Source organism: Bombina bombina, chromosome 3 (assembly GCF_027579735.1).
Source record: "Bombina bombina isolate aBomBom1 chromosome 3, aBomBom1.pri, whole genome shotgun sequence".
NCBI lineage: Eukaryota > Metazoa > Chordata > Amphibia > Anura > Bombinatoridae > Bombina > Bombina bombina.
In genome coordinates this window covers 595,342,202-595,402,833 of record NC_069501.1, presented here as the reverse complement: position 1 = coordinate 595,402,833, position 60,632 = coordinate 595,342,202, and the positions used below count along the sequence as shown (strand labels likewise).

Here is a 60,632-nt window from a genome sequence, read left to right as displayed (position 1 = left end):
ATAAAAGATAGCTATTTTATGTTACTTTTATTCTCTTGAAAAAGACACATTGGACTCAATACAGTAAGCAGCATAAGCAGTGTCCACTGTCCGTTTGATGAGAAGCCGGGCAGAAAGGTTCTCAAGTTGAGAACCTTGTCACACAGCGGCCTTAATATAATGGACTCATTATACACATTGCAAACATGCAAATTTAACATGAATTCAAAATTTGCTAATAAAATATTATTTTAAAATATGAAGACTGGTTGGTTAATAAATGATTTACCCTTTAAGCAAAAAAGCTGTTAAGCTACCCATAATTAGGAAATTATAAAAATTACAAATTACATGGCCACATCAGTCAATTGGATTATGCTCTGTTTAATCACCTAGAGTTCTGTGTTAGCTGCAGGGACTGCAGACTGTGAGAGCGGCAAGGCACTGGAGAACCAGAGAAGGGTGAGATGTACTGCCAATGACAGTGTCCGTGATAGGCTGAGCAGCAAAGTCTTTGCAAATAGCTATGCATGAGAGAGTAAAAAAAGAAAGGGAGAAAAAAAGGTAGTGACAGAAGTTCATATTATGGCTCTGTGAATGAGATGTCCAGGCCATCTAGCGGCAAAAACTAAGCTGGAGAAATATAGAGTGATAAAAAGGGGGCAGGTCCCATTAAGGCAGATGAAAAAGGGGAGAGGGGTAGATATCCATGTAAGGGTAATACAACTTGGGGTAGAACCAAACCAGGGATCTTAAAGATCCAGAGTCCCCAGAATATTTTTGTCAAAGGGTTCTACATGAAGGGCTGAGGGAGGTGGACCTTCTAAAGGATCACTTGGACCCAATATTTCAGACTAACAGGGATGTACCTAGACTGGCTAGAATGTCCATTTGTATTAATTTTCTGGCCTCTGGCAGTTTTCAGCCAGCTGAAGGGCTTGTTAATGGATTGGCTCAAACTACTTTCTCAAGGTGTTTGACCCATCTCCTGAGGTAGGGAAGTAGTACTGCAAAAAGGTTTATTTCATTTCACCCACTCCTCAGTGTTGGTAAAATTTTATTAGGAACTTTTATGTATGTGGAGAAAAGGCCAAAAGTCATGAGAGCCATAGATTGCATACATGTGATACAAAGAGCACCCCAATGAAGTGCTTTAGGAACCATTAACAGTTTCCCTTTATCAGTGTTCAAATGGTTTTCGATCATACTATACACATAATGTATGTGTATGCAGCAACTCATATATCCTTATAACATTTTTCAATATCACATTACATTTTTATGAACATATATATTAGCAAATACAATTTGGAAGATCTTGGTTTAGATTTAAACGGTTAGAATGAAAATATCTCATCAAATGCGTATTATATTTGTATTCTCCTAGTATGATGTTTAACCCCTTCATGATGGAGTGACGGTGGCAATTGTCAAAGTCCTGAATGTAAATAAAACCTAGAAATTGAGCTATATTTTTGAGCAACCATAATTTACATCTTTCACATTAAAGGGACAGTCAAGTCCAAAATAAACTTTTATGATTCAAATAGGGCATGTTATTTTAAACAACTTGTCAATTTACGTGTATCACCAATTTTGCTTTGTTTTCTAGGTATTTTTAGTTGCAAGCTAAACCTAGGTAGCCTCATATGCTAATTTCTTAGACCTTGAAGGCCACCTGTTATGTGAATGTATTTTGACAGTTTTTCACCACTATAGGGCGTTAGCTCATGTGTGCCAAGTAGATAACATTGAGTTCACGCACGTGAAGTTACCTAGCACTAATTGGCTAAAATGCAAGTCTGTCAAAAGAACTGAAATAAGGGGGCAGTCTGCAGAGCCTTAGATACAAGGTAATCACAGAGTAAAAAGTGTATTATTATGGTTATACAAAACTGGGGAATGGGTAATAAAGGGATTATCTATCTTTTTAACCACAATTTTTTTTGGTGTTGACTGTCCCTTTAAGTGCACCCACACTTATTATATATTACTTTGTAGAGGGCATATATGGCTTTCTTTTAACATCTAATATTTATATATAACCTATAATTTTATATGAATAAATCTAAGTGTAAGAAATTAAAAATTGTATGTTTTCCAAGCAATTTTATTGTGAATATCATAATCCTGATAGATTTTCCTGCAATGAAACACCCATATTTGTGTTCAGGGTTGTCCCATGAGTACAGCGATACACCCCATGTACAGGTTTTATGGGGTTTTGATAAGTTACAGGGCCAAACATGGGGCCTGCCCATTTACATGGAAATTTGGTACATTGGTTTTGTGGGCCTTTGTTGCCTTTGAGACATTATGGTATGCCATTTGCAAAAGTAGACAACCCAGGGTATTTCAAAAGGGGTATGCCCAATTTGTTTTGCAGCCACTTAGTCACAACACCTGGCCAAATTTAGGGCTAGATTACAAGTGAAGCGCTAATTTATTGCGTGCCCGTAACTAGGTAAATTCGCTCATTTATGGGCGTGCAATAAATAACCAGCCATTACAAGTGTCTGGTTATTGCTACCCCAAGCTCACGGTAGCAATTAGTGCTCAAAAAATTAACCATAGAGGGAGAGAAAATGCCTGCCGCAAAGTCTCTGGACATTTTCTACCTGAAATGTGGGAGTATTAGGGGTCTGGTTAAACAAAATATCAGATAAAATATTTAACAAAAATTCAAGAAAAGTGTATGGTTTCCCTGTGCCTGCTTTTTTTGTACATCACATATGCAATATACACTGTGACCTGCATTACTTTTTTGTACCAGGGTCTGGTCAGCCAGATATAGCTGTATACACTGGTCAGCTAAATCTACTCCCACCCCCATATTTTTGCTGTACTCCACAATGAACTTTGTTTTTGGGTCTGTTCCTCTGTAGCTTTCACAGACACTAGGGGGCCTATTTAACAAAGGTCTGTCGGACCTGATCCGACAGTGTGGATCAGGTCCGACAGACCTCGCTGAATGCGGAGAGCAATACACTCTCCGTATTCAGCATTGCACCAGCTGGTGCAACGCCGCCCCCTGCAGATTCGCGGCCAATCGGTCGCCAGCAGGGGGGGTGTCAATCAACCCGATCGTACTCGATCAGGTTGAATTGCAGCGATGTCTATCCGCCTGCTCAGAGCAGGCGGATAGGTTATGGAGCAGCGGTCTTTAGACTGCTGCTTCATAACAGGTGTTTCTGGCGAGCCTGAAGGCTTGCCAGAAACACAGGCCCTCAAGCTCCATCCAGAGCTTGATAAATGGGCCCCTAGCACTGTAGTTTCAGTGTGCATTGTGGACAGCATATGAACTACTTTTTGTCAGTGTACCAAAGGGCCAATAGTTCCCCTTGGCGTAAAGATGACATTGTGCCCATACGTTTTTTTGCCATATGTCAGCTTCTGGGGGAAATCTGTACAATTTTTACGCACTGTGCCACAGACCAGGGTTTCAAACGAAAATAATTTTTTAATCAACCTTATGGTTGTATAATAATTGTCCAGCCATAGATGGTACCCTTTTTTCAACATGGATAGGAGATCCCATACAATTTCTCTGTTTGTGCCAATTGAATCTGTGCAGCCAGGTGGATTGAGGTGGCTATCTTTTCCCTCATAAATGTGAAATGCCTAGGTATAACCTGTGCTGCATTCTCACAATTTATAGCATTTTATTCCAAAGTGTGACTGCTTGGATATAATATATTGCTTGAAAAGCAATCTTCCCTTAAATTTCATAAGGGATTCATCTATGAGAGGTGGTTTAGCTCGGGCCTTATCTTATATAGCCTGTCATGCAAGGGCTCACTTCTAGGGGACACTGGGCATTATCTTAAAATAAAGAAACTACAGCAGCTGTTTGTATCTATCTCATAATCCCTGGGAAAAGAGGAGCAGCCAGGATTGGATTCTGGTTCCAGTAGGAAAGTATGCTGGGTTTCTGACTATGGACCTTAACAATGTCAGTGCCCAAAACTTTTTAATTTCAGATAGGTCAGTGGGGTGCCAGGTATTTTTTCAAACATTGAGATTTTCTGACAGATACTAGCTATATTCTCAAACATGTTATCTGTCAGAAACAAGTTCAAATATTCGGCTCACAAACTGTAATGGTGGTTGTGAGGCCAAGAGTTGCTGTAAATGGGGGAATTTCATGGGCAGTTAAATTTGGGGGTAACCAATTTTCTTCGGATATTGTCAGACACCTCCTTTTAGTTGGTGGTAGACAGGGAGCACCATCACTAGATGCATCACTCAGGGGTTCTATATCTGATGCCGAAAGAGTTTTGCTATCAGATAAAGCAGACAAGGTTTCACTCCCTGAATCTTGTGCAAGAATGGTGTAAGCCTCTTCTGCTGTATAGTGTGATGCCATAGGGGATTAATTTTTTTATCCCCAACAGTAACACTAAATCCCTTACCACCCACCAATTTCCACTTCACCCCTCAATTACAACCTGCCAATAACCACACCCTATTCCCTAAAAACAGCAGGAAAGGGCCAGAAAGGGTTAAACTTAAAAATTCAAGTGAAGGATTTAACCGTAGCTAAAAAAAAATAACAACCCAAAACTACTGATCAGTACTATTAAACTGATCAGGCTAATTACAGTATAACACTGTGATCAGCAGTGAAAAAGTGGGGGACTGTCTGAGTTGCTAGGCACATCCCCCAACCGGATCCAGTGCCCAGGAGGCTATGGAGGGAGTGCAGGATGCCAAAAATGGAGAATTGTAAGCATTTTTGCTATCACTCTATTTAAACAGAAATATATACTGTATATTAAGTAGACAACCCAAGGTATTGATCTAGACACATTTTGGTATATTTCATGCCACCATTTTACCACCAAATGCGATAAAATAAAAAAAATCAATAATTATATTTCCCCCACTCCCTCGATCGCCACTTAGTGACGTCCCCACAACCCTTTTTCTGTAGTGTAGCTGCCCCATTTCTCACTGTCTCTTTATTTTTTTTCTTTGTAGTGTAGGGCACACCCTCTCCCTCCACCCTCCGCCCACCCACCCACACCTCCCGCTGGCACCAGCAATGATCGTTACAGATGGTGACACACACAGTGTCACTGTCTGTAACGATCACAATCTGCCGTCATATGGAACCGGAGTACTGATCGCGCTCTGGTTCCATATGCGGCAGATGCCTGGAGCTTCAGGAACTCCAGCTCTTGGCTGTAACTTAATGATGAGTAGTACAATGAGCAAAGTACCGCACAATGTTTATATACGTCGGATTGGGTGATGAGGTTAAAGGATCAGTAAGGGGACATTCCAGCCAAAAGTGCATTTCCGTTTTAAATAGAAGCATGTATACAAATATATTTATACAATATACATAAATTAATATAAATGCTTCTAGTAAAAGCTATTTCTGTTTCAAAAGTGTATTTAAAGGACCAGTAAATAAGTATGATCCGTCCACCAGCATTTTAAATTTAGCACTTGCTCAGAGAGCCTAAGGTGGTTGTATCATCTGGAAATCACTCACTTTGCGTCATTGCTAACATGGTACAAGCCCCACTGGTTCTTTGAGCAGCTGCTGGTGCACTGAGAATATCTAACTATGCTTCACAGGCACGTGCAGAGCAAAATGCTAACACTAAAGCAGTGATGACTTTTACTAGAAGCATTTTTGCCAATACAGAATATCCCTTTAAACTTCTGAACACATCTACAACAGAATGGCTAATAGTAAACATGTTATTGTATTTCCTAAAAAGATAAAAAAACAAGAGCTCGCTGTACTCAGCATTGCACCAGCAGCTCACAAGAGCTGCTGGTGCAACGCCACCCCCTGCAGACTCGCGGCCAATGGGCCGCCAGCAGGGGGGTGTCAATCAACCCGATCGTACTCGATCAAGTTGATTTCCGGCAATGTCTGTCCGCGTATTGCTCTCCGCATTCAACAAGGTCTGTCGGACATGATCCGCAATGTCGGATCATGTCCGACAGGCCTTTCATAAATAGGCCCCATAGACTTTAATAGTGAATTTTGTAAAAAAAAAATAATTTATAACTTTTCTAAATAATTGTAATAGACCCCTAAATATGTTACAAATACACCTAGTGACATATTGCAATCCTTTAGAAAATCTTACCTGATGACTTTTCTGCAAAGTTCAACTTTAAAGTCTAATGGAAGTTTTGTAGATACATTTTGGTTAAGAATTTAAAGGGATTGATATGCATTGAACAAATAAATATGCATAGCTATAAGAAAAGTATAAATATAATGGCAATTAGTAAAAGATATAAAGATATTTTTAGTAGTAGATAAAGGACATATTTAAAGGAATAGGAAAGTCAAAATTAAACTTTCATAATTCATGATACACCATAAAATTTTAAGACAATTCTATTATTCTTGTTCCCTTGGTATCCATTGTTGAAAAGCATATGTACATATCCTTAGCAGCAGCAATGCACTACTAGGAGCAAACTGATAGTTGGCAGCAACACACATTTGTCTCTTGTCATTTGCTCACCAGATGTGTTCAGCTAGGTCCCAGTAGTGCACTGCTGCTTTGAAACAGACATCTAAATGACAGAGTAACATGCAAGGTCTAGGAGGGGGACTTTAAAATCTGTGAGGGGGGGCACATTTTGGAATTTTGCCCTGGGAGCTAGATTCTCTAGGAACGGCCCTGATATAACTGTGTTGGTTATGCAAAATTGGGGAATGGGTAAAAAAGCTATTATCTGTTTTTTAAAACAATAACAATTCTGCAGTAAACTGCCGTTTTAACTGAATCTAAACTCTTTGTACCAACCCATCATCAAGAGTACAAGCCAGCAGCTCTCTTTCCCATAGTTTCCAGATTAGAAATGGGACTAGACAGGGCTTCCCCCTTTCCCCTCTCGTGTTCGCCCTTACAGAGGAACTTTTAGCTATCTCTGTCAGAAATAATTCTACTATAGAGGGTGTAGTAAATGATACCATTAACCAAAAATGTTTGTTATTCGCAGATGATATCATTTGTACCTTACGATCTCCACAAACATCACTGCCTAGTTAATTTACCTTATTAGCGGACTATAAACTACAATTTCACAGTAAATATACACAATTCCGTTATTATGCCTTTCAATATACCCCAGGATGACATTTATTTTGTAAACAAAAAAAATGCCCCTCAGGGTGGAGGAGCAACCCTTCTCTGCACTGGTCCCCAACAGTTTGCATACACAGCCCCGGAGAAGCCAGAAGTCTCTCTACTTACCCCGTCTTCACGGCTGTGCTGGTTATGCTTGCTAATCTCTAGCCGTTAGGGAGACCTCTCTCCTGGTTTAGACGCGGACAGTGGTACCTGGGCTTGGAGTCCTCTGCTCACACAAGCCTTGCGCTCAACTGCTCGTATCTTGCTGTGATGTCATCCGTCGCGGCCGGCTTACCAGGGGTAAGTGGTTCTGGAGACCGGAGATCCAATTTGCAGGGTGTATGTGTTAATCCTTAGAGACAGCAAACGCTGACAACGTCAGATTCATCTTGGGGGGTAGTAGTTTGCTGCTGTGACTCTGTAACGGCCCAAGTAAGTATCAAAGGAAAAGAAAGTTCGGAGCAGCAGTAGTATAAATTTTTTTTGCCTTATTCAGCTATATTCAGCTTTCATTAAAAGAGGAACACAAATAATGTACAAGCTTCATATACCCTCAGTACACAAATAAGCTTACGCGTTTCGGCATTTACGCCATACTCAGACTTAAATGCCGAAACGCGTAAGCTTATTTGTGTACTAAGGCTATATGAAGCTTGTACAGAAAATTGATACTACTGCTGCTCCAAACTTTCTTTTCCTTTGATATTTATTTTGTAAAATCTAATGATGCTTTTGTGCTGGTAGCTTCAATTCCGTACCGAGGCACAATTTTACCCCCCAACCTATCACATTTATTTGAACTTAACTACCTCCCTCTTCGAGTTAAAGTTCAAGAGCATTTACACACTTGGCATAAGCAGGGTCATTTGTCTTTGATGGGGTGCATCAACACAATTAAAATGATGTTACTTCCCAAATATACATATATATTAAGTACTTCCACTTGCCTTACCAAAACAATATTTAACTACTCAAAAAAGGTTAAAGGGACACTGTACCCAAAAATTTTCTTTCATGATTCAGATTGAACATGAAATTTTAAGCAACTTTCTAATTTACTCCTATTATCAAATTTTCTTAATTCTCTTGATATCTTTATTTGAAATGCAAGAATGTAAGTATAGATGCCGGCCCATTTTTGGTGAACAACCTGGGTTGTCCTTGCTGATTGGTGGATAAATTCATCCACCAATAAAAAAGTGCTGTCCAGAGTACTGAAACCAAAAAAAAAGCTTAGATGCCTTCTTTTTCAAATAATGATAGCAAGAGAACGAAGAAAATTTGATAATAGGAGTAAATTAGAAAGTTGCTTAAAATTGCATGCTCTTTCTGAATTACAAAAGAAAAAAATTGGGTTCAGTGTCCCTTTAATTGAGCAATTCATCTGGTCATATCAAAGACCTTGCATCTCCTGCCAAACATTATAGCTTAGTAAAGAAGATGGAGGTTTGGGGGTTCCTCCTAAACTAGTATAGAGCAGCTCATTTATTGCGTATTATAACTTGGAATCATTCTAGCCTGTCGAAACCCAAATGTGCGCTGGTATTACAAGTTAAGCTGACATTCGCATTGCTGGGAAGCATTGCACTCATGAGAGGGTGCTTCCATAGGCTCCAATACCTAAGCGGAGCGAATGGGGTAAGTAGTGCAGCATATTAACACAAAAAATATATGTAAATTATCATATACATATATATTTACTGGGAACACAAAGTTCCCATAGACCATGTAATGGCTGGTTAATTATCGAGCCCCTGTAAACGGGCAAATTGGGCATGCAATAATTTAGCATTCTACTTGTAATCTGGCCCTTAGTGGGGAAAGGTTTTTTTTATTAAAAAATTGCTAAATCACTTTAGGGCAATGCCCTTCAAAAGGTAATTTTAAGGGCTATTTCTGTAGTTAAGTGGTATTAGAGGGTTTTTTTATTAAGCTTTTTTTTTTTAAAGTGTGGTTTTAGAATAGGCATAACTGTTTGTTTTTTTCTGTAATGCTAGGTTTATTTATTTTTCAGGTAAGGTTAGGGTTTTTACTTTTAAGATAAGGTGAGGTTTTTTTATTTTTTACAGGTAGGTTAGTTTTTTTTAATGAGTTACTTTGCGGTGGGGGTGATGACAGTTTAGGGGTTAATAGTGTAGAGGGGTAGTTTGTGATGTGGGGTTGTGGCGGTTTAGGGGTTAATAGTGTAGAGGGGTAGTTTGCAATGTGGGGTTGTGGTGGTTTAGGGGTTAATAGTGTAGAGGGGTAGCTTGCGATGTTGGGATGTGGTGGTTTAGGGGTTAATAGAATAGTTTAGCGCAACTGTTTCCTCTGGCTAAACTCTTTATACAACCTTTCAGGTTTCATAAAAAGTTTCACTGTTAAATGTGATCACATTTACTTTCAATTTGTAATACAGGCGGACATTGTCACTCAATGCCACCCATAGAAAATATGCGGAGTGTAAATTACAGTGAATTTGTGCAAATTAATTTGCGGTAATTAAAACAGTGCACCCTTTGTAATATGGTTTTGAGCATAAAGAACACTGTGATTGCGCTCCTTGCGCTAACAATAGTGCGCCACTCGTAATCTGGCCCTTTGTTATCAATAGGTACTTGATATGTAACACCTGCAAATCCCATTATGCCAGCTATATGCACTGTCAGATTTCAGATGATGCCTGAACACCACATCCTTTGTTAACAATGGTGAAGGGAGATGGTAAGGAGAAGTTGTCTGCACAGTAGGGGCAGGGGGCATTTGCACAAACTAGATACTTGATGAATTGTGGATGGCATGTGGGATCCAGAGATATTGCAGGCCCCAGTGTTGTTTCTATCTAATACACACCCTATTGTCCCTGGTCCTAATGGTGCTCAAACAGCTGATGAATATTGCAATAGTAGCAAAGACATACAGGGAAATGAAAAGTGACATGAGGATCACATGATTTCATCAATACTACGTAAAACAGCGTACACTGAACTCTGGGTCAATCTCAGGTCCATTAAATAAAGCATTATTTGATCGACTACCCAGTAGTTAATAATTATAACATGAAGGGTGTGGGCCAATAAAATATAAACCCCCTTGTCTGAGAGCAGTACTATCACTCATCCATTATTTCAGTTGAATCCTTCCCAACAGTAATATTACAATGGTTTTCAGCGGAACTTGGCAAGTTTATTCACAAGAAAACTATGAGAATTTCCTGAGGGCTGTAGGTAAGTAACATTCCCACTGAGCCTTTAGGAGAAAAGTCTAAAGAGAAATTACTTAACATCAGATCATATCAATAAACTGCAAACTACTAAAAACTACAATATTGACAGAACAAGTAGATATGCAGTGAAGATTGGATATGTGAAATGTTTGAAGAACATAAGAAATAGCCCACCAAAATGGGGGCAAAGCCTTAACCAGTATGGTAGTTCAACACTAAGTGTGATGTATCTACAGTATGTGCTTTGCCAATGAAAAATTCAAATTGGTTTTAAAACTAAATTGTTTCATAGAGGTATTGGTGGAACTGGAAATTTTTTATTTTGTGCAGGAAACAAAATCGCATTATGTGTAGACTATGTAAGTTTGATCAATGTCATTAAGAAAGGCAGTATTACATAATTTCTTAGATTTATCTACCAATCTATTTATACATTTATCAGTTATTGCTGTCACCCTTAATCTAGTGTGTACACCTAGCACAGGGTTTCCATGTAAATAAAAACAGTGCGTGTACCAGTGGTGAAGGATATGTGGATATTGTGAGCCATAAAGTAACTCGGCTTTCTTTTGCCTCTCCTTATCATCTACCCTTACTCTTTCTTTACAAGAGATTAGTCAGAAGTAACATTCTTGCACACTAGCAACTGTATTCCTATGGTTTCTGAAATTGCTTAATCTATATCCAGGTTTAACAGAAGACATTATTAAGGTGGCCAAAGATATCAACCCAATAATTGAAATTCAACAAAATGGTAACAATTTTACAGTAACTTCAAAGACACCCAAACACTCTCAGACTAATTATTTTACTATTGGGAAGGAATCAGAAATCACTTCTGTGGACGGCAAGAAGCTCAAGGTAACATGAAATAGACTCATTTATGGTTAATGGGTTTTTCCTGAACTACCCATGGTATATTTTACCAATATAACCCTCAATAAATCACATAATACAATACATGAATATTTGAATATTCCTTCATGCTTAAAGGGACACTGAACCCAAATTCTTTCTTTCATGATTCAGATAGAGCATGAAATTTTAAGCAACTTTCTCATTTACTCGTATTATCAAATTTTCTTCGTTCTCTTTGTATCTTTATTTGAAATGCAAGAATGTAAGTTCAGCCCATTTTTGGTGAACAACATAGGTTGTCCTTGCTGATTGGTGGATAAATTCATCCACCAATAAAAAAAGTGCTGTCCAGAGTTCTAAACAAAAAAAAAAGCTTAGATGCCTTCTTTTTCAAATACAGATAGCAAGAGAACAAATAAAAATTGATAATAGGAGTAAATTAGAAAGTTGCTTAAAATTGCATGCTCTATCTGAATCACGAAATAAAAAATTTGGGTTCAGTGTCCCTTTAAAGGAACATTAGTATCTTATTGGTATTCGTGTTTGCACAGTTGTATCCTTTATTGGTTTAATTATTGTTAAAAGTAGTACGTGTAGGATGTGTGGAGAAGGAAAATTATTTTGAAATTGAGATTTCACCTTAAATGATCACTTTTCCAGGTACATCATACATGTTCAGTTCTGCAACAAGTACATAATAATCTGAGAAATTATCCAGACTGACTAGTTTTATTTATTTAACATCAGCAAAACAAATAACATCAAAAAAATACTAGAGATACTTTAATGTGTTCAAATAAGACATAATAAAAGCAAAACAATAAAATTATACAACATTCTTGATTGATCATTGGATTCGTATAAAACAGGTATCTTAATAAAAGCCCCAAACATGAAATGCAGTAAATCTTGCTGATATTAAATGTATTTAATAAAATAAAGAAAAAATCCTAATTATTCATATATAAGATTAAACTGTATGGCAATCATTTTATACTTTGTAAATAGTGAGTATTTTCTTATTCATATCTCTGCAGACATTTATATTAAAGAAAAAATGTTCATACTTTGTAAGCAAGATATCAAGTGCATTTAATACATATTGTTTTCAAATACAACAGTATACAGTAGCACTTGTTTTGTTTCTTTTTACATCCTCTTTTCTGATTTAACATGTGTTAATAATTTTTAGAAATCTGACTAAACAGCTTAAAAAATGTTCCTTTTGTGTGTGTGTGTATGTGTATGTATATGTGTGTGTATATGTCTGTGATTATATGTGTATGTATGTGTCTGTGTATGTGTGTTTATGCGTCTGTGTGTATGTATGCGTGTGTGTATGTATGTGTGTGTTTATGTATGTGTGTGTGAATGATATATGTCTATGTGTGTGTGTGTGTGTGTGTATGTATGCGTGTGTGTATGTATGTGTGTGTTTATGTATGTGTGTGTGAATGATATATGTCTATGTGTGTGTGTGTGTATGTATGCGTGTGTGTATGTATGTGTGTGTTTATGTATGTGTGTGTGAATGATATATGTCTATGTGTGTCTGTGTGTGTATGTATGTATGCGTGTGTGTATGTATGCGTGTGTGTATATATGTCTGTGTTTATGTATGTGTGTGTGAATGATATATGTCTATGTGTGTCTGTGTGTGTGTATGTGTGTATGTATGTATGCGTGTGTGTATGTATGCGTGTGTGTATGTATGTGTGTGTTTATGTATGTGTGTGTGAATGATATATGTCTATGTGTGTTTGTGTGTGTATTTATGCATGTGTGTATGTATGTGTGTGTTTATGTATGTGTGTGTGAATGATAGAATGATATATGTCTATGTGTGTGTGTGTGTGTGTATGTGTCTGTGTGTGTATGTATGCGTGTGTGTATGTATGTATGTGTGTGTGTGATGTTAAGGTTTTGCATTACTGAAAGTCCTAAAAGATGAGATACACAGGATGTCTTACAGCCCCTGTCAAATTACATATTAAAACCTTTCTAATTTAAACTCAGAGATCCTAAAATCTATTTAATTGGTGTTTTCAGAAATAAAATTTACAACCGATGTTATACTTTGTAGGTAACTGTTAATCTGGAAGGGGGAAAACTCATATGCAAGAGTGACAAGTTCTCCCACATACAAGAGGTTCATGGGAATGAAATGGTGGAGGTATGTGCAAATATTTATAAAGCAAGCTTGGGAAGGCATTAACTGGATTGGTTACAGAGACCAGCCATAGGATAATTTAAGAAAGAAGATTAAGTATTTAGGACTATGAGTTGTCAGAGAAGAAACATACTTTCAGTAAGAAGAGATCATTTAGAAGAAGATATTCTTAGTGTTAGGATAAAGGTTATAGAGGTTTTACAATGAGTTACACAATGGTTTTACAAAATTGATACAGATATATAAATGCAATGTCAGCTATAGATAAGAAGTTAGACGTTTATTATGTGTCCCCTATTCACACACGGTACCTTCTTTATATTGGCTAACAGATAAGACATCTCTCAGCTTTGTTAAGGGCCATTATACACTCTTTTTCTTTGCATATATATTTTGTAGATGATCAATTTATATAGTCCATAAAGTTTTTTTTTTTAAATGTATAGTTTTGCTTATTTTTAAATAACATTGCTCTGATTTTCAGACTCCTAACCAAGCCCCAAAGTTTTATTAGAATACCATCAGCTACCTTCTCCAGCTTGCTCCTGTTTGTGCAAAGGGTCTTTTCATATGCAAAAGAAGGGGGAGGGGGGAAAAGTGTCTTATTTCCCACTTGTAGTGGGCTTTCCAGCTAACTTTTCAACAAAGCTAAACTGAGAGTTTCTAAGTAAGTCTTTAAATCGTTTTATACTGGATTTTTATATCAGTATCTGGGCATCTTGTTTTTTAAAGTAGTGTCTATTACATGCAATTATATGAAAATGAGTGTATACTGTCCCTTTAAGCCTTAATTTTAATGCAATATTTCTTCTCTGAGCTTCTACATTTACTCATATCTAAAATGTTATCTCTCTCTAAAAATACAATAATGCATGGTGAAGAAGATCTTAGTGAGAATTATACTTAAGAATATGGAAAACAATCAAAATATATTGTCGTGTGTTCTAGTGCACATTTATATACATTTAGGGCTAGATTACAAGTGGAGCTCTAATTTATTGCACGCGCTAACAGGCAAATTTACCCATGTGTAGGCGTGAGATAAATAACCAGCCATTCCAAGTGGCTGGTTATTGCTACCGCAAGCTCGCTGTAGCAATTAGCACTTTTAAAATTAACTAGAGATCAGATTTTTGGTTAATTTTATAAATATGCCCCCAAAATACAGTGAAGTATATTTTATTAATATATAAACATTGTACCATTTTTATTTTTTAATCAAATACCTGCACTAGGCAGTATTTTGGGGGTAAAGTTGGTGCAAGTGGGGTGTGAAAAGTGCTTTACATTGCAGTGTATGGGAATTGTGTGCTTCCTGTAAATATATATATATATGCTTATATATATACTGTATATATGTGTTAATATGTGTATATTCCTGCCATCGCTGCTCTACTTACCCCCTTTGCTGCGCTTAGGTTCAGAACAAGGCTCCCATTGGAGCCTATGGAAGACCACTCTCGTGAGTGCTTAAAGGGACACTGAACCCAATTTTTTTCTTTTGTGATTCAGATAGAGCATGCAATTTTAAGCAACTTTCTAATTTACTCCTATTATCAATTTTTCTTCGTTCTCTTGCTATATTTTAAAAAAAAGAATGCATCTAAGCTTTTTTCTGGGTTCAGAACTCTGGATAGCACCTTTTTTATTGGTGGATGAATTTATCCACCAATCAGCAAGGACAACCCAGGTTGTTCACCAAAAATGGGCCGGCATCTAAACTTACATTCTTGCATTTCAAATAAAGATACCAAGAGAATGAAGAAAATTTGATAATAGGAGTAAATTAGAAAGTTGCTTAAAATGTCATGCTCTATCTGAATCACAAAAGAAAAAATTTAGGTTCAGTGTCCCTTTAACTTGTAATACCAGTGCACATTTGCATGCACTGGTATTACTCAGTGGAGCGCTGATATCGCTTGCATGCAAGCGATCCACTTGTAATCTGGCCCTTAGTGATTAAAATATTCTGTTATTTATTGAAAAACTAACGTATTATTTTTTTCCCTTGTAGACTATTACTATTGGCGCAGCAGTATTAACACGGAAAAGCAGGAAAGTTTAAACTACAATATGCAACTTTTTTAGCCATTTAAAATGTAATAAAGACATTATTGATCAATTTATGTGTGTTATGGTATTTATTATACAAGTTGTGTAATGCAACTTGTAAAACACTATTTAATAAATCACTATTCTGTGGGGAAAACTTACTGGCTTAAAGGGACATGAAACCCAAAATGTTTATTTAAAGGGACAGTCAACACTTCCGTGAACATTATTTCATATTGAAAATGAAAACCCGACGATCCGCCTGCACTATACCCCTTCTGCCTTGCCGCCTTGCTTCTGTACTAATCAGAGTCGCTAACTTCTCTAATACCGGGTAAATATGGCAGCCGAACTCCCCCCACCGTTACGTAGCTGCCTTCTTCTTCAAATGATCAGCAAATCAGAATTCAATCCTCGGTCAGAAATTGCAAGCGCATGCAATTTCTGACCGAGGATTGAATTCTGATTTCCTGATCATTTGAAGAGAGCTGGTTTTCCACGTAACAGTGAGTACTGGTCGTTTGCTAACAACAATTTGTTGTCTGAAATTATATTACCTACTGCCTATATCACAGCCACCCTGTCATAGTAATCCCTTACTTGCAACAACAGTAAGAAGGTATATGCTGGGTTTTCCACGTTCTAATACAGACCTTATTACAGTCACCAAGACTTTACATCTGAATCCTGGATTATTCTACCTGGTCTAAACACGCATGACAAGTCCTAGATGTATTAAGTACACTGCTTTGTGTTTCTGCTGCTAGCACAAATTAGTCTAAAGGACTGTATAGCTTATACTGGAATCCACGCCGCTGGATGTTGTAAAAGTAGCCTATCACATGAGAGACATTGTATCGCTGTCTATCAGACACACTTAACATATTAAAATACTTTTATTGGTGGTATTTTTCTTGGTGCTTTTGGGAGATGTCCCTAAAGAGATTTTTACATTGTTTATTGTATTTTTATTATTGTATTTTCTCTGTCTTATGCCAGCTTTATCAATGTGTTTTTAATTGATTTTTATATAAGAAGATTTATTCCAAGCGTATATATGCTTGCATTATTAAATAAATATTTTTAGCTATTAGACATAAACTTTTGTCTTTTGCTCTTACTTTAGTATTTTCCTTTGTAGCCACTCCCACAGTATACTTCTAACTTGTAGATATCTGTAGTGATGTATACACATTCAACCGTCTAACTTATTTTTACTCTCACTGTCTTTTTTAGACATAGACACCTTTGTAGCGATTTATACACTTGGATAGACGGGCCCCTAGTTATCAAGCCGTCAACCTCAAATACGCTGGAATTCCGCAGCGTATTTGAGGCGAGGCTGATTCGCCTAAGTTATCAAGCCCTACAGACCGGCAAAAGTAGAATCTGGTGACGTAAGCATCGATCCGCCGGACTCAGTCCGACACAGATCGATTCTTACATCACTCCAGATGTTACAAACGCAAGTTCGGCACAATCTGACTACTTTTGGGAGTTATCAAAATCCCAGCCGGTACGCTCGGCACTTTTACGGCCCAGCGTACCTGGTTTTCAATCCGCCGCCCTCGAGGTGGCGGATCCCATAGGAATCAATGGGAGTCAGACCATAGCGAAAGTTCAAGTTCGCTGCCTGACATCCCATTCATTCCTATGGGAAGTGTGTACACCTAACACCCTAACATGTACCCCGAGTCTAAGCACCCCTAATCTGCCCCCCCCTACACCGCCTCCACCTATATTAAACATTTTAACCCCTAAACCGCCGCTCCCGGACCCCGCCGCCACCTACATAATACCTATTAACCCCTATCCTGCCCCCCTATACCGCCGCCACCCCTAATAAATGTATTAACCCCTATCCTGCCGCTCCCGGACCTCGCCGCAACGAAATAAATAGTTTAACCCCTAAATCGCCGCTCCCGGACCCCGCCACCTATAATATTTTTATTAACCCCTATCCTGCCCCCCTATACCGCCGCAACCTATAATAAAATTATTAACCCCTAAAGCTAAGTCTAACCCTAACACCCCCTAAATTAAATCTAATTTAAATCTAACTAAATAAATTAACTCTTATTAACTAAATTATTCCAATTTAAAACTAAATACTTACCTGTAAAATAAACCCTAAACTAGCTACAATATAACTAATAGTTCCATTGTAGCTAGTTTAGGATTTATTTTTATTTTACAGGCAACTTTCAATTTATTTTAGCTAGTTAGAATAGTTATTAAATAGTTATTAACTATTTAATAACTACCTAGCTAAAAGAAATACAAAATTACCAGTAAAATAAATCCTAACCTAAGTTACAATTAAACCTAACACTACACTATCATTAAATAAATTAAATACAAATACCTACAAATAAATACACTAACTAAAGTACAAAAAATAAAAAAAGAACTAATTTACAAAAAATAAAAAAATAATTTACAAACATTATAAAAATATTACAACAATTTTAAGCTAATTACACCTACTCTAAGCCCCCTAATAAAATAACAAAGCCCCCCAAAATAAAAAATTCCCTACCCTATTCTACATTTAAAAGATACCATCTCTATTACCTTACCAGCCCTTAAAAGGGCCTTTTGCGGGGCATGCCCCAAAGAATTCTGCTCTTTTGCCTGTAAAATAAAAATACAACCCCCCCAACATTAAAACCCACCACCCACACACCCCTACTCTAACCCACCCAAACCCCCCTTAAAAAAACCTAACACTACCCCCCTGAAGATCTTCACTCAGCCGAGCCGAATTCTTCATCCAATCCGGGTAAGGGGTCCATCATCCGGCTGAAGTCTTCATCCAAGCGGGGGCTGAAGAGGTCCATCATCTGGCTGAAGTCTTCATCCAAGCAGGGGCTGAAGAGGTCCATCATCCGGCTGAAGTCTTCATCCAAGCGGGGGCTAAAGAGGTCTTCCATCTGGCTGAAGTCTTCTATCAAGTGGCATCTTCAATCTTCTTTCTTCCGGCTCCATCTTCAGCCCGCCGACGCGGAACATCCTTCCTCCACGACAAACTCCCGACGAATGAAGGTTCCTTTAAGGGATGTCATCCAAGATGGCGTCCCTCGTATTCCGATTGGCTGATAGGATTCTATCAGCCAATCGGAATTAAGGTACGAAAAATCTGATTGGCTTATTGAATCAGATTCAAATTCAATCCGATTGGCTGATCCAATCAGCCAATCAGATTGAGCTTGCATTCTATTGGCTGATCGGAACAGCCAATAGAATGCGAGCTCAATCTGATTGGCTGATCCAATCAGCCAATCGGATTGAACTTGAATCTGATTGGCTGATTCCATCAGCCAATCAGATTATTCCTACCTTAATTCCGATTGGCTGATAGAATCCTATCAGCCAATCGGAATTCAAGGGACGCCATCTTGGATGACATCATTTAAAGGAACCTTCATTCGTCGGGAGTTCGTCATGGAGGAAGGATGTTCCGCGTCGGCGGGATTAAGATGGAGCCGGAAGAGAGAAGATTGAATAGAAGACTTGATAGAAGACTTCAGCCGGATGGAAGACCTCTTCAGCCTCCGCTTGGATGAAGACTTCAGCCGGATGATGGACCTCTTCAGCCCCCGCTTGGATGAAGACATCGCCCGGATTGGATGAAGAATTCGGCTCGGCTGAGTGAAGATGACTCAAGGTAGGAAGATCTTCAGGGGGATAGTGTTAGGTTTTTTTAAGGGGGGTTTGGGTGGGTTAGAGTAGGGGTGTGTGGGTGGTGGGTTTTAATGTTGGGGGGTTGTATTTTTATTTTACAGGCAAAAGAGCAGAATTCTTTGGGGCATGCCTTTTAAGGGCTGGTAAGGTAATAGAGGCAACTTAGTTCTTTTTTTTATTTTTTGTACTTTAGTTAGTGTATTTATTTGTAGGTATTTGTATTTAATTTATTTAATGGTAGTGTTAGGTTTAATTGTAACTTAGGTTAGGATTTATTTTACTGGTAATTTTGTATTTCTTTTAGCTAGGTAGTTATTAAATAGTTAATAACTATTTAATAACTATTCTAACTAGCTAAAATAAATACAATGTTGCCTGTAAAATAAATATAAACCCTAAAATAGCTACAATGTAATTATTAATTACATTGTAGCTATCTTAGGGTTTATTTTACAGGTAAGTATTTAGTTTTAAATAGGATTCATTTATTTAATGATAGTGTAGTGTTAGGTGTAATTGTAACTTAGGTTAGTTTTTATTTTACAGGTAAATTTCTCTTTATTTTAGCTAGGTAGCTATTAAATAGTTAATAACTATTTAATAGCTATTCTACCTAGTTAAAATAAATTGAAAGTTGCCTGTAAAATAAAAATAAATCCTAAACTAGCTACAATGTAACTATTAGTTATATTGTAGCTAGTTTAGGGTTTATTTTACAGGTAAGTATTTAGTTTTAATTAGGAATAATTTAGTTAATAAGAGTTAATTTATTTCGTTAGATTTAAATTAGATTTAATTTAGGGGGGGGTTAGGGTTAGACTTAGCTTTAGGGGTTAATAATTTTATTATAGGTTGCGGCGGTATAGGGGGGTAGGATAGGGGTTAATAAAAATATTATAGGTGGTGACGGTGTAGGGGGGGCAGATTAGGGGTTAATAAGTTTAATATAGGTTGCGGCGGGGTCCGGGAGCGGCGGTTTAGGGTTTAAACTATATATTTAGTTGCGGGAGGTCCGGGATCCGCAGGATAGGGGTTAATAACTTTATTATAGGTGGCGGCGGTATAGGGGGGGCAGGATAGGGGTTAATAGGTATAATGTAGGTGGCGGCGGTGTCCGGGATGGGCGGTTTAGGGGTTAATACACTTATAAGAGTTGCGGCGGGGTCTAGGAGCGGCGGTTTAGGGTTAATAACTTTATTTAGTTGCGGGGGGCTCCGGGGGCGCGGTATAGGGGGTAGAACAGTGTAGTTAGTGTGAGTGCTTAATGACAGGGGTATCAATAAAGCTGGGAAAAAGCCGAAGAGCAGCGAGATCGGATGAGTGATAACTCTCACAGTCCGCTGCTCATCGCCCCGTACTTGGTGCGCGGCTTTTTGACAGCTTTATTGATAACTTAGGCGAAAATTTTCAGGTCCGCGCGGCGATGGTAGGCGAGCTTAGGCGGGCGTATTGGGCCGGCGTAGGCAGGTAAGTAGACGGCTTGATAACTAGGCCTCACTGTCCTCAATATACTCAGATTGTAGCCACTCCCACAGTATACTTCTAACTCATAGATATCTGTAGTGATATATACATATTCAACTATCGAACTCATCTTTACTTTCACTGTCTTTTTTAGACATAGACACTTTTGTAGCGATCTATACACTAAATACACTCAGATTTTAGAGACCTGCACTGTTCTAGCTAATTAGCTGTTATTTGGAATCACTGTTTTTATTTTAGCATCATCCAGTTTTTACTGGGTATTAGACTTAAACACCATTTTGACTTATTTTCTCCATGTTGGCGATTTTCTGATTTCTTCAATCAATTTTTTGAGATACCTTTATAATCGTGTAATCACAAATTATTGGTTTATTTATTCTTTTATATGTACACACTCTGCTTTCAGCACCATCCTATTTTTCTTCCTAAATAATTGCCCTAAGTTAAACAGCTCTTTTACCTAAAAGAAATTACAAAGTAACCCCTAAAAGTAAAAAAAAACTAATCTACCATAAAGGGGCATTTGTTTGGGCATTGCCCTTCCCTTAAAAGGGCAATCATCTCTTTTGCTGCCTGTTAAAAAATAAAAAAATCCCTAATTAAAAAAAACCCACCCAAAAACAAAAACCTAACCCCGAAATAGGTACTCACAGTTCCTGAAGTCTGGCGGTGAAGGTCTTCATCAAGGCGGCGATGTCTTCATCCAGTGCAGGGACATCTTCTATCTTTATCTGGAGGGAAGGCGGCGTGGAGTGGAGGTGACCGTGGAGCAGGACCAGCGTGGAGGATTCTCTTCATGCCGTCACCGCCCTTTTACACTACAGAAAAAATGGGTATTTTTTTTACCTAATTTGCAGCAAACTGGGTACTGCCAGACAGCTGCCAGTACCTAAGATGGTGGCAAATAGGTAGAGGGGGGAGGATTAGAGAGCTGTTGGGGGGTGTTCTGTTGAGAACTGCAATTCATCGAAAACTGCAATCTGACATCACTTCCGGTGAGTCTTCTATTTTAATATCTGTTTTGCCTCTGTCTGGGGGACGCACCGCCGATCCTCTGGCATACACCCCAAGTAAACCTTGGAGAATGAGGTTTACAAGGGGGGCTTCGCCCACCTTGAACCCCCCAGGGGGAGGCAAAATAGATAGTGAAGATAGGCGATTACAGTGCCCATCTGATTGATTGTGAATCCTGTCACTAACTGGACATGGACCAGTCAGATGTATGGAATCACCGGAAGTGACATCAGATTGCAGTTTTCGATGAATTACAGTTCTCAACAAAACAGGGGATCAGGGAGGTTGGGAGGTAAGGGGGGATATTACCTTGCAGAAAATATATAAAAAATAAAAAACACTTATTTTTATACTGGCAGACTTTCTGCCAGTACTTAAGATGGGGGTGACCTTTGGGGGGTGAGGGAGGGAATAGAGCTGTTTGAGAGGGGCCAGGGAGAGATCATGGGATGGAATGTGTCAGGTGGAAGGCTGATCTCTACACTAAAGCTAAAATTAACCCTACAAGCTACTTAATTAACCTCTTCACTGTTGGGCATAATACAAGTGTGGTGCGCAGCGGCATTTAGCGGCCTTCTACAGTAATTACCAAAAAGCAATGCCAAAGCCATATATGTCTGCTATTTCTGAACAAAGGGGATCCCAGAGAAGCATTTACAACCATCTGTGCCATGATTGTGCAAGCTGTTTGTAAATAATTTCAGTGAGAAACCTAAAGTTAGTGAAAAAACATAATTTATGCTTACCTGATAAATTCCTTTCTTCTGTAGTGTGATCAGTCCACGGGTCATCATTACTTCTGGGATATTACTCCTCCCCAACAGGAAGTGCAAGAGGATTCACCCAGCAGAGCTGCATATAGCTCCTCCCCTCTACGTCACTCCCAGTCATTCGACCAAGGACCAACGAGAAAGGAAAAGCCAAGGGTGAAGTGGTGACTGGAGTATAAATTAAAAAATATTTACCTGCCTTAAAAACAGGGCGGGCCATGGACTGATCACACTACAGAAGAAAGGAATTTATCAGGTAAGCATAAATTATGTTTTCTTCTGTTAAGTGTGATCAGTCCACGGGTCATCATTACTTCTGGGATACCAATACCAAAGCAAAAGTACACGGATGACGGGAGGGATAGGCAGGCTCTTTATACAGAAGGAACCACTGCCTGAAGAACCTTTCTCCCAAAAATAGCCTCCGATGAAGCAAAAGTGTCAAATTTGTAAAATTTGGAAAAAGTATGAAGCGAAGACCAAGTTGCAGCCTTGCAAATCTGTTCAACAGAGGCCTCATTCTTGAAGGCCCAAGTGGAAGCCACAGCTCTAGTAGAATGAGCTGTAATTCTTTCAGGAGGCTGCTGTCCAGCAGTCTCATAAGCTAAACGAATTATGCTACGAAGCCAAAAAGAAAGAGAGGTAGCGGAAGCTTTTTGACCTCTCCTCTGCCCAGAGTAAATGACAAACAGAGAAGACGTTTGTCGAAATTCCTTAGTTGCCTGTAAGTAAAATTTTAGAGCACGGACTACATCCAGGTTGTGCAGTAGACGTTCCTTCTTTGAAGAAGGATTTGGGCATAAAGAAGGAACAACAATCTCTTGATTGATATTCCTGTTAGTAACTACCTTAGGTAAGAACCCAGGTTTAGTACGCAGGACTACCTTATCCGAATGAAAAATCAAATAAGGAGAATCACAATGTAAGGCTGATAATTCAGAGACTCTTCGAGCCGAGGAAATAGCCATTAAAAATAGAACTTTCCAAGATAACAACTTTATATCAATGGAATGAAGGGGTTCAAACGGAACGCCCTGTAAAACATTAAGAACAAGGTTTAAACTCCATGGTGGAGCAACAGTTTTAAACACAGGCTTAATTCTGGCCAAAGCCTGACAAAAAGCCTGGACGTCAGGAACTTCTGACAGACGTTTGTGTAACAGAATGGACAGAGCTGAGATCTGTCCCTTTAATGAACTAGCAGATAAACCCTTTTCTAAACCTTCTTGTAGAAAAGACAATATCCTAGGAATCCTAACCTTACTCCAAGAGTAACCTTTGGATTCACACCAATATAGGTATTTACGCCATATCTTATGGTAAATCTTTCTGGTAACAGGTTTCCTAGCCTGTATTAAGGTATCAATAACTGACTCAGAAAATCCACGTCTTGATAAAATCAAGCGTTCAATTTCCAAGCAGTCAGCTTCAGAGAAGTTAGATTTTGATGTTTGAAGGGACCCTGTATCAGAAGGTCCTGTTTCAGAGGTAGAGACCAAGGTGGACAGGATGACATGTCCACCAGGTCTGCATACCAAGTCCTGCGTGGCCACGCAGGTGCTATTAGAATCACTGATGCTCTCTCTTGTTTGATTCTGGCAATCAATCGAGGAAGCAACGGGAAGGGTGGAAACACGTAAGCCATCCTGAAGTCCCAAGGTGCTGTCAGAGCATCTATCAGGACTGCTCCTGGATCCCTGGATCTGGACCCGTAATGAGGAAGCTTGGCGTTCTGTCGAGACGCCATGAGATCTATCTCTGGTTTGCCCCAACGTCGAAGTATTTGGGCAAAGACCTCCGGATGAAGTTCCCACTCCCCCGGATGAAAAGTCTGACGACTTAAGAAATCCGCCTCCCAGTTCTCCACTCCCGGGATGTGGATTGCTGACAGGTGGCAAGAGTGAGACTCTGCCCAGCAAATTATCTTTGATACTTCCATCATAGCTAGGGAGCTTCTTGTCCCTCCCTGATGGTTGATGTAAGCTACAGTCGTGATGTTGTCCGACTGAAACCTGATGAACCCCCGAGTTGTCAACTGGGGCCAAGCCAGGAGGGCATTGAGAACTGCTCTCAATTCCAGAATGTTTATTGGCAGGAGACTCTCCTCCTGACTCCATTGTCCCTGAGCCTTCAGAGAATTCCAGACGGCACCCCAACCTAGAAGGCTGGCGTCTGTTGTTACAATTGTCCAGTCTGGTCTGCTGAATGGCATCCCCCTGGACAGATGTGGCCGAGAAAGCCACCATAGAAGAGAATTTCTGGTCTCTTGATCCAGATTCAGAGAAGGGGATAAGTCTGAGTAATCCCCATTCCACTGATTTAGCATGCACAGTTGCAGTGGTCTGAGGTGTAAGCGTGCAAAGGGTACTATGTCCATTGCCGCTACCATTAAGCCGATTACCTCCATGCATTGAGCCACTGACGGGTGTTGAATGGAATGAAGGGTGCGGCAAGCACTTTGAAGTCTTGTTAGCCTGTCCTCTGTCAGGTAAATCTTCATTTCTACAGAATCTATAAGAGTCCCCAGGAAGGGAACTCTTGTGAGTGGAACGAGTGAACTTTTCTTTTCGTTCACCTTCCATCCATGTGACCTTAGAAATGCCAGCACTAACTCTGTATGAGACTTGGCAGTTTGAAAGCTTGAAGCTTGTATCAGAATGTCGTCTAGGTATGGAGCTACCGAGATTCCCCGCGGTCTTAGTACCGCCAGAAGAGCACCCAGAACCTTTGTGAAGATTCTTGGAGCTGTAGCCAATCCGAATGGAAGAGCCACAAACTGGTAATGCCTGTCTAGGAAGGCAAACCTTAGGTACCGATAATGATCTTTGTGAATCGGTATGTGAAGGTAAGCATCTTTTAAATCTACAGTGGTCATGTATTGACCCTCTTGGATCATAGGTAAAATTGTCCGAATAGTCTCCATCTTGAACGATGGAACTCTTAGGAATTTGTTTAGGATCTTTAAGTCCAGGATTGGTCTGAAAGTTCCCTCTTTTTTGGGAACCACAAACAGATTTGAGTAAAACCCCTGTCCCTGTTCCGATCGTGGAACTGGATGGATTACTCCCATTAACAAGAGCTCTTGTACGCAGCGTAGAAACGCCTCTTTCTTTGTCTGGATTGTTGACAATCTTGACAGATGAAATCTCTCTCTTGGAGGAGAGTATTTGAAGTCCAGAAGGTATCCCTGAGATATTATCTCTAGCGCCCAGGGATCCTGAACATCTCTTGCCCAAGCCTGGGCGAAGAGAGAAAGTCTGCCCCCCACTAGATCCGATCCCGGATCGGGGGCCCTCAATTCATGCTGTTTTAGGGGCAGCAGCAGGTTTCCTAGTCTGCTTGCCCTTGTTCCAGGACTGGTTAGGTTTCCAGCCTTGTCTGTAGCGAGCAACAGCTCCTTCCTGTTTTGGTGCAGAGGAAGTTGATGCTGCTCCTGCTTTGAAATTACGAAAGGAACGAAAATTAGACTGTCTAGTCTTGGCTTTGGCTTTGTCCTGAGGCAGGGCATGGCCTTTACCTCCTGTAATGTCAGCGATAATCTCTTTCAACCCGGGCCCGAATAAGGTCTGCCCTTTGAAAGGTATATTAAGCAATTTAGACTTAGAAGTAACATCAGCTGACCAGGATTTTAGCCACAGCGCCCTGCGTGCCTGAATGGCGAATCCTGAATTCTTTGCCGTAAGTTTAGTAAGATGTACTACGGCCTCCGAAATGAATGAATTAGCTAGTTTAAGGACTCTAAGCCTGTCCGTAATGTCGTCCAGAGTAGCTGAACCAATGTTCTCTTCCAGAGACTCAATCCAGAATGCCGCTGCAGCCGTGATCGGCGCAATGCATGCAAGGGGTTGCAATATAAAACCTTGTTGAACAAACATTTTCTTAAGGTAACCCTCTAACTTTTTATCCATTGGATCTGAAAAAGCACAGCTATCCTCCACCGGGATAGTGGTACGCTTAGCTAAGGTAGAAACTGCTCCCTCCACCTTAGGGACCGTTTGCCATAAGTCCCTTGTGGTGGCGTCTATTGGAAACATTTTTCTAAATATCGGAGGGGGTGAGAACGGCACACCGGGTCTATCCCACTCCTTAGTAACAATTTCAGTAAGTCTCTTAGGTATAGGAAAAACCTCAGTACTCGTCGGTACCCCAAAATATTTATCCAACCTACACATTTTCTCTGGTATTGCAACTGTGTTACAATCATTCAGAGCCGCTAACACCTCCCCTAGTAATACACGGAGGTTTTCCAGTTTAAATTTAAAATTTGAAATATCTGAATCCAGTCTGTTTGGATCAGAACCGTCACCCACAGAATGAAGTTCTCCGTCCTCATGTTCTGCCACCTGTGACGCAGTGTCTGACATGGCCCTAATATTATCAGCGCACTCTGTTCTCACCCCAGAGTGATCACGCTTACCTCTTAGTTCTGGTAATTTAGCCAAAACCTCAGTCATAACAGTAGCCATATCCTGTAATGTGATTTGTAATGGCCGCCCAGATGTACTCGGCGCTACAATATCACGCACCTCCCTCTGAGCGGGAGATGTAGGTACTGACACGTGAGGCGAGTTAGTCGGCATAACTCTCCCCTCGTTGTCTGGTGAAATTTGTTCAATTTGTACAGATTGACTTTTATTTAAAGTAGCATCAATACAGTTAGTACATAAATTTCTATTGGGCTCCACTTTGGCATTGCAACAAATGACACAGGTATCATCCTCTGAATCAGACATGTTTAACACACTAGCAAATAAACTTGCAACTTGGAAATACAATTCAATTAGAATAATATTAAAATGTACTGTGCCTTTAAGAAGCACAGAAGATCTATGACAGTTGAAAATTAATAAATTGAAACAGTTATAGCCTCAATCCTTGTAAACAACACAACTTTAGCAAAGGTTTAATCCCATTAGCAAAGATAACAAATTCTGAAAGCAGGAAACAAATTACAGAATAAACGTTTTTTATCTCAGTCAAACTATAATTCTCACAGCTCTGCTGAGAGAAATTACCTCCCTCAAAATAAGTTTTGAAGACCCCTGAGCTCTGTAGAGATGAACCGGATCATGCAGGGAATACAATGAGTTGCTGACTGAAATATTTGATGCATAGAAAAAGCGCCAAAAAACGGCCCCTCCCCCTCACACACAGCAGTGAGGGAGAACAGAAACTGTCAGAAAAACAGATTAAGCAACTGCCAAGTGGAAAAATAGTGCCCAAACATTTATTCACACAGTACCTCAGCAAATGAAAACGATTTTACATTCCAGCAAAAACGTTAAACATAATCTCTAGTTATTAAACAGCTTTATGTATTTCTTACAGTGTAATTCTAGTGAAGTACCATTCCCCAGAATACTGAAGTGTAAAGTATACATACATGACATTATATCGGTATGGCAGGATTTTCTCATCAATTCCATTGTCAGAAAATAAAAACTGCTACATACCTCTATGCAGATTCATCTGCCCGCTGTCCCCTGATCTGAAGTTTACCTCACTCCTCAGATGGCCGAGAACAGCAATATGATCTTAACTACTCCGGCTAAAATCATAGCAAAACTCTGGTAGATTCTTCTTCAAACTCTGCCAGAGAGGTAATAACACACTCCGGTGCTATTTTAAAATAACAAACTTTTGATTGAAGATATAAAACTAAGTATAATCACCATAGTCCTCTCACACATCCTATCTAGTCATTGGGTGCAAGAGAATGACTGGGAGTGACGTAGAGGGGAGGAGCTATATGCAGCTCTGCTGGGTGAATCCTCTTGCACTTCCTGTTGGGGAGGAGTAATATCCCAGAAGTAATGATGACCCGTGGACTGATCACACTTAACAGAAGAAAGTTAATGATTTTTTTTATTTGATCGCATTTGCCGGTGAAATGGTGTCATAAAATATATAAAAATGGGTTTAGAACAATACTTTGGATTGTCTACTAAAAAAAATATATAGTTTTTTATAGGTAAATATAAAAAAAGTCTCTATTTCTGTTTATATGTAGTGATGGCAAAAATGCTAAAAATGCTCTGGTCTTTTGGGGAAGTTTTTGTCTGAAATGCCCAGTCCTTAAGGGGTTAATCAAATTTATAATTTACTTCAAATATATATAAAAACCCACCTTTTCAGAATTAGCACAAATGTTTACATTCTGGCATTTAATTCATAGTATAATTGGCTTTTAAATGCAAAAAATTGAAGAAAAAAAAAACAACAAAAAAAAAACATTCACACGTCATTTATACTATATCAATACTCTACCTCACAAATAAAGGGACATTGTACACTATATTTTTTTTGCATAAATGTTTTGTAGATGATCCATTTATATAGCCCATCTGGGAGTGTTTTTGTAACAACATATAGTTTTGCTGATTTTTAATAACATTGTGCTGATTTTCAGACTCCTAACCAAGCCCCAAAGTATCAGATGTAAACTAAAGTCTACAGAGTTTTGCTGCTATTGTTTGTGTAATGGATCTTTTCATATGCGGGGAGGGGGAGTCTGCTCTTTCTCCCTTCCCACCCAAACCTCATCAACAGGGCGAAACTGGGAGCTTCTAAGTATGTTTTTAAAAGGTTTTATACTGGATTTTAGATACACATATTCTTCTTTATTGTAGAGTCTATCACATGCAGTTATATGAAAATTAGCGTATACTGTCCCTTAACTGTTACAATAAATATAAATGATTATGAGTAACATAAAGCAGTGTGTGTATATATATATATACTGTATATGTAGTACTGTATAATGCATTTTGAATTATAGAAAATATTTAATATAATAGGAAAACAATAGATACAAATATTTAATTATTCAGGCCTTCCTATAAAAATGACTTGTCACAAAGTCAAACATTAGAAGTCATCATTTATGTGAGCACGTTCAACAAAAGTCAAGTTACAGATCTCGTCAAAACATTGTACTTCATCCACTCGTTGGGGCCGATTTATTAAGCTGCGCATGCTGCTCATTCCGCGTGAGCCTTCTGGCTCCCGGAATTAGGAGTTAAGAAGCAGCGTTCGTAAGACCGCTGCTCCTTAACTCATCCGCCATCTCCGAGGTGGTGGACTGCAATTGATGATTGACACCCCCTGCTAGCGGCCGATTGGCCGTGAATGTGCAGGGGGCGGCATTGCACAAGCATTTCACAAGAAATGCTTGTGCAATGATAAATGCAGAGAGCGTATGCTGTCAGCATTCATCAATGTCGTAAGGACATGATTCACTACAGTGAATTTTGCTTAACCAACACTGTTATAGAAATATACTGTTTACCTCTGTGATTACCTAGTTGTATCTAAGCCTCTTCTGACAGCCCCCTGATCACATGACTTTGTATTTATTAGCTATTGACTTGCATTTAGTACTGTGTTGTGCTAACTCTTAAATAACTCCCCGGGCGTGAACACAATGTTATCTATATGGCTCACATGAACTAGCAGTCTCCTGTTGTGAAAAGCAAATAAAAAAGCATGTGATAAGAGGCTGTCTGTAGTGGCTTAGAAACAGGCAGAAATTTAGAGGTTTAAAGGTTATAAAGTATATTAATATATCAATGTTGGCTGTGCAGAGCTGGGGAATGGATAATTAAGGCATTATCTATCTTTTTAAACAATAACAGTTTTAGTGTAGACTGTCCCTTTAAAGGAACAGTAAACACATTGAGATTGTAAAAAAATATTATTATGCATAGTAAATCAACTTTCTATTATACTTTCATTATTTATTTTTTTCTGTGATTTAAAGGGACATAAAACCTCAAATCTTTCTTTCATGATTTAGATATAATTTGAAACAACTTTCCAATGTACTTCTATTATCAAATTCTCTTTGTTTTCTTGTAATTCTTTGTTGAAAGGAATGTAAGTTCAGGCGTTTGCACGTGTCAGCAGCACTATATGGCAGCAGTTGTGGAACAATGCTATATATTATCAAGAGCACTATATTGCAGCACTATTTCCTGTCATGTAGTGCTCAGGAATAATAATAATAACTAGTAATTATATAGCGTCTTTCTCCCAGTGGGACTCAAAGCGCTTTTTCAGCGCTCGCTCTCGGAACTGACCAAATCGGCAGCTGAATAGTAATAGTTGTTATTATGTGCACTCTACCTGTCTAGATATCTCTTCAACAAAAAATAACATATGAACAAAGCAAATTTGATTATAGTTGTAACCCTTTCACCAAAAAGGACGTATATATACGTTGTGCAGTACTTTGCCTATTATGTCGCACAACGTATACATACGTCTGAGCTTCAGGAAGCTCCAGCAGTCTCAGCTGTTAGGGGGTAGCGGGAGGGCCCTACGCTACAGAAAATAAAAATAAAGGGACAGGGAGGGATGGGGCAGCTACACTACAGAAAAAGGTGTGTGAGGGGGTTCCCTAACTGCTACACTACAGAAAAAAGAAATACAATTAAAAAATCACATAAGAGGGGGTTTTATAGGTACTGGCAGAGAGATACCATTACCTAAGATGGCGGCACTAGTTAGAGGGGGAGGGTTAGAGAGCTGTTTTTTGAGGGATCAGGGAGGTTGGAAGGTAAAGGGGTATCCTACCCTGCAGGAAAAAAAAAATAAAAAAAACGCCTTAGACTGTCTGCCAATACTTAAGTAGGGGGTGACCAGTGGGGGTGTGGGAGGGAAGAGAGCAGTTTGGCAGGGATCAGGTAGGGATCAGGGGGTGGGAAGTGTCAGGTGGGAGGGTAATTTCTACACTAAAGCTAAAATTAACCTTACAAGCTACCTAATTAAACCCTTCGCTGGTGGGAATAATAGAAGTGTGGTGCGCAGCTGCAATTAGCGTCCTTCTAATAACCAAAACGCAGTGGCAAATCCATATATGTCTGCTATTTCTGAACAAAGTTGATCCCAGAGAAGCGTTTACAACCATTTTTTGCCATGATTGCACAAGCAGTATGTAAATAATTTCAGTGAGAAGCCCAAAGTTTGTGGCAAAAATATATATATTTTTTTATTTGATCGCATTTGGTGGTGAAATGGTGGCATGAAATATATCAAAATGGACCAAGATCAATACATTGTGTTGTCTACTTAAAAAATACTGTACATATAGTTTTGACATGTACATAAAAAACAAGGCTCTTATTCTGTTTAAATTGAGTGATAGCAAAAATGCTAAAAACTCTCTGGTATTTTGGCTTTTATGGCAGACTTTACAAGCATAAGCATGCCATATATATCTACCTTATTGCAGTTTACTATCTTATCCTGTTATTTTAAGATTCACTCCTCAAAACAAGAAAATGGTTGGCAGTTTGACAAATGAAAAACAATTGCAGCAAACATGATGTTAATCTGTTCTTATGTTCAGACTCTGTTGGCATGCTAATCTAATGTAAAACTGCAGAAAAAAATGTTATTACAATGGTTTACTGTCTCTTTAAGGAATGCAAGTGTCATGGATATGCTTGGGCTAAGTCAATTCAAAATTTCTTCAATATGAATGGTTGGACTGAGACAGCAAATAAAGATTCCCCACTAGGCAACATCCACAGTAACTGTTTTATGGCAGTAATTGTAACAACGCCACCTGCTCTTTATCAATAATTGTTTGTCCTTGATCTTGGGAACCCCTACTGCAGATAGAAAAAGGAGGCTGTAGTTCCTATCCCCATTGCTGTTTCTGTCTTGCAATCCCTATGATGTCACCACTGGCGCCTGTGGTGACATCACAAGGAGGCAGGACTACCCGCTGATGTAGGCAGTAGGAAAAAGGAAGCCAGGGAGCTTTGGGAAAGGGCTTTAGAAGCACATATCTCAGCCCACAGGCCACTTACATGAACCCTTTCAAGTGAGGGTTACATTCCCCTGGAAGCTGCAGATGATCTTCATAAAACGCTGAATACCTGCAGCAGCATTTAAAATACTAACCAGAGGGGAGGGGACGCTAATAAAGACCCTATCTCCCCCTATTTGGGCTAGAGGGACAAGTCACTCCTCATTTGAAAGGGCATACTCACCTCTTTCAAATGAGGGGCCACTTGCCCCATTAGAATGCAGCTGCACCGGGGGGCTATGACACAGCCCCTATCTCCCATCTGATTTAATTAGGAGGGCATAAGGCCCCTTATGTGAAAGAGGGAATTACCCTCTTTCGTATGAGGGGGTAAAAAACCCCTCTAATTTTCAAGTGATCACTATAGTAATGATGAACACCTGTCCCAAGTAAACAACTTTGTTTGAGAAGGGGAAGGGAGAATATTTGAGCCCCCATTCCCCCCCATAAAACACAAAGCGGCATGACACCCCAGTTTAAAAGAGGGGAACATCCTCTTTCCAGTGTGAGGTCTCATATCTCTGTCATTAGTAGGTGATAACCATTTTTATGCCAATCACCTAAAAAAAGTATTCACTGTATGGGTGCATTGGCCCCAAAGGTGTCCCTATCCCCTAAAGACAGCATACAACACATATACACACAATGCCCCTCACATGAGAGAGGGTATTGCTCATAATCAAATGAGTGGTCTCATGCCCTTTAAAAAGCAGGTGATTACGATAGAAATGGTAATCATCTATATATTTGGTCCCTTTTACAGGCCCTGATATTCAAAACACTGGTCTGGCTAAATATTCAAAAAAAGTGGGCTAAACCTTGCTGTGCTGACAAGTGGCAATGTGTCTCCCATAGGATATAATGGGGATCAGAACTTCAGCAAAAGTCCACTGACATCGCCACTTAGCTGTGATGTAGCCAGTGGGGGGCTACATAGATTGTGAGCTTGTGAAAATTAAAGAAAATTCTGTGTAGTAGCACTTTAAATTATGCATATATGTAAATTCAGTTTCACTGTACATTCACTAGACTTGGAACACTGGGAAATATTGTCACTAAAAAGCAGACAAGACTGATATGGCTGAAAATGTATAGCTAAAATGAAGGGCAGTGTTTTGAATATTAGAAACCCACAGTGACGTTTCCCCATTAAAATACAGGTTACTCCCTGGAACGCCAAGTAAACTCCCACAGAACATCTATATATTCATCATGTCTGCGATCTACTTTAATCCAATTAAAACTAAAGGAGCTGGGGATGTAGTATATGAAATATGCATATACAATGTTTAATGTATATGTATTGTATAGTATAGTGTTAGAATACGAATGTAAACTTTAGGCATGATTGTAAAAATCTTGTATTTTGTCTTTAGGTGTGTTCTTTTTTTTTTTTTTTTTTTAATTCTTTTTATATTGAGAAAACAACATATTCCATTACAGACATCACAATAAAACAATAACAGCCGGGATAAGATTGCCATTTACAAATGTGTGCAATAAACATGTTCTTGATACCTCAAATACATTCTTTTGTCGGTATATAGTAAACATATTCTAAGGAGAATTATATCTTTGTAAATTACCTGTAAGGGTTCTCAATTTTAAACATTTATAAACAATAAAAACAATAAACATAATATACAAACAAAATAAACAAAGTAAACCATGGATTGAACAAGGACCACAACATAGAGCTTGGTGAGTTAACTATGCATCATATGTGGGTAAGGTATCATAGATATGGCCTACAAGAGGGATTCAATAAGTATTTCTGGTTCATGGTTTATATTAAGGGTATCAGGGTCTAAATACAACACCCACTATTTTCCTCTAAGAGCAGCTGATAACATTGTTTCATGATGTATGAAGGATTTAAGTATCTGTCGTTTTTCAGGGGAGAGGGACTCCAGAAAGGGTCTCCATTTTTTTAAAAAGTGAGTAGCCTGTGTTTGGTGTGTAGCATGACGTTGTGTTGTTTGACAAACAGATGTCTAAAAATTAAATGCTTAAATTGTGTCAAGGTTGGAGGAGCTCTGGATCACAATAAAGTTAGGATACATTGTCTAGCAATTAATGTAAAGAGAGTTAGTAAGGGTTGAAGATTGCCCTTGATATTGGTCCATTTAAAAAAAGTAGATGTTGGAGATATCATATAGAATCTTCACTTTCAGGGTTACTCTAAGCCAATACTGTAAACAACCCCAAAAGTTTTTAACCATGGGGCAATCATAGAAATAATGATTCAGGGAGGGGTTAGGGTATTGACACTTAATACACTGGTTCAAGGAGGTTGGGTTCCACTTTATTCGTCTGCTTGGTGTGATATAATCCCGATTAATCAGTCTGACCCGTGCTTCTCTCAGTGTTAGTGAGAGTGTTGCCTTCTTAGCTTTTATAAGGCTATTTTTTAAGTCGTGAACCGTGATATCGCTGTTTGTATCTAAGTGTACTTTCTGTAAAAGGTTAGATTGGACATCTGTAGTCTGTGCTCTAAGAAGTTCTTGATAAAAATCTAATAATGAGAAATGACCCAGACCAAAGGCCATGCGTTATATGGTAAATGGGGCATTGTTCCAGAAGTTTGGGCAATTTTTTTCCAATGCTCTTATATAATGGCGAAGCTGTAAATATGCATAGAAATGATTATTGGGGATATTATACTTATCTTTCAGTTCTTGGAATGACCTGACGGTGTGCCACAGGGGATCTAACACATCCCCCACCTTTCGCAATCTCTTCTCCCAAAGAATACGAAAAGGTGCATAATCGTCACCTGCGGGGAAATCTTTATTACCTCTAAGGGGAATGAATTTAAGGGAAGATTGTGGAAATTTTAATAGATTGTGAGCCTGGGACCAGACCTTAAGTGGGTCACGATATAGAATGTTGTTTTTAACCTGTGGAGGCAATTCATTTTTATGACAATAAGGCAAATAAGACAGTGAATAGGGTGAGACAGCTTCTTCCAAGGCGGGTCATAAAAATGTGCTGAGTTGAGTTGCCAGTCCGTTACCAGTCTTAACAAGGTGGCCTTATTATAGAGTTTAATGTTTGGTAGGCTCAAACCTCCGTTGGTATAGGAGAGGTAGAGTTTACGTGGGGCTATTCTGGGTTTTTCCCTTGCCATAGGAATTGCGAAATAGATTTCTCCAGATCTCTCAAATTTTTTTTAGATATTAACAACGGTAGCATAAGCAAAGGATAGAGAAGTTTTGGAAGTAGAGTCATCTTGAGCAGGTTTATACGGCCTGTAAGGGACAGGGGGAGATTTCTCCAATTGGATAGCTGTGAGTGTAATGATTTGCATTTTTTTGTTCTATTCGTATAGTTTATGCAGGTTTTTGTGTAGGCTAATTCCTAGGTATGAGAGAGTGTTGGATACTTCAACAAAGGGGTAGGATATAACATTAGGGGAATGTCAATGAAGCCATAGTATTTCTGACTCTGTTTTGTTGATTTTATAACCTAATAATTTACCAAACAGGTCCAGAGCATCCAGAATCACAGGTACATGGGTCTGGGGGTCGTGGATAAATAGGAGCATGTCGTCCGCATATAATGCAAGCTTGTGGACACTGCCTCCAATTGATACTCCTGGGAAAAACTTGACAGCTAACGGTTCTAGTGCCAGGTCGAAGATTAAGGGTGATAAGGGGCTTCCCTGTCTGGTGCCCCGTTCTAGGGTAAAATCCGGAGAGAAAAGGCCATTAACCGATATGCGGGCTAAGGGAGTTGCATAAATCTTGTGAAGCGCATGTATAAAGGGCCCTTTAAAATGAAATCGGCCAAGCGTATCGAAAAGATAAGGCCATTCAACCTGGTCAAAAGCCTTTTCTGCGTCGAGAGATAGGAGATACGCTTCCGTGAGTACTTCTTTGGAGCCTGTCTTATTTCTTTCCCAATAGTGATTTATAACATGCAGTAAATGTCTTAGGTTTGTCACAGACGTACGTTGGAATACAAAGCCCATTTGATCGGGATGTAGTAAGGTAGGTAGAATGATTTTTAAAAGGTTGGCTAGGATTTTGGTGAATATTTTATAGTCTGTGTTAAGGAGAGATATAGAACGGTAGGACTCTGGGAGTAGATGGTCTCTGCCGGGTTTAGGAATTAGGGTTAAGTGCGCTGAAGAGAATGCAATGGAGGTGGGATTCTCCTCCTGAAGGAGACCATTGTAAAGGTTAGTCAGAACAGGGGCTATTTGTAAGATTCAATACAACTCAGTCAGGAGTCCATCAGGACCTGCTGTCTTTCCTATTGCTAAAGACTTAATAGAGTATTGTAGTTCTCCTATGGATATAAGTGCATTTAAGGAGTCCAGGTGCTCCTCTGTAAGTTGCGGCAGTTCAATAGAATGCCAGAAGGCATTCAGTATTTCAGGTGAGGCTGTTGGTTGCTTAGTGTATAGCTGATTAAAATAATCTGCAAAGCATTACGCTATGTCTCGGGGGGATTTATGTATTTTGCCGTTGTATTTTAAGGCAGCCACCTTTTTCCTGATGGTGCGCTTATTTACTAATGAGGCTAGTAACCTCCCAGATCTGTTTCCAAATCTGTGGAATCTGCCATCTGTTTTGAGCAGAGCAGAAGTCGTCACTTGCTTTAGAAAAGCATCCAATTGATACCATTGAAATGGCTTGCTACCGCAGATTCTTATTCATAATTTTTTGACATCTCTGATGTGCTCTCCTATTCTTTTCCTGATGTCTCTAGAGGTTTTTCCTATGTATTGACATTTACACTGATTACAGGTCAACATGTAGACCACCCACTGGGTACTGCAGTTTGCATAGAAATTATTCTCAAATTTTTGGTTAGTTACAATCGATTCAAATGTGTTATCTCTTAAATGTGTCAAATGTGTTCAAATGTGTTACCTCTTAGGATGGTGGCAAAAGTATGGCAATTTCTACTTCTACATCTATACTTGCCTTTGCTAGTTAGCCATTTGGCTTCATCACCTGGAATCTTACCTTTCACTAGGCTAGGGCACTTTGGCTGTTGGTTTGCCTTGTTCCGGACACCCCTGTAGTAACCATGGTTACTGATCAGCTGATTACTTCACCTGTGCACTAGTTCAGCTGTAATGAAAACCTGGCCTGTTGGGGGTATGTGAGGACTGCGTTTGGGAAACACTAATCTAGCCCATAGTCTGCAATAACCATGATAAAATTGTGAATAGCTATTTACATTTTTGGTCTCTGCAGATATAGTTTATATTTAGTTACATTGATGCTACCTACCGACAAGTAAAAAAAAAAATTCAAGACATCTTTCTGTGGTATTGTTTAATTTAATTTTAAAGAAAAAAAAATTCTACTATTTTATTTAATAGCTCAAATTTAATAGCTTTTTTCTCAGAAAGTGGATACCATAATAATCACAAGGGTAAACTAGAGGTTTGGGTTATTGTTGCGTTATTAATAGGGACACTTTACTTACCTAAGCATCACATGTTAAACCTCCACAAGTTGTATTCCAATAGTTGTCTGAAGATTGTGACAAAAAAATGCATACAAAGGACAAAGAATAAATAATTTCAGAGTAACCTATCACCACCCCTTAAAAAAGCATTGTAGAGAAATTAAAATTGGCAATTTAAAAAAAGCACATATGTACAATGTTGCCTTAAAATCACTGTTTTTTGTCTCCATGTTACAATAAAGCTTCAGGGAAAGCCCCTGCTTATAAAGGCAGAGATTACAAACTTCGCTATAAGTAAAATTTTTGCACGCATTGGGTTGCGCACAGGCTAACCAAATATCGCAAACACGTTTCTTTCATGTAATTGGCAAGAGTTCATGAGCAAGTGACGTAGGATATACAATCCTACCAGGAGGGGCAAAGTTTCCCAAACCTCAAAATGCCTATAATACACCCCTCCCCACACCCACAATTCAGTTTTACAAACTTTGCCTCCTATGGAGGTGGTGAAGTAATATTGTGCTAAGATTTCTACGTTGATATGCACTTCTCAGCCCGATTCCTCTCAGAGTACAGTGAATGTCAAAGGAATGTGAAATGAGTATCAACTGTTGAATGCAATGGTTTTCCTCATGGGGATCTATTTCATAGGTTCTCTGTTATCGGTCGTAGAGATTCATCTCCTACCTCCCTTTTCAGATCGACGATATACTCTCATATTCCATTACCTCTACTGATAACCGTTTCAGTACTGGTTTGGCTATCTGCTATATGTGGATGGGTGTCTTTTGCGATTTAGAAAGAGCATGTCATTTTAAACAACTTTCTAATTTACTTCTATTATCTCATTTGCTTCATTCTCTTGATATCACTTGCTGAAAAGCATATCTAGATATGCTCAGTAGCTGCTGATTGGTTGCTGCACATAGAGGCCTTGTGTGATTGGCTTACACATGTGCATTGCTAATTCTTCAACAAAGGATATCTAAAGAATTGAGCAAATTAGATAATAGAAGTAAATTGGAAAGTTGTTTAAAATGACATGCCCTATCTGAATCATGAAAGTTTAATTTTGACTAGACTGCCCCTTTAAGACACTCTCAGCTATGGTTTGGCACTTTATGTTTTTATATAAAGTTCTAAATATATGTATTGTACTTATATTTGCCATGATTCAGGTTTTCAGTATATTTCCTTTTTGCAGACTGTCAGTTTCATATCTGGGAAATGCATTTTTTAGGAATATTTATTTCTTACCTAGGGTTTAGTCTCTATTTTTTCAAATTGACTGTCTTTTAAATTCGCGGGCAGAATTAGGCTCACAAGGGCGCAAAATGCCAAAGTTTATTGTGTCATTCTTGGCGCAAGATTTTTTTGGCGCGAAGTTACGTTCGTTGACGCACATTCGTAATTTACGGCGTCTTAGTTGACGCCGAGTCTTTCACAAGGTTGTGTCATCTGTGACTTGGCGCCAAATATTTTCATTATTTAAGACCCCATTCCTATATGCCTCTTGCCTTTTTCTCTATCAGAGGGCTATGCTGTTTGCATTTTTTCCCATTCCTGAAACTGCCATATAAGGAAATAGATCATTTTGCTTTATATGTTGTTTTTTTCTCTTACATTTGTAAGATGTCTCAATCTGATCCTGTCTCAGAAATCACTGTTGGAACCCTGCTGCCTGATAACAGTTCTACCAAAGCTAAGTGCATTTGTTGTAAATTTGTGGAGGTTATACCTCCAGCTGTGGTTTGTAATAGTTGTCATGATAAACTTTTACATGCATAGAATGTATCCATCAGTAGTAGTTCATTACCTGTTGCTGTTCCCTCAACATCTAATGCACAAGATATACCTGTAAATTTAAAAGAATTTATTTCTGATTCTATTCAGAAGGCTTTGTCTGCCATCCCGCCTTCTAATAAACGTAAAAGGTCTTTTAAAACTTCTCATAAATTTGATGAAATTTCAAATGACCGGCAACATGCTGAATTATCCTGCTCTGATGAGGATCTATCTGGTTCAGAAGATCCTACCTCAGATATTGACACTGACAAATCGTATTTATTTAAAATGGAGTATATTGGTTCTTTGTTAAAATAAGTTGATTACTTTGGATATGGAGGAAACTAGTCCTCTTGATATTAAAACTAGTAAACGTTTAAATTCTGTTTATAAACTCCAGAGGTTTATCCAGTTACTTATGCTATTTCTTATATGATTTCTAAGGAATGGAATAGGCCTGGTACTTCTTTTATTCCTTCTTTTATTCCTTCTTCACAAATTGTATCCTTTGCCTTTGTTACTTTAGAGTTTTGGGAAAAGATCCCCAAAGTTGATGGGGCTATCTCTACTCTTTGCTAAACGTAATACTATTCCTACGGAAGATAGTACTTCTTTTAAAGACCCTTTAGATAGGAAACTTGAATCTTATCTAAGGAAAGCCTATTTATATTCAGGTCATCTTCTCAGGCCTGCAATTTCTTTGGCTGATGTTGCAGCTGCTTCAACTTTTTAGTTGGAGACTTTAGCGCAACAAGTATTGGATCCTGAATTATCTAGCATTGTTAACTTGATTAAACATGCTAATAATTTTATTTGTGATGCCGTTTTTGATATCATCAAAATTGATGTTAAATCTATGTCTTTAGCTATTTTAGCTAGAAGAGCATTGTGGCTTAAATCTTGGAATGCTGACATGACTTCTAAGTCCAGATTGCTATCTCTTTCTTTTCAAGGTAATAAGTTATTTGGTTCTCAGTTGGATTCAATAATTTCAACTGTCACTGGGGGGAAGGGAGTTTTTTTGCCTCTGGATAAAAGACCTAAGGGTAAATCTAAAGCTTCTAACCGTTTTCGTTCCTTTCGACAAAATAAGGAACAGAAACCTAATCCTTCCCCCCAAGGAATCTGTTTCCAATTGGAAGCCTTCCTCAAATTGGAATAAATCCAAGCCTTTTAAGAGATCAAAGCCAGCCCCCAAGTCCACATGAAGGCGCGGCCCTCATTCCAGCTTAAGTGTTTTCAAAGATGTTTGGACCAATTCGGTTCAAAATCAGTGGATTCAGAGTATTGTCTCTCAGGGGTACAGAAAAGGATTCAGAGTAAGACCACCTGTGAAAAGATTTATTCTCTCACGAATTCCAGCAAACCCAGTAAAGGTTCAGGCTTTCCTGAAGTGTGTTTCAGACCTGGAGTTATCAGGGGTAATCATGCCAGTTCCGTTTCAGGAACAGGGTCTGGGGTTTTATTCAAATCTATTCATTGTACCAAAGAAAGAAAATTCATTGAGACCAGTTCTGGATCTAAAAAGTTTGAATCGTTATGTAAGAGTACCAACTTTCAAAATGGTGACTATAAGGACTATTCTGCCTTTTGTTCAGCAAGGGCATTATATGTCCACAATAGACTTACAGGATGCATATCTTCATATTCCGATTCATCCAGATCATTATCAGTTTCTGAGATTCTCTTTTCTAGACAAGCATTACCAATTTGTTGCTCTTCCTTTTGGCCTAGCGACAGCTCCAAGAATCTTTTTAAAGGTTCTCGGTGCCCTACACTCTGTAATCAGAGAACGGGGTATTGCAGTGTTTCCTTATTTGGACAATATCTTGGTACTAGCTCAGTCTTTACATTCTGCAGAATCTCACACAAATCAACTAGTATTGTTTCTTCAAAGACATGGTTGGAGGATCAATTTACCAAAAAGTTCCTTGATTCCTCAGACAATGGTCACCTTTTTAGATTTCCAGATAGATTCAGTGTCCATGACTCTGTCTCTAACAGACAAGAGATGATTAAAATTGGTTTCAGAATGTCGGAACCTTCAGTCTCAGTCATTCCCTTCAGTAGCTATGTACATGAAAGATTTAGGTCTCATGACTGCAGCATCGGACGCGATCCCCTTTGCTCGTTTTCATATGAGACCACTCCAGCTTTGTATGTTGAATCAATGGTGCATGGATTATACAAGGATATCACAATTAATATCCTTAAATCCCAATGTTCGACTATCTCTGACTTGGTGGTTAGATCACCATCGTATAGTTCTAGGGGCCTCTTTGGTTTATCAAACCTGGATTGTGATCACAACAGATGTGAGTCTTTCAGGTTGGGGAGCTGTTTGGGGATCTCTGACAGCACAAGGGGTTTGGAAATCTCAAGAGACGAGATTACTAATCAATATTTTGGAACTCCGTGCAATTTTCAGGGCTCTTTAGGTTTGGCCTCTATTGAAGAGAGAACCATTCATTTGCTTTCAGAAAGACAATATCACAGCTGTGGCATATGTCAATCATCAGGGTGGGACTCACAGTCCCCTAGCTATGAAAGAAGTATCTCGAATACTTTACTGGGTGGAATCCAGCTCTTGTCTAATTTCTGCGGTACATATCCCAGGTGTAGACAATTGGGAAGCGGATTATCTCATCTATCAGACTTTACATCTGGGGGAGTGGTCCCTCCATCCAGATGTGTTTTCTCAGATTGTTCAGATGTGGGGTCTTCCAGAAATAGATCTGATGGCTTCTCATCTAAACAAGAAACTTCCCAGGTACCTGTCCAGGTCCAGGGATCTTCAGGCGGAAGCAGTGGATGCGTTGACACTTCCTTGGTGTTACCAACCTGCTTATATTTTCCCGCCTCTAGTTCTTCTTCCATGAGTGATCTCCAAAATCATCATGGAACAATCGTTTGTATTGCTGGTAGCTCCAGCATGGCCTCACAGGTTTTGGTATGCAGATCTTGTTCAGATGTCCAGTTGCCAACCTTGGCCTCTTCCATTAAGGCCGGACCTTCTGTCTCAAGGTCCGTTTTTCCATCAGGATCTCATATAATTAAATTTGAAGGTATGGAAATTGAACGCCCTTTGATACAGCCACCACGGCGAAACACGTCAGTGGCATTCCCCCTTTCCCTTCTTGTTGTTTTTAAAAATAATTGGTGTACTACTACATAGTATAGAATGACTATTTAAACTTTAGAATTTAAACCGCTTTGGCGGTTAGATTTTGACTCAGTTATGCTACGTCATTGAATAAGTCTAACTAACAGGGACTCTCTGTTATACATATTTAACTATGATATTAAATACAGCGGTCAGACTTATCCTAACCTTGTCAGTGGGCAATTACAATAGCCACTACGTAGAGTTATTCATTAGCTCTTAGTTGGAAGCCTCTCAACTAGGAATTTTTTGATTGAGCATAAGCTCCTTTATTGTTTATAAGCTACTTTTGATGGTTACAATCATGGCTGAGTATTTATTCTAAATAATTCACGGTAATAATAAGGTATCCAATTTGGGCTTTTCCCAAATTATTCATAAGACCATTATATAAAGTACAAACACTCAGTCAGGCTTTCCTGACTATCTATCTTTAATTACAGGTACTAATAAGGTAACTAGTCAGGCTTTTCCTGACCACCGGACGGTACATCACTATCCTAATCATTTATTACCTAGACTATTTATCTATAATAACAGGTACTAATAAGGTAACTAGTCAGGCTTTTCCTGACTATTGGATGGTTACAGAATTATTCAACTATTTATTACCTTGCCATTCAAGGTACTAATAAGGTAACTAGTCAGGCTTTTCCTGACTATTGGACGGTTACATAATTATTCAACTATTTATTACCTAGCCATTCAAGTGGTAATAATATATTATCAAATCCTAATAACTACTATAAATCCGATTACTATAAGGTATTTGATTTGGGCTTTTCCCTAATTATTTTAAGACCACAATACTTGGTACTAATAAGGTAATTAGTCAGGCTTTTCCTGTCTACAGAGCTGATACCTTTTACAATACTCGGTATTAATAAGGTAACTAGTCAGGCTTTTCCTGTCTACTGAGCGGATACCTTTAATAATACAGGTTTTTGACTACTAGGTCTTCCTAGCAGTAATAATATACTCTCTATCTTTAGGGGTCATATACTGATTACTCCATTCACTTATTCTCTTATACCCACTTGGAGTGATAGTATTTTTCCCCTTCCATCTATTGTATACCTTCAACCATATCTATTCTATTGTCCTAACATCTATGTTGAGAGGACCTAATACCACGGCAGACCAATAGTATCACCCACTGAGGGAATCGTAGCTAGTCATTCCCACATTAAAATCAATACGAATCCTTACTTGGTCGTATTGTTTTCTAGCCATTAATTTCATGGCTATATGGTAGTAGACCAATGTGTATTTTAATATGTATGTTAACCCCGGTTTAAACATGATCTAATAAAAGTTATTTTTTAACATATAATTTCTTTATACCTCTTCACACGTTCCAGAGTGCTATATTTGTACCCCTTAATCAGTTCTTCACTGATTCCTTGCATGGAAATTGAACGCCTAATGCTTAGTCATAGAGGTTTCTCTGACTCAGTGATTAATACTATGTTACAGGTTTGTAAATCTGTTTCTAGAAAGATTTATTATCGAGTTTGGAAGACATATTTCTTGGTGTTCTCATAAATTCTCTTGGCATTCTTTCAGAATTCCTAGAATTTTACAGTTTCTTCAGGATGGTTTGGATAAGGTTTTGTCTGCAAGTTCGTTGAAGGGACACATCTCTGCTCTTTCCGTCTTATTTCACAGAAAGATTGCTAAGCTTCCTGATATTCACTGTTTTATACAGGCTTTGGTTCGAATCAAGCCTGTCATTAAATCAATCTCTCCTCCTTGGAGTCTTAATTTGATTTTGAAGGCTTCACAGGCTCCTCCATTTGAGCCTATGCATTCTTTGGACATTAAACTACTTTCTTGGAAAGTGTTGTTCCTTTTGGCCATCTCTTCTGCTAGAAGAGTTTATGAATTATATGCTCTTGTGAATCTTTTCATGATTTTTCATCAGGATAAGGCGGTTTTCAGATTTGCAAAGCAGCAACTTGGTCTTCTTTGCATACATTTACTAAATTCTAACGTTTTGATGTATTTGCTTCTTCGGAAGCAGTTTTTGGTAGAAAAGTTCTTAAGGCAGCTGTTTTATTTTTATTCCTCTGCTTATGTTTTAAGTTTTTTCTTTTCATTTCATGAGAATTAACTTATATTTTGGGTTGTGGATTTTTTTTTTGAGCGAAAAATGGCTGTTTTTATTTTTATCCCTCCCTCTCTAGTGACTCTTGTGTGGAGTTCCACATCTTGGGTATTGCTATCCCATACGTCACTCGCTCATGGACTCTTGCCAATTACATGAAAGAAAACATAATTTATGTATGAACTTACCTGATAAATTAATTTCTCTCATATTGGCAAGAGTCCATGAGGCCCCCCTTTTTTATGGTGGTTATTTTTGTATAAAGCACAATTATTTCCAAATTGCTTTGTTGATGCTTTTTACTCCTTTCTTTATCACCCCACTGCTTGGCTATTCGTTAAACTGAATTGTGGGTGTGGTGAGGGGTGTATTTATAGGCATTTTGAGGTTTGGGAAACTTTGCCCCTCCTGGTAGGATTGTATATCCCATACGTCACTAGCTCATGGACTCTTGCCAATTTAAAAGAAATTAATTTATCAGGTAAGTTCTTACATAAATTATGTTTTTCCCAATAGAAGTCAACAGAGAGTGCAGAAGAAAAAAAACTAACACCTATAGCTTGTGCGTTTGATGGACTGGAAATTAGATTGTGGAAACTATTAGAAAAATATACACCACAATTTTTTTCTGTTTGATGTTTCTACGAGTCCTTTAAAAGGTGTTCTGTAAGCAGCCTGTAGGTGCCTCATGATGCTGTAATGAGGGGGGAAGTGACATTCTGGCCAGAATTGGAAATAAATGGCTAGATTACGAGTTTTGCGTTATGGTTTTAACGCTGAAAAAATGGACATTTCAGTGTAAAAACAGTAACGCAGGCATTACGAGTCGTGTTGGTATAGCTGTACCGCAAGCATTTTAGCCTGTAACGCAACGCCAATCCCACACTCAAAAAAAATGAAGTTTTTGTATGGTATTTCCATAGCGCCGTTATTATAGGTTGTGCGGTGATGCAAAAATGCTTGCGTTACAACCTATACTGACACAATCCATACCGCCATCTGAAAACAGTAGTTAGGAGTTTTGCGCCACAAAAATGTTTCACAAAACTAATAACTAAACTGTTACAAAGTACACTAACACCCATAAACTACCTATTAACCTCTAAACCGCCACCCTCCTGCTTCGCAAATACTATATTAAATTTATTAACACCTAATCTGCCGGCCGCTCACATCCCCGCCACTATAATAAAGTTATTAACCCCTATTCCGCCGCTCCCCGCCACTAACTAAACCTATTAACCTCTAAACCGCCAGCTCCCACATCGCCACTACTAAATAAATCTATTAACCCCTAAACCGCCAGCCCCCCCACATCACCACTTATAAATTAAACTATTAACCCCTAAACCTATCACCCCCTAACTTTAAATTTAAATTACAATATCCCTATCTTAAAGGGCCACTGTAAGTAAATATTTTCTATGCCTGTTACTAACTAACTACCCAAATACGCTTTTTATCAATAGCATTTCAATAACATATCTCTACCATATATCAGAATTCTTGTCTGCAAATTTAATTGTTTTCCAAACCCACTCCATGGGTATCCTTTGCTCTGTACCAAACCGTTTACAATACCTAGGTTTCAAAATGGCGCTTTAAACACAAAGTTATTGGTTTAAGTATTTTGAACATGCAGTGCTGAAATTGAACATGCAGTACTGAAAATAGTGGGCAGGATAACGTGACATCATCGGCGAATAAAAGATATAACTTTTAGAACGTTATGAAACTTTGTTTTGGAGAAAATATAGGTCAGTAGGTTTTAATTAATGTTTATTAACTTTAATATGTTAGTTGTTTAGCTTAAAAATTAGAACAGAAAGTAATCCTTTAAAATAAATAAAAACTTACCTGTGATTGAAATTACAAAAACCTAAGTTTAAACTATTACCCTAACATAACTATTATACTAAACTATTATACTAAAATTAAAATAACTACCAATTAAAAAAAAAATAACACTACTAAAATTTAAGTCTAAAATTACAAAAAATAAAAAATACTAAGTTACGAAAAATAACAAACACTAAATAACGAAAAATAACAAACACTAAATTACGAAAAATAACAAACGAAATTATCAAAAATAAAAACAATTACACCTAATATAATAGCCCTATAAAAATAAAGAGCCCCCCCAATAAAAACACCTCCTAGCCTACAATAAACTACCAATAGCCCTAAAAATGGCCTTTTGTAGGGCACTGCCCTAAAGAAATCAGCTCTTTTACCTTGAAAAAAAATACAAAGACCCGCCCAACAGTAAAACCTACCACCCAACCAAACTCCCAAAATAAAAAAAAATAACTCTAACAAAAACCTAAGCTACCCAGGTGGCATCTTCTATCTTCATTCCGGCGGCGCGGAGTGGATCCATCCTTGAAGACATCTGGCGGGGAGCGTCCTTTTCATACGGTCACCGCCGTACACTGGATCTTCAATGCAAGGGAGCCTTTTCAAAATGGCATCCCTTGCATTCCTATTGGCTGATTTGATTCTTGAAATTCAAATCAGCCAATAGTATGAGAGCTACTGAAATTCTATTGGCTATTCAAATCAGCCAATATAATTTCAGTAGCTCTCATCCTATTGGCTGATTTGAACAGCCAATAGGATTTTAGTAGCTCTCATCATATTGATTGATTTGAATTTCAAGAATCAAATCAGCCAATAGGAATGCAAAAGATGCCATTTCGAAAAGGCTCCCTTGCATTGAAGATCCAGTGTACGGGGGTGACCATATGAAGAGGACGCTCGACACCGGATGTCTTCAAGGATGGATCCGCTTTGCGCCACCGAGATGAAGATAGAAGACGGCACCGGGATGAAGATAGAAGATGCCGCCTGGATGAAGATAGAAGATGCCACCTGGATGAAGACTTCTCGCCGCCTAGATAAGGATGGATGTACTAAGTTCATAAACTGTGAGTGGATCTTCGAAGGTTAGTGTTAGTTTTTTTTTTACTTTTTTAGGGTGCTTTTTTTTTTAGATTAGTGTTTTGGCTTTTTTTAAATAGCTGAATGCTCTTTTCAGGGCAACGGGTAGCTTAGGTTTTGATTTCTTTTGGGCAATGCCCTACAAAAGGCCCTTTTAAGGGCTATTGGTAGTTTATTGTAGGCTAGGGGGTGTTTTTTTTTTTGGGGTGTTTTTTATTTTTAAAGGGCTATTAGATTAGGTGTAAATGTTTTTATTTTTGATCATTTTGTTTGTTATTTTTCGTAATTTAGTATTTTTTATTTTTTGTACTTTTAGACTTAAATCTTTTTAGAAGTGTTAGTTGTTTTTTTTAATGCGTAATTTAGTTTTTTTAATTGGTAGTTATTTTAATTTTAGTATAATAGTTTAGTATAATAGTTATGTTAGGTTAATTGTTAGTTCAAACTTAGGTTTTTTTAATTTCACAGATAAGTTTTTATTTATTTTAAGATAGGGATATTGTAATTTTAATATAAAGTTAGGGGGTTGTTAGGTTTAGGGGTTAATAGTTTAATTTAGTTTTTGAGATGTAGGGGGCTGGCGGTTTAGGGGTTAATAGGTTTATTTAGTGGTGGTGATGTAGGAGGTCAGCAGATTAGGGGTGTTTAGACTCAGGGTTTATGTTAGGGTGTTAGGTTTAAACGTAACTTTTTTTCTCCATAGACATCAATGGGGTTGCATTACAGAGATTTTGCATCCTGTGATCGCAGGTGTTAGTTTTTTTTCTAACATCTTCTCACCATTGATGTCTATGGGGAAAGCGTGCACAAGCACGTATTCTCAGCCCTTGGCTTTTGTGCAGTATGGAGCTTATCGCCACCATATTGATCGCACAAGGAGGCTTTTCAGAAACTTGTAATGGCAGTGATATGGGGGGGGTGAAATAACGCAACTTTTTAAGAAAAGAAAGTGCCAGAATAATAACTGCTTTTGCTTCTCATTATTTTACAGTTACTGCCTCTCATTTTCCCATGTATGAGACCAACATAACATAAGGTAACATTTTGGGGGCTTGGTCCGGAATGCGTTGTGCCACCGGTGAGAGGGAAGCATTAGACCAACATGAACCTGTGAGTGGAGCTGCAAGGAGAGCTGTGGGTGTTGTCTACCTTGTGAGTGCCAGTCTTTAGGTTCCAGCAGAGATGGTGTCTCCTCTTCGTGCACTGCTGTGGGACATCCAAAAACAACTTAATCTGCTTAGTATAGACTCGCTCTTTCACTGGAAGACAAAAGAGACATTCAAGTTCCAGCAGTGACCGGTACCAACGAACCTGAAGTTATTAAATTTATTGTGGACTACATGAGAAGTGATGTCAGGGTTGGGAGCTATACCTTTAATTCTACCTTACTTAAAGCTGCTCCTCCCCCTTCCACCTGCTGATTAATGTTTAGACTACACTGATTCTCTACGTGAGAGGAAGCTGAATCTGAACCTCTTGGCTAAAATCATACTAAGAATTAGTATAACTTTATCAGCTGCTGTTATTCATTTGACTCTTTCAAGCATTACACCTTGACTGCAGTTTATTGAATAGCAGATTCCTGGCAAGCTAACAAAGACCCTCCCAGTCTAATTCCGCCTCTTGGATCCACTTTCCAGTATAATCTACTGAACTAAAGGTTACCGCATCCTGCTATCCACAGATCAGACACGCTCCGTTACCAGAACTGTTCGCGGGTAATCCCCACTCGCAGCAATCACAGTTACAAGTCTTCCTGAGCTCTCGCACGCTGCCTGTCAGCAAATCCTCCACTCTGATTGGCGCAGAGCACCACACCCACCAAGACACAGTACAGCCGCTGCTGCAGAACCACCTCTCCCTCGATAGAGTTGTTTGGCTGCATATACACTTCGTAGGAACTCTCTCTCCCTGAGGTGAACTTAGCATACGATCATATATAAACTTAACACAGTTTACCACAGTCCCCAAACTAAGTTGTATCCATAGGCTGGAATAACTGATTTAACTACTGTTACTACAAACACCCTTAACAGCTGCCATATTAACCAGTAACCAGGGAATACAGGACTGTTCTACTCTCTCCTGTAACAAAGTGACAAGGACATACCTTAAGATTGTTTATATCCTAGGAAGACACTGCTTATAATTAGCATCTGCAGTTGAGATCCACCAAATATCTAAAGGGGTTTTCTTTCGAACCTGACAAGTGATCAGCTGAAAAGTTTAGAAGATCAAGGTATGTCTTGTTTACTTATCATCAAAGACAAAATTGATGAACTGAAAACCAACAAGGAGAGTACACCAGTCATGGCCATTGTGAACAGTAACAAAGAGGCAAGCAGTGGATCTTCAATGACAGAACAGGTATCTGGGATGGTTAGACTAACTGATTTTGCTGCTTTATTGCCACGGAGAGAATTAAAAATGCATGGAGTTAAAACAGTGTATGTAGACAAATTGATGAGGATCTGAAAGAACAATTCTCTGAATCTGAAATCATGCGCACATTGTTAAGAATAATCAAACCAGGTAACTTTAAAGACGTGTTGACTAACAAAGATGATCTCACTGTTGCACTGTTGTTCTTGTTGAAATGCTGTTGGACACAGGAGCTCAAGTCAGCATGGTAGGAGAGACATGGCTAAGAATGTTTCTTCCGGATGTTTCCATAAAGCCTATAGAAGATCTACTTTCTGACAGCAAGCAACACATCATTGCTGCCAATGGCTCTGTCATTCCATTTATTGGATGAATTGAAGTACTTCTTGAACTCAAAAGTAAGGGACATGGAATTGTTGCCATTCATGTGCCAATGCTGGTGAGCGACTGTTGTAATGATAATCTACTTCTTGGGTTTAACGTCATTGAAGAATTGATCAGAGAAAACAGTGACAAGTCAAATAGTACTCAGGACCTGACTATTCTGCTGAGTAAAGCTATGAAAGTAAGAAAGAGAATAGCTAACAACATTGTCAATGTTGTCAATCAAGTAACAGATTCAGAAGAAATGTCTGACAGTTGTGTGGTCAAAGTCAGGAAGAAAGGACTCACAATTAGCAGAGGTGAGCTTTGAGAAATAAAATGCAGAATTAGAACATGGTCTGAAGGAGGAGTCATGTCGTTTGAACCACTTCCAGAATGTCCAGTCTAAGATGGCCTTGAACTGTTTCCTACGGTGGTAGATGTGCCAAGTGGTATCTCTAAAGTTGTGAAGATCCCTGTCCTGAATCATACTCAACATGATATTTACCTTCCTCCAAGAACAGTGTTAGGTACCATTACTCCAGTATCTGAAGTCTTACCCTTCATCCCAATTGATGGCGTTGGAAAAAGGAAATAACCAGAAGGAAAGTGTGGTTCACGTAAATCAACTCAGTCAAGTGGCTAGTGGGAGTCAGTTACCCATTAACAAAACCATTAAATGGCACCCACCTGTCAATTTAGAACATCTCTCAGCACAAGAACAGGAAATAGACAAATGCTATATGACGAATCAGATGTCTTCCCTCAAGATGATGGAGATATAGGGTGCATCCCAAATCTGAAATTGAAGATAAATTTGAAAGATGACTCTCCCGTTCTGAAATGCTACAATTCAATTCCAAAACCCCTATACAAGGATGTGAAAGAGTATGTCCAAAACCTCCTTGACCGAGGTTGGATAAAGAAATCTTCCTACTTACTCATCACTAGTTGTTTGTGTCTGAAAGAAGGACAGTAGCTTATGGCTATGTGTTGACTTTCGGGAGTTAAATCGAAAGAATATTGCAGACAGATACCCACTACCTAGAATATAAGATTTGCTGGATAGTCTAGGAGGATTTACTTGGTTCTCTATCCTGGACCAGGGTAGTCCTTATCATCAAGGCTTTGTGGATGAGGAGTCAAGACATATGTCTGCTTTCAGCACTGCATGGGGACTCTATGGCCTAGATTTAGAGTTCGGCGGTAAAAGGGCTGTTAACGCTCCGCGGGTTTTTTTCTGGCCGCACCATAAATTTAACTCTGGTATCGAGAGTTCAAACAAATGCTGCGTTAGGCTCCAAAAAAGGAGCGCAGAGCATTTTTACCGCAAATGCAACTCTCGATACCAGAGCTGCTTACGAACGCGGCCGGCATCAAAAACGTGCTCGTGCACGATTCTCCCATAGGAAACAATGGGGCTGTTTGAGCTGAAAAAAAACCTAACACCTGCAAAAAAGCAGCGTTCAGCTCCTAACGCAGCCCCATTGTTTCCTATGGGGAAACACTTCCTACGTCTGCACCTAACACTCTAACATGTACCCCGAGTCTAAACACCCCTAGCCTTACACTTATTAACCCCTAATCTGCCGCCCACGCTATCGCTGACCCCTGCATTACACTTTTAACCCCTAATCTGCCGCTCCGTAAAACGCCGCCACCAACGTTATCCCTATGTACCCCTAATCTGCTGCCCTAACATCGCCGACCCCTATGTTATATTTATTAACCCCTAATCTGCCCCCCACAACGTCGCCGACACCTACCTACACTTATTAACCCCTAATCTGCCGAGCGGACCTGAGCGCTACTATAATAAAGTTATTAACCCCTAATCCGCCTCACTAACCCTATCATAAATAGTATTAACCCCTAATCTGCCCTCCCTAACATCGCCGACACCTACCTTCAATTATTAACCCCTAAACTTCCGATCGGAGCTCACCGCTATTCTAATAAATGGATTAACCCCTAAAGCTAAGTCTAACCCTAACACTAACACCCCCCTAAGTTAAATATAATTTTTATCTAACGAAATAAATTAACTCTTATTAAATAAATTATTCCTATTTAAAGCTAAATACTTACCTGTAAAATAAATCCTAATATAGCTACAATATAAATTATAATTATATTATAGCTATTTTAGGATTAATATTTATTTTACAGGCAACTTTGTAATTATTTTAACCAGGTACAATAGCTATTAAATAGTTAAGAACTATTTAATAGTTACCTAGTTAAAATAATAACAAATTTACCTGTAAAATAAATCCTAACCTAAGTGATCGGAACAGCCAATAGAATGCGAGCTCAATCTGATTGGCTGATTGGATCAGCCAATCGGATTGAACTTGATTCTGATTGGCTGATTCCATCAGCCAATCAGAAAATTCCTACCTTAATTCCGATTGGCTGATAGAATCCTATCAGCCAATCGGAATTCGAGGGACGCCATCTTGGATGACGTCCCTTAAAGGAACCGTCATTAGTCGGGAGACATCGGAAGAAGAGGATGGATCCGCGTCGCCTGCTTCAAGATGGACCCGCTCCGCACCGGATGGAAGAAGATCGAAGATGCCGCTTGGAGAAGATGTTTGCCGGTCCGGATGTCCTCTTCTTGCCGGATAGGAGGAAGACTTTGGAGCACCGGATTATGGATCGCCAACCCCCGCTTGGGTTGGATGAAGATCTTGGAGCCAGGACGGATCGGTGATACCTGGATGGTGAAGACAAGGTAGGAAGATCTTCAGGGGCTTAGTGTTAGGTTTATTTAAGGGGGGTTTGGGTTAGATTAGGGGTATGTGGGTGGTGGGTTGTAATGTTGGGGGGGGGGGGGTATTGTATTTATTCTTTTACAGGCAAAAGAGCTGAAATTCTTGGGGCATGCCCCGCAAAGGGCCCTGTTCAGGGCTGGTAAGGTAAAAGAGCTTGTAACCTTTTTAATTTAGAATAGGGTAGGGAATTTTTTATTTTGGGGGGCTTTGTTATTTTATTAGGGGGCTTAGAGTAGGTGTAATTAGTTTAAAATTGTTGTAATATTTTTCTTATGTTTGTAAATATTTTTTTATTTTCTGTAACTTAGTTCTTTTTTATTTTTTGTACTTTAGCTAGTTTATTTAATTGTATTTATTTGTAGGAATTGTGTTTAATTAATTTATTGATAGTGTAGTGTTAGGTTAATTGTAGGTAATTGTAGGTAGTTTATTTAATTAATTTATTGATAGGGTAGTGTTAGGTTTAATTATATCTTAGGTTAGGACTTATTTTACAGGTAATTTTGTTATTATTTTAACTAGGTAACTATTAAATAGTTCTTAACTATTTAATAGCTATTGTACCTGGTTAAAATAATTACAAAGTTACCTGTAAAATAAATATTAATCCTAAAATAGCTATAATATAATTATAATTTATATTGTAGCTATATTAGGATTTATTTTACAGGTAAGTATTTAGCTTTAAATAGGAATAATTTATTTAATAAGAGTTAATTTATTTCGTTAGATAAAAATTATATTTAACTTAGGGGGGTGTTAGTGTTAGGGTTAGACTTAGCTTTAGGGGTTAATCCATTTATTAGAATAGCGGTGAGCTCCGATCGGAAGTTTAGGGGTTAATAATTGAAGGTAGGTGTCGGCGATGTTAGGGAGGGCAGATTAGGGGTTAATACTATTTATGATAGGGTTAGTGAGGCGGATTAGGGGTTAATAACTTTATTATAGTAGCGCTCAGGTCCGCTCGGCAGATTAGGGGTTAATAAGTGTAGGCAGGTGTCGGCGACGTTGAGGGGGGCAGATTAGGGGTTAATAAATATAATATAGGGGTCGGCGGTGTTAGGGGCAGCAGATTAGGGGTACATAGGGATAACGTAGGTGGCGGCGATTTGCGGTCGGAAGATTAGGGGTTAATTATTGTAAGTAGCTGGCGGCGACGTTGTGGGGGGCAGGTTAGGGGTGAATAAATATAATACAGGGGTCGGCGGGGTTAGGGGCAGCAGATTAGGGGTACATAAATATAACGTAGGTGGCGGTCGGCAGATTAGGGGTTAAAAATTTTAATCGAGTGGCGGCGGTGTGGGGGGACCTCGGTTTAGGGGTACATAGGTAGTTTATGGGTGTTAGTGTACTTTAGGGTACAGTAGTTAAGAGCTTTATAAACCGGCGTTAGCCAGAAAGCTCTTAACTCCTGCTATTTTCAGGCGGCTGGAGTTTTGTCGTTAGAGCTCTAACGCTCACTGCAGAAACGACTCTAAATACCAGCGTTAGAAAGATCCCATTGAAAAGATAGGATACGCAAATGGCGTAGGGGGATCTGCGGTATGGAAAAGTCGCGGCTGAAAAGTGAGCGTTAGACCCTTTAATCACTGACTCCAAATACCAGCGGGCGCCCAAAACCAGCGTTAGGAGCCTCTAACGCTGGTTTTGACGGCTACCGCCGAACTCTAAATCTAGGCCTATGAGTGGAAGCGTATTTCGTTTGGGCTAACTAATGCCCCAGCAGCCTTTTAGAGGTGCATTGAGAGTGTGTTAGAGGGAATCAGAGACAAATGTTGTTCCCAATACCTGGACTCTGTACTTTGTTACTCCAAAACCTTTAATGAGCATGTTGATGACCTTAGGCAAGTGCTTTGCCGAATGCGTGAGTATGGTATCAAACTCCGACCAAAGAAATATGAACTTTGCAAACAGCAGATTCGATATCTTGGTCGGATGGTTTCACGAGAAGACATTAAAATTGACCCAAATTATCTTGAAGCTGTATTACAACTGAAAAAGAAAGAACCAAAAACAGTTGGAGAAGTCAGATCTTTCTTAGGGTTTCTGAGCTACTACAGGTCCTTCATTCAAGATTTCTCTCAACTTGCTAAGCCACTTTTTGAACTCTTGAACCAAGAATCTGTGAGAAAAACCACCAAAAATAATCGAGGCACACCGATGCGTCCAATGAAGGCCTAGGTGCTGTACTTTATCAACAACAAGGAGGAAAACTTTGTGTTATTGGATTTGACTCTCGAACATTGACTCCAGCAGAGCGCAACTACCACATGCATTCTGGCAAACTTGAATTTTTAGCTCTCAAGTGGGCAATCTGTGACAAATTCAGAGATTACCTGTACTACGCTCCAACATTTACGGTGTACACAGACAACAATCCACTGGCTTGAGTACCGCCAGATTAAATGCTGTGGGTCGGCGAGTTGACTAATTTCAACTTTGATATAAAATACAGGCCAGGTAAACAGAATTCAAATGCAGATACACTTTCACAATAAGAATAATGTGATATAAATGTTAAAGGAGCCTAGTGTTTTATGTATAATTTGCAACAGAATGATACCTAAACAATGTATCATCCAAGTGTGTACAATAAAGTGGCAAAATACGCTGCATAAATATTAACTAATACAATGTATAACAAGTGTATTCGTGTGTAATGATTGTGCTGGGGCACACACCTCCTTAATATAGTTAAAATAACACCATAACAAATATACATCAATATAGAAAAAAACATAAAATGTTATAATATATAAAACAAACCACTTGTGACAATGCAGAGTGAGGTGATGTATAGTCCTGTTAAGAACTGTTGGAAATAATTGTATGTCCAAAGGGAAGTATCCAATCACATATGGATATGTGGCTGCTAATGCTTCTTCCAAGGCTGATAGACAAATAAGCAATGATCTGAAGATATGTGGAAAGAAAAGAAGAAGGTGCCACAATAGTGCACAATCAGTGATGTTGGTATATCACACGCACAAGACAAATGCTAGTTACTATGTGGAAAGCATTTGAGAAGTGCCACAGGTGCAATCTGGACTCTTATAGCCGTCCAGCAAGCTGTCCTCTCGTAAACACAGCAGTGCTTGTAATGCTGATCCCAATTCGATCTCACTAACAGTGGATAAGAACAGGTAAGTATTTCACTGTTACCTCTGCTCGCTTTACAGCTGCTCCAAGGGAGTCAGAAGAGTTAAAAAAAAAAAAAGGTTCGTGATGACCAAGTTGTAAAAACAACTACAGTTTATTAAAACAAAGTAACACAACGCGTTTCCCGGTACACAGACCGTTTCATCAGGTGTATACAAGTTAAAAGACATCACGGTTTATAAGAGGTTATTCGGCGTCTATTGCCGACATGTGCGCATGCGCACCCCAATGACTAACCAATCGGAGCTCGAACTGAACCAGCTTGTGTATGATTGGATAACCCGTATGGGAGTGTGCAACTATGCTGATAACGGACAAATAACAAAATCGCTAGTGGACCGGCATACGTGTAATAGGTTGGGTATCAATTGTACACAATCCTACATTTGTAAACTCGGTTCTCTCCGATGATCACACTTATACAAATGACGATCAACTAGCGATAATACCAAATATCCCAACTTCAAAATGATGGATATATATTTACACATATCATCCAATCCTAAATAGTTATATTATATTTATTTCTGGATGACATCAATATAAAACTATATATCACAATGAAATATATATATATATATATATATATATATATATACACATATGTACATCATTTGTGACCTCGTAATAAATGAACACTTGATTATTATGATATATTTTATATCTTTTCATATCAAAGATTACACATGTATATATATTAAATTGCAATATTATAAATGGTGACCTAAATTCTTTTACCAACCATATTCAATGACCGAAAAAATATATAAAAATCAATTCTAAAGGGATTATGACTAATTGTCATATTGTATGTATAAGCCGATTCAGATCGATTCAATATATGACCTAATGTCATCATGAACCTAATCACAGCTCACTTATGATCGTGATGGTATCACCCATATAGACATATGTAAAAAAAAAATGTATAAACATATAAACATAAATACATCTCTAAATGTCATAATAAGACCATATGCTAATTTCTGTACAAAGGACAACAGATATGCATAACATACAAACTAAAATTAATATGATTAGCATCAAATTACCTTGAACCTAGGGCATATAATCATCACATATATGTTATCTTGAATATTCATCAAACCAAGCAAACTTCAATCTAGTTCTCCTAGCTGCACATACTAAAATATAATGTGTCATATTCCTTAGCTATTAATCAAACCGAGCAAAATTCAATCTAGTTCTCCTAGCTGCACATACTGAAATATAATGTGTATTATTCCTTAACTATTAGATGCATAAATTTAAATGTAGTATTATTGAGGACGTATTAAATTAATAGTCGAAGCTAATAATGGATAAAATACAAACTCATATATGTATTAATACACAAAGTTGAATGAGTTGTGATAATATATATATATATACGTCAAGGTACTAATGTTAACCTATATTCAATTCAAAGTGGCCATATCAATATTTTCATTTAATCCATATGGATTTAAGGTTTTAATTTCCATATCCAGTAGGTCTCTCTCTGGCGTAAATACATGAATCTATTTCTCCCCCATTTGGGTATAATATGTTCAATAGGAAACATTCTGAAAATATCTGATTCCCCTTCATAATGTTTAATCTTGTGACATGGTACACTGTGATTAGCTATAGATTTCTTAAGATTTCTCAAATGTTCTCCCCACCTCTTTTTCAAAGGCCTAGAGGTTCTGTCTATATACTGCACCCCACATTTACATTGCAGCATATAAACTACAAATGCAGAATCACATGTAAAATGAGATGTGATGTTGAAGAACACTCTGAATATGCCCATAAAAACAGGGGAGATCTTAGAGAAAACAGACATTTACCAAAAGAAATTAATCAAAATCAAAGCTACAAAATTAGCGAGGGATGAAAAAGACTATTTAGAAGGGTGTATATACACTAAGAAATCTAATGTTGAAAATATAATCATAGATGAAACAGGTCCAGATGAGATATCCACAGATACAAATTCAAAAAATGATAAATGGGTAAAAGTGAATTATAAAAAACCAAAAGATAAGAAAAAGAATGTAATTTATAAAGAAGGTAAGGGTTTACATTCAAAAAATACCTGGAATAATCAAGGAGAAAGTACATCCCCACAATATAATTCCCCATGGAAAATGAAGGAGGGTAATGCTCCTTTTAGACAAGAACATAGCAATAATAAATGGAGATCAAATATAAATAAAAATAATTCTTCATTCTATGGGGAACAGGAAAATGACTGGTATAAGAGGGAACATCATAGAGATTACTATGAGGGAGGATTTAGTTCAAGTCATAACCAATTTGATCAAAATACCTCAAGAAGTAGGCCAGGACATGTAGATAACCAATCACAGGTTTTTCATTTAAAAAGAAGATAAAACCAGTCCATACAATATCCGAGACATACACCGATTCAATTGAAACAATTGAAAATGGAGTATGCCAGGCAAGATTTTCCTACTCCCCCAAAGAAAAGAACGTACGCCAACGTGGTAGCAGAGGGAGAGCAAAATCTACTAAAAAGGAGAAACTTAAGAGAACGAAGGATGGTATATTTAAACTTTCCAGTCATTTCCTTACGAATAAAGAAATCTGTGGATTAAGTAGTGGTTTGTCCTTTTGCCTCTCAAATGACCACAACCTATTTGAACTCTTTGTAGACTTAAGCAGATTTATTAGGAAATTATCTTTACAACGATATTTTTGTGACAAAAAATTAAAACTTGACCAACAGGTTTCAATAGTAACAGGTAATATGGTAGAAAGACCAATCACGGATATTATTTATTTTGAACCAGAAAGTCTTTGAGATTCTCTATTTGATGATTTTATACAATCGAATTTAATGGCTAAATCTAATTTCAATCCTCCCATTACAAATCATAATATTCAACTCTTTTAAAATCTAGTGCTAGAAGAATTTGGATCTCTAAGTACCAAAAATAAAACCTAAAATGTAAATGTGTTTGAACTAAAAGCTCTATCTAGACTAGCAAAGAATGACTCTTTGGTGATCAGGCAAGCTGATAAGGGAGGTGGGATAGTATTGTAAGATTGGGCAGATTATATCAAAGAGGCTAATCGGATCTTATTGGATACCAATTATTATAAGAGACTTACTTTTAACCCCACTAAACAATATCTAAGTAGTCTCATTAAATTAATCGATGAAGGATACTATAAAGGGATCCTTATGAAAAAAGAGAAAGAATACTTGATCCCGACTACCCCCAATCTTGCATACTATTACCACCTCCCAAAAATACATAAATGTACTAAAAACCCTCCTGGGCGACCGATTCGGGTATTGGCAATTTAACTTGTAATTTGTCAGAATACATTGATCATTTTCTAAAAAAAGAAGTTAAATGTTTACCATTGTATATTAAAGACACACCCGATTTAATATGCAAGTTATCCAAATTTAAGAATACAGATAAAAAAGATTTATTATGGTTGACTTGCGATGTGTCAGCACTATATTCAAATATAGCACATGATTTAGGTGTTCAAGCGATAGATAATTTTCTAACAAGAGATTTGTATCTACCTGAGGAACAGAGATTGTTTTTATTAAAAGCTATAACTTTTGTGTTGACAGGGCACGGCCATGGGGACCAGGTTTGCCCCTAGTTTTGCGAACTTATTCATGGGGATTTTCGAAGAGAAATATATATCTATAATTCCCCTCTGGGGTAAACCTGGTCTTCTATGGCCAATTTATAGATGATCTACTGTTCATCTGGAAGGGTACTGAACTGTCAGCTATAGAATTTGTAGAAACACTCAATAAAAACGAGATGGGTCTCAGTTTCACTTTTAAACTCGCCAAAGAACAAATAGAGTTATTATAAACCTTAGAAAGAGAACATCCCTTATAATCAGTTCTGCAGAATACGCAGAAACTGCACAGATATTCGAGTCTTTGAGAAACAATCTGATATTTTGAAAAAGAGATTTTTGGAAAGAAACTATCCTTCAAAACTAATTGAAGAAAGCTATCAAAATGCAAGAATGAAGGATAAATCTGAATTTTTCTCTAGCAATAAGCAGAGTGAAAAAATGTGATAAATATAGAGAGAATTGAATTTAAATGTAAAACCAAAAATAATCCACGATTTATAACTAGATACAGTAATAATCATTATCTAATCAAAAAGATTCTACAGAAATACTGGTTTATTTTGAAGGAGGATCAGATACTCAAAGATGTATTAGACAAGTCCCCTATATGTACTTTTAGAAGGGCCCCTACACTCAAAAATAAGCTAGCGTCTAGTAAGGTAGTTATGAAGAACCAAGAGACTCCTAGATAGGAACAAAGAGGCGCCAATAGGGTGATAACGTATAAACAAAATCAATATCAGCAAGCAACGATGGAAC

General features: G+C 38.4%; 1 protein-coding gene across 1 annotated transcript; it reads left to right on the top strand.

The window, feature by feature from the left end:
- The first annotated feature begins 10,186 nt into the window (after window positions 1-10,186).
- Window positions 10,187-15,443, top strand: LOC128651818 (fatty acid-binding protein, liver). Its single transcript, XM_053704798.1, has 4 exons — window positions 10,187-10,294; window positions 10,982-11,154; window positions 13,235-13,324; window positions 15,336-15,443. The coding sequence occupies exons 1-4, from the start codon at window positions 10,228-10,230 to the stop codon at window positions 15,384-15,386; spliced, it is 381 nt and encodes a 126-aa protein (XP_053560773.1). The 5' UTR covers window positions 10,187-10,227; the 3' UTR covers window positions 15,387-15,443.
- The last annotated feature ends 45,189 nt before the right edge of the window (window positions 15,444-60,632 follow it).

What these genes read in the sequence shown, in the direction of transcription:
- LOC128651818 (XM_053704798.1), top strand. Translation starts at nt 10,228, where the DNA reads ATGGTTTTCAGCGGAACTTGGCAAGTTTATTCACAAGAAAACTATGAG. An exon ending in GAATTTCCTGAGGGCTGTAG is followed by an intron (nt 10,295 to 10,981) that starts GTAAGTAACATT and finishes ATCTATATCCAG; the next exon opens with GTTTAACAGAAGACATTATT. An exon ending in TGGACGGCAAGAAGCTCAAG is followed by an intron (nt 11,155 to 13,234) that starts GTAACATGAAAT and finishes TATACTTTGTAG; the next exon opens with GTAACTGTTAATCTGGAAGG.